Source organism: Dermochelys coriacea, chromosome 2 (genome assembly GCF_009764565.3).
Source record: "Dermochelys coriacea isolate rDerCor1 chromosome 2, rDerCor1.pri.v4, whole genome shotgun sequence".
NCBI classification, from domain to species: Eukaryota; Metazoa; Chordata; order Testudines; family Dermochelyidae; genus Dermochelys; species Dermochelys coriacea.
Genome location: NC_050069.1, coordinates 198136686 through 198208774, shown reverse-complemented (window position 1 = coordinate 198208774; position 72089 = coordinate 198136686). Strand labels below are relative to the sequence as shown.

Here is a 72089-nt window from a genome sequence, read left to right as displayed (position 1 = left end):
AGTGGCTACAGAACTTTCAGATGAGGAAAGGCACATTCATGGGACTGTGTGATGAGCTCCCCTGCGGCACAAGGACACGAGAATGAGAGCTGCTCCGCCACTGGAGAAACATGTGGCGATTGGCCGCTAACCAGTTCGGAGTGGGAAAATCAATCTTTGGACTTGTGTTGATGCAAGTGTGCAGGGCCATTAATCACATCCTGCTCTGAAACACTGTGACTCTGGGTAACGTGCATGATATTGTGGGTGGCTTTGCACAAATGGACTTCCCTAACTGCGGCGGGACAATAGATGGCACATTCCAATTCTGGCACCAGACCCCCACCTAGCCACTGAGTACATTAATTGCAAGGGGTATTTCACAATGGTTCTCCAGGCACTTGTGAATCACCGTGGGCATTTCACAGACATTAACGCAGGCTGGTCAGGAGAGGTGTATGACGCACATATCTTTTGGAACACTGGCCTGTTCAAGAAGCTGCAAGCAGGAACTTTCTCCCCGGACCAGAAGATCACCGTTGCCATACACAGGGCAACTTAACAGCAGCAAGGAGTGGTTCAACAACAGTCTGAGCAAGTGCAGAATGACTGTTGAGTGTGCATCTGGCAGTTTAAAAGCCTGCTGGCGATGCCTGTATGGGAAGCTGGACCTGGACAATGACAATATTCCTATGCTTACTGCCGTGTGCTGTACGCTCCATAATTTTTGTGAAGGGAAGGGCAAAAGCTTCATTTAGGGCTGGACCACAGAGGGTCAGCGCCTGGAGGCTGAGTTTGAACAGCCAGAGACCAGGACTATTAGAGGGGCACAGCGCAGGGCCATAAGGATCAGGGATGCCTTAAGGCAGCAATTTCAAGCTGAAAGCCACTAATATTCGTTGCTATGCTCAGGATTGCAGTGCTTGTAATGGTAGGCGGTGATTGGTGCACATGATGCAAGAAGGGAGCTTAACATAATTCCATGTTGCTTTGCAGTGCTCTGTTTGCTTTCATTTCATAGAATAAAGATTGCTTTCAAAGCAACACAATTCTTTTATTAAAAGACAACAACCAGAGGAGAGAGTCAAATGAAAAAATTCATCAGCAGGGATGGGAATGGGGGAAGAGAAGGTCTCAAGAGGAGGAGGGGTCCCGGGACATCTACAGATTTGTCTATCCAGGGATTATAACCTTCTCCTTTGGAGTGCAATGCAGTGGGTGCTGTACTTCAGCAGGGCCAAACTGTAGAGGGTTGGATGTTGAGTGCAGTGGGTATTGGGAGCCCACGGTGCTGGATTGTGAGGAGGGAGGAGTGGAATGCTGCAGGCAGAGAGTGGAGCCAGGAGGTTGACAACACTGTGTTGGCAGTATGTGGGAGGCGCATGGGAAAGAGTTTTAGAACAACAGCTGCAAGGTAGGGTGGGCACGGAGCTACTCGGTTTAAAGACCTATATCACCTGGAGCGTGTCCACTTGGCGCTCCATAACGTTTAAGAGCCTCTCCGTGGCTTCTTTCTGGTGTGCCACATTCTCCTTTTGGTCCCTCTTCTCACTGTCCTGCCACTCCTTCAATTCCTGTTTATCAGCAGCGGAGTGCATCACAATCTCATGGAGAAAGTCCTCTTTAGTTCTTCTTGGCTGCTTTCTAACTCTGCACCACCGTTCCGCCGCCAATAACAAAGAGGGAACCTGGCACCAAAGGTCATCTCTGTGAAGTTTAAATGCAACATTTTACAGAAGCAGTATTGTTTGCAACACAGACAACACTGATTAGGTGCTTTAAAACCCAGCCAGTACTCTCACACCTGTCACTAACTGTCTGACCCCAGGCAAGCACATGAGCCACAAGACCCCCAAAATGGTGAGTAGCCACAGAGGCAGTGTAAATCACTCTTCCCGGACCCTACTGTACACTGGACACATGGCTCTTGGGGAGAGCCAGCACTGTAGTGGGAGCCTGATAATCATTCCTGTCCCCACATTTTCCACAGGATGTGTTCATTATGGAAGATATCTCGCTACTGAGGGTGAGCAGGGAATCAAGAAAGGGTCTTCTCCAAGACTGCAGCTTCCAGCCTGGCCCCTATGTAGTTCACCTGTATGCAGCAATGGTCCTGTCCGTCTGTCCTCCTGAGATGGCACAATGGCGCAGGAAAGTTATCATTAATAGGTCAAGAAACAAAGCAGCACTGCCAAGAAACCTGTGGCAGCGGATTGCCCAGTATCTCCACATTGCCCAGTATCTCCACAAGAATTTCCTGGACAACTCTGAGGGAGATTCCCGTGAAGTGAGGGAGTCAATCAACAGCCTGTTCCGCCACTCCGACTAGGCATGCGGTGGGAGTCAAGCCTGCTTTCTGCAACCCTCCTGCCCCCAACAACTTACTTCTGCGATTCCCCAAATCAGATCCATTTACCAGGGGCCTCCTCTCCTGTTTGCACTTCGCCAAGATCCAACTGCTGTGCTCCTGCGGGGTAGAAAAGAACTCCTGGCTGCATGCATCTCTGGCCTCTGAATCATCCTCTGCCTCTGGGTCCCCCTCCCCCTCTTCGTCCAAGATTTCCTCCTCCTGGCTCAGTCCACTCTTGACTGGCACACGAACCAACAAAGTATCCACAGGAGCCTTCGCAGTGGAGGTGGGGTCACAACCGAATATCGCGTCCAGCTCTTTGTAGAACTGGCAGCTCGTGGGCGCAGCACCAGAATGGCGAGTTGCCTCCCGCACCTTGTGGCAGGGGTTCCGCAGCTCCTTCACTTTTACTCTACATTGCAGTGTGTCCCCGTCATGGCCCTTTCTATCATGCATCGTGAAATCTGTCCGTAGGTATCATAACTCCTGCGGCTGGAGCACAGCTGGGACTGCACAGCCTCCTCTCCCCAAATGCCGATGAGGTCCAGCAGCTCGGCATTGCTCCAAGCAGTGGATCGCCTTGTGCGTGGAGCAGGCATGGCCACCTGGAAAGATGCACTGAGACCACTGCACGCATCACCGAGCAAACAGGAGGGGGGCTTTCAAATTTGCAAAGGAATATACAAGGAGGGGAGGACAGTTGGTCACCTGAGGGCAGGGCAGTAGAGTTCAAACCGATGGCCAAAGAGGTGAGAACAAGCATTGTGGGACACCTCCCAGAGGCCAATTGCAGGCCAGTCACCAGTGTCTACACTGGCACTGCAGTGCTGTAGCCCTGGCACAGAAAGCTCTACACCTCTCATTGGGGTGGTTTTTTTACAGTGCTTTACTGCCCAGAAACTTGTCAGTGTAGACAAGGCCTAAGTGCTCACCAATACAAGCAAGAGCTCTACAGTCTGGCCCTAAACGTGCAGCCAGGAACTGCTAACTCAAACAGTTCATTAATATAAAATTTGTCTCTTTTGGGGAAAGCATAAAAGGGCTTTAAAGTTCAGTTGCTAAATAGTTTGGTTTAAAGCTGAGGAGAGCACAGGACTTCAGGGACCATACTAAACTTAAACAGGACAGAATTTCCCTTCCAAGGGGCTGTAATACTAAGCAAAGAATGCAGTGAGAACACCACATTCTCTTCACCGCACAAAAAATATAACTACAAGGCCCAGTTCCTGCTCTCACTCAAGTCATTGAGAGCTTTGGTATTAATGGTAGTGTTGCTGTTAATAGTTGTGCTGTTAGCAAGAACAGGACTGAACCCATAAGGCATATTGCTTATTTGCACAGCCATGAGATAACAACAAGCTAAATGTGCTCTAAGCATGCACGAAGTTAAGCATTTAGAAGTCAGAACATTTTGCAAGGAAACTAGACACTAGTCAAAATTCTTCCATTTGAAATGTTTCCTACCCTTCTAGAAAAGTCAGAAAAATTTACTAGAGAACGAAAACATTTCCAGAGAATTTTAATGCAACCTACAGAATTCAGGAAGCAGGGCTATTCTGCTCTATATAATTCATTTCTATAGAAAGGATATCATGCGCTATGAATTATATTGAATGGCATTTTAGAGCAATTGCTACAGAATTCTGTTAAATTTCTATAGAAACCTCTTAAACTTAATGGGATTTTTCAATAAGGGTAACTTTGTTCAATATAATAGCACCTTTTCATGTTTAAATATTATTGCACAAAAAGACTTTTGTTTCCCAACATTACTGCACATTGATTTGCCTTTAAAATTATGCGTGCTTATTAACCCTTAATTTTCAAAAAGCATATCAGACAGTGGCTTATAACAAACCCCAGAGTGCCATGTGGTGTTTTCCCTCACACAGACTATTAGCTAAAAAATAACAAATGGCTAGTGCACCTTGGTTATTACAAATGATAATGACTTTCAAATTTCACAGCACAGTAAAGAAACTTGCTGATTGTGAACTTGATAAACAAGCGACTGAGGATTATGAAAGGTTTTGTATAAATGAACACCATTTGTGCCTAAAAATCAGGTATCTAAGGCTCCATTGCACTGTCCCCTGGGTATGTGATTGAGGAGAAAAATAGAGAGCAAAGAGACCAGGCTCTCGTCCATTCAGGTACTAGGAGCACCATCTGGCAAGGTGCTCAGCAGCACTCTGAGCCTCATTTAGCAACACTCTTAAACTGTGCTTAATTATAAACACAAAAGTAGCCCCATTGCCTTCTATGGGACTATCCACATTCCTAAAGTGAGGCACATGCTTAAATACTTTGTTGGACTGGAGCCATGGTGCTCACCATCTTGCAGGATTGAACCTAACAGAGCTGTATAATAGGGTCCACTGGCTATACCAGGAATTCTCAAACTGGGGGTCGGGACCCCTCAGGGATCACGAGGTTATTACATGAAGGGTTGCAAGCTGTCAGCCTCCAGCACGAACCTCGCTTTGCCTCCAGCATTTATAAGGGTGTTAAATATATAAACAATTGTTTTTAATTTATAAGGGGGGGGGTCGAACTCAGAGGCTTGCTATGTGAAAGGGGTCACCAGTACAATAGTTTGAGAACCACTGGGCTATACTTTTCCAAAAGCAGAGCAAGAACCACTTCCAGGCCACCTCCCCCAGTGCCATAAGCAGCTTTATGCCTTTCAAAGACTACTACTTCCAGGCCCCATCACTCAGGCTTTTCACCTTCTCTCTTTTCCCCAGCACACTACTGCCTATTGGAAGGTAGAATTTTGCCTCTAGTTGACATAACTGCTGATGGTGCTTGATTTGCTGATATCCTTATCTGAAACGTCTCCATGTATGGGCTGCAGTTCAGTACATAGCTGTGAATCACGTTTTCCTTGCTCCCATAGTGATCCCAGCATCAAGTTGTTCGCAGTGGTTTAAATCTTTTCTCTCCATCTTGGGAAGAACAAACTTCTTGTTAAGTGTCAGCAACTGAGTCACTGCAGATTGTGCTGTTTGAGTGAAACCCTACCATTCTATAGGAGCTGGAAATGTGCGTGGATGTTGCAGGTTCCAGACCTCTCTTCAAAAAAATAAAAATAGTTTGAGAGTTTTTGCCTTGTGTATTTGTCACATTCTGCCTCAATAATGTGCAGAACCCAGCAAAGAACAAAGAAATGATCCTGCTTTTTAAAATTAGTGAGGGCAACATCCTCAGCCTGTGACTGTACTGATCATCTCCTCTTTGCAGCAAGAAAAATAACTTGTTTGTAAACTTACAATTATTTCTACAGGCTATACCACTGCTGCATAACATTTTTTTTCTTTTCTAAAAACAGGTCTCCCGTCTCATCCAAGCACTTTTCTTCGCATTGTATTGCGGCAGTGATGACTTTTTGTTATTCAAAGAGCATGGATTCAGACTTGGGACTAATTTCCATCCATACCTACTGGCGGTATTTGTGTTCATGTGGCTTTTGCCTTCTTTGCACCAGTGATACCTTGATACATAAAGGCAAATGTACTGTCAGGAACAGCGCGTTTGCACATGGCTATCTCATCTGTATTGAAGCTGAGTTAGGGTTTATATTCTTCCATTAGATGACAGAGAAATCCATGCTATTGCTCAAACTGTACATTCATCAGTCTCTTTTTTTTTTAAACATATTGTTTAGATGGCATATTATGAGCTCCATCTCTCACCAGATTACCTTAACTGCTGTGAAATCTGAAAACCCTAAGTCACATAACAGCTGTTTAGCTTTCTCCATAAATAGAAGTCCCCTGACAGGCAGGACAGACTTCATAGATCTATAGTATATGTGTTCTGTCCGTATTATAGACCTTGGATCCTGCAAATGACAATGGAAAGAGGGCTGCCACGGGAATCATTAAAAACATCAACCTAAAATCTTTAAAATAACCATTTTAGAAATGTTTTCTAGCCCCTTGAGTCTACCGTTCAGTAAAAGCCACTAATAATTAATAATAATACCACCTAGCTCTTATATTGCACTATTCATTGTTAGATCTGAAAGCACTTTACAAAGGAGTTCAATAGCTTTATCCCCATTAAAAGCTTATTTTAAAAAACTGGTAATACCATAGGGCCATAGTCAGTGATCTTTACTTAAACAAAACTCCCACTGAAGCCCATGGAAGTTTTATTCAGCTAAGGATCATAGTTATTTGGTTCATGATTTAATACCTTCTAAATAAATAGGTCCAACCATATCAATTAGTCAGTAAGCGAATTTTCTAGTGCAGATTGACCTAATGTTTGTTTGGTTTGGAGAGGGAGGGTTGGTTTTAAGTGCCTTCACTGCACTTATCTGACTGCTTAACACACACAATGCGTCTCAGAGGAAGATCCATACATAGTGCATATTTTTAATACCTTAAAAAATGCCTCTCTCCTCCTGTGGTAACAAGCAAGTTGAGATCAGCTAACCTAGGAAAAACCCCTCTAGGTAGGTTTCAGAGTAGCAGCCGTGTTAGTCTGTATTCGCAAAAAGAAAAGGAGTACTTGTGGCACCTTAGAGACTAACAAATTTATTAGAGCATAAGCTTTCGTGAGCTACAGCTCACTTCGTTTGATGCATTTGGATTCATTGGATGCAAATGCATCTGATGAAGTGAGCTGTAGCTCACGAAAGCTTATGTTCAAATAAATTTGTTAGTCTCTAAGGTGCCACAAGTACTCCTTTTCTTTTTCCCCTCTAGGTAGGTCTTCACTACAGAGTTAACTTGAGTGATTGGTCTCTTGAGGGAGGATTCTCTGCTCCTTGAAGTCTTTAAACCACAATTTGAGGACTTCAATAGCTTAGACATAGGTGAGGTTTTTCGTAGGAGTGGGTGGGTGAGATTCTGTGGCCTGCGTTGTGCAGGAGGTCCGACTAGATGATCAGAATGGTCCCATCTGACCTTAGTATCTATGAATCTATAAACACTGGGGCTACCCTATCACAACAGTGAGCAGCTAGTCTGCAAAGCCATGCCTGAGTCATCACATTCTCACCAGTGCTGTGTTCCCCCATTTGTGTCACTCGGACTTCTGGGGGCACATCCCATGGTTCTTTGTACTGCTGTAAGCTGAGCCACTATCATTCTTTCCCAGCTGCACACGGGGGCGGGGGGGAATTGTGGGTGGGTAATGGCATTGGAGGACAATCAGCAATCAAGTGACTCAGCCTGTGACCACACTACAAAGGGGAAGGTTACCAGCCCAAGTGAAACGCAGTGTCTAGCCCCATGCTGTGCCAGCCAACCTGGGTTAAAAGCACTACTAAACTTGGGTAAGAGGGTTTTGTGGGTGCTCAGGAGACAAGTTAGAGTAGGGGCAACATGAGCAAGAGCCCAAGTTAAGTGTGAAGCAAAGATATACTTCAGGTTTCGGAGTAGCAGCCGTGTTAGTCTGTATTCGCAAAAAAAAAAGGAGTACTTGTGGCACCTTAGAGACTAACGAAGACTGTAACTGCTCAAACTCAAGGAGACTGCCTCACCTAACACTGCCCTGCCCACTTTCCTTTCTTTGGACAGCTGTGCTAAAAAAAGAAGCCTGAAAGCTTTCAAGGTTAGACAAAAGAAAGTAAATTTGTCCACACTGTTCTGCTCACCCACCCACCTTGTCTCTCATCCTAAAGAAAATGAGTCTCACTCAGTCTCTCTGGGTGCGGTTGTAACATACCATCTTTAACTATTTCTATACATCAATGACCCCTAATGACCAGCCATTAGCAGTTCTCAGCATAACAATATTAATGCCTCATTGAGGAGAAGGGGCTGGAGGGGGGATACAGTTCAAAACTCATTGAGGTGAACAGGGTGGGGGAAGGCTAACTGCCCATCTTAGTCTCTGTTATCGCCCAAATACCCCCCTGAGATTCATACGTGCAAGAGACCCTCCTTGCACTGCTCCCCCTCCTCCTATGCAGAAGACTGCTCAGCTACCTCTGTGACCCACAGCTACACAGTGCTAGCAGCAGCACCCTGATCAATGCATTGCTGCAGCCTGAAGAAGGTTGCAGGTTCAGCTGTGAGCAACTGAAGACTTTCTGTTGGGGGATTTTGAGCATCTGGGTGGTAACTACTTGACTAATGGCGCAATTGGGAGGAAAGAAGTAGAAGGAGCAGGAAGCAAGGGGAAATTTAGTCACAAGTGAGCTGTGCTGTGGAGGTAGGATGTGTTGAAAGCTTCTGCTACAAGATGCCTAGGTTCTGTTGTGTGTGTGTGTAAAAGAGCAGAGGAATAAAAGGTACATGTGATGGAAGGAAAACAGCCCAGGTGAGTTTATGAATGGGAGGTAATGCACTGGGACAGCAATGGAGGTACCCTAAGACACTCACCCTGCCCCCTACCACACACTCTGGAATCCATGCAGATGGATGAAAATTAATTATTTTTAAAAAACTGATTTTTTTTAATTTAAATTGGATTTTTTTGATAAAATGCTTTTTGAGGAAAAAACCTATCTAAAAAGAGTTTTTAAATTAAGATACATTATAGCTCAAAGAAATCTCATCATGGAATAGGGATTATAAATTCTAATTCTACATTATGAGACAATATATTCATGTAAAGTTTAAGAAAAGTTTTGTAAATGAGTTCCAATAGTTCATGGATTAGGGACCCAATCTTATGGGTTCCAGGGGCTTCTGTATAGATTATTTAGGTAATCTTTCTATCTACCCAATGGGGCTCAGTCTAGATGATACCATCAAAGATGCTTAGTTTTGCAGTTCTCAAACTGTGGATTTGTGTCTCCAGAGATAACATGCTCGTTAACAGCAAAAATGTTTTTAAATAAATTAATTAATTAAATAAAGAGAGGTGAGAAATAACAGACCTCAATCCTATTGTCCCTCCGCAAATTTCTGTACAGAGTCAATCCCTTACCACTCTCTAAAAGAACAAAGTTTCAAAAGTTCAATGAATAGAAGATTGTTGGGGGCGGAATAGATCTGGACAAGGAGAAGAAGTCTGGACATAAATGTGAGAAGGGAGGGACAGGAAGTAGAAACAAAAGTGAAACTGTTTGGGCAGCATATTCCAGAAGTCTTGAGGTCTTTCTGAGTGTAGCCTTCCTTGATTTGAGATCTACCATACCATTCTCTCACTAGAAGGGAAAACATATAATGGCAGCAGGCCGTAAAAGAGACCCAGTTTGGGAATAAGAACCGTTCAAGAAACATGTTTGCTGATGATGTTTTAAAGAAAGTCACACCAGTGAACTGGTGGAAGTCACTTAAGCACTTGGATTCAGAGACTGTTGAAGTGATGATCTCACTTTTAACAGCAGTAGCTTCTTCTGCCAGTGTAGAAAGAATATTTTCTTCCTTTGGACTCATTCATTCCAAACTGAAAAATCGTTTGGGACCTGAAAAAGCAGGAAAGCTTGTTTTTCTTTTCCAGATTATGAACAAATAGGAAAATGAAGGAAGACGACTGAATTAGCTGCAGAAGCCAATATTTAAGTTTCTCATGTTCACCTGGCTGACACAGTCTATTTAATTTTTGTTTTTGTTTTGTATTTAATATTTCATTTAACTATAATGAAAACAATTTTAACAAAAACAAACCTGATTTTAAAAAACTTGAATATTTAACTACATTCAAAAATTCATATACTTGTTTTGTTAAAATATTGTATGTTTAGTGTTGAAGAAAAAAGTTCAGAATACGTAGCGTTGTTGTTTTAGTTAAATAAAACAATTTAAATGTCTGTCCGGTGATTTCTCCTCCTAATACAGCATAGCAAGAAAATCCCCCAAATATTAATGATTAACCTGTTGAATTGGAGATATTTAAGAAGTCATTGGGAGGTGAACTATCTGCTTCAATTACCTTTGGTAAATGAAATAACCAAACAATCATTCATTTTCTGATATAGCTGTAAAACTAATCTGAAAAGTTTTCAAAATAAATCGCTTTGAAAATGTACAGTGTGTACCTTCTAAAAATGAAACCTACATCTATCTCTGAGTTGTGAAGAATATGTATTAAGGTTATAACAACCAACCAGAATGCACTTTTATGTAGCAATCTATGATGAAATCGACTCTTCCTGACCAGTGATTTAAATCAAATCTACCCTGGGCCTATCCAGGTGTCATCTCTAGTAAGGCAACTTAATTGATTACTTAAAAAAATTTCAGAAATATTTTCTAGCCACTGTCATCCTCCAGTTCAATAAACCACCATAGAATATTTTTTTAAAAAGCTGCCGTATTCTCTAGTGAAACACCCCAAGAGTAATCTTTCTCTGAGTACAGACCATTGTGTAGGAACGGGAAAGCAACCCCTACAAAACCATGCTGTTTCTAACACTAAGTGGAACACTCTTCATTAACAGGAATCCCACTCTGACTGTAGAGTGAGGAAATGTCTGTTGCCGAGTACCCAGGATATTCTCTGGGATCAAAGATCCTACACACTGGAGTTCTGAATATTTAAGTCCCATTCTGAGGAATCATAATTCCCTAAGCATTCTTACAATCATCTACTCAAGGGAGATATCAAAAACAGTAGCTGAACACCATTCTAGAACCAAATTGTTTTTGAGCTAGTCGGATTCAGGCTATTGCACAACTCTCTTAAATGACCCTACTGATTATTTTTTTGTAATAGTAGAAACTGAGAGATCCATACATAATGCACATTTTTTAATACCCTAGAAAATGCCTCTCTCCTCATGTGGTAATATGCAAGCTGAGATCAGCCAAGCACTTGAGCTAGCAGTTTCTTGAATTAATAGCATATCTACTGAAGATACCTCCATTGCCCCAGTATACGAGTGCAAGGGAAGCAATAGCCTTCCATTGTACAGAGTATAGAGAGATTAAAGGCCAGACCCACAAAGGTAATTAGGCTCCTTCCATTCATTTAAATGGGCACTAGGAGCCTAAATACCTTCATGAATGTCGGTCCAGGTGACTCGCCCAAGACCACATAAGAAGTTGGTAGAACAAGGAATTGGACCAAGTGCCAAACTACTGGACTATCCTTCCACTCCTGCCAGGTGAGGATTTTCACTGGTGCACTAGAAATACACAGTTGTATGAGGTAAAATAGATTAATAGAAAAGTTCAGATTTGCATGCGAGCTTTGTGGCTCAAATCTCTCTGCTGAATACAGAGGAACTGGGGAAAATTTTAAAATAGTTCCTGCTGTACTTGAAAATGGATCCATTCAACTGTCACAGGTTTTCCATGACCTTTCTGGCCATTTTTGTATCAAGGACATTCTAGTTAAACAGGATTTTGACCTATTTTTTCTCTCAAATGATCCTGCCATTAAGTCAAAATGCTAACGATGCAGTGATATCAGAACAGAATTTGGACTCACTGCAAGATCAAGAAGCTGGAAAGTTAAGAGAAAGAAATCTCTTGTTGAACAATAATCTTCAAGGCATAAAACAGAAAGCTACTGGCAAAGTAAGCTGCTTTGTGTACAAATGTTCCACCAGAGGCTCCTTAGGTTAGGCAGGAGAGGCTTTGACTGCTGTGATTGCAGTCAGATAAAGCATAAAATATTCCTGTAAGGAGATTTTGGATGTGCCTGTGAGTCAATACTATACGACCTATCCATGTTCGGAAGTTATCAGCCTCCATTGCAAAGCTCTCTTTGGCTATGTTGTTTGTCAGAGTAGGAATGTCCTCTTCAACTTCTTAAATCCTTACTGGGGATAAGATGGGGGGGTTTGTCAGAAGAATAAATTATTATGACTGAGAATATGTATTTAGTTTACTTCACCTAGATATGCCTAGCTGCTTGTGGGAGTAGCCGATGGTTCAGAGCACTGCTGCTTGATTGAACAGATCCTCACCCTTTTTTGTCACGTTTCAGAGTAGCAGCCATGTTAGTCTGTATCCGCAAAAAGAAAAGGAGGACTTGTGGCACCTTAGAGACTAACAAATTTATTTGAGCATAAGCTTTCGTGAGCTACAGCTCACTTCATCGGATGCATCAGAGACTAAATTTGTTAGTCTTTAAGGTGCCACAAGTACTCTTTTTTCTGATCCCCTTTAGTTTTGCATAGTTTCCAAACAGATCAAATTATAACCAAAGGGTGTTGGACACTCATGGAAATTCAAACAAAACAAACCTTCTTTTCCCCTTCTGTGAATAATCAACTTTTAATTCCTATCTACACTATTAAAAAACAACAATGTTGAGGCTTCCAGTTACCATGTGTCCCCCATCCAATACACACACACACACACACACACATACACATACACACACTGTTAAAGCATGCATATAGATAGCATTCAAACATGATTTGATCCTGTGAGACAACTTCACTTTATACAGATCCCACAACATGGTTAATTTTAGTAGTATAGATGAGACATGAAGGACTAAGGCCCAGAACCTGAAAGGTATTTAGGTTCCTAACTCCCATTGAAATCAATAGAAGTTAGGAGCCTAAATACATTTGAGGATTATGGTTTACCTCTGCTTTGCAATTGCAAGCATATCAGTGGACCTGATATTTTATTACAGAATTTAGTAAGTTAAGTGTTTTGTCGACTTTAACAATTGAAGTCCTGTCTACACTGAAAAATCAAACCATGCTGTAAGTAGGTCAGGGAATAGCCAGCTTGTAAGTGGGTCCCCTGACCTTGTGACAACATGATAATAATTATAGCATAGATGAGTCATAAGTGTAGTTCTCTTCTGGAAATTGACACCTTCTTACACAATCATTCTTTTCTGAAGATCTGTCCACATTTGTGATAAAAATTAATGTTTTACTTCTTCAAAATTTAGCCCTGCAGAGTCCATATATCTGTGGCGGACAACTCATTGGTTTTTATTCTTGCTCATACATCAACAGAACTCTGAGCTAATTTCCAATAGCAGGGACACATTCTTCCCTCATTGACACCTGTGCAATCCCACTGAAAATGTAAAGAGGTGAAATGAGGGCAGAATTTATCCTTCAGGATCTTTATTACTGATGAGGATACACTAGCTGGAATCAATCCAACTTGGCTGTCAAACCCTAAGCTAGGTTTGGTTTGGTAATTAGAAAGAGCAGCCGTGTATTTTCAAAAGTGACATGATCTGGGGAACTTCAGTTTTTGAATGTCCAGCCGAGACACCTTAAAGACGGCTGATTGCAGAAAATGCTGAGCCTCCAGCCTCTGACAATCAGACCACCTCAAAATGTCTCACATTGGGAATCCAAAACCTGAGGCACCCAGAAGCAAGTTACTCCTGAAAATAAAGGCCATACTTGTAAACAGAGCACATGTGATGTGGTCACTGAAAAACCCTGGTGCCATTTGCATGAAGTCATTTGAAACAGGATTGCTTTTCAGAAAGGAACTGTGCTGTAAATCTTTGCCATTTTAGTTCAGACACTAATATGGTATATATATTTTGTGGCATAAGGCTTTATTTGCATGAGGAAAAGGCCTCTTTTTCCTCAATAAATAAAAAAATGGGTCCCACCTGACCCCCTCAACTGGTCTTCTTCTTAGAATATGTGCAATGTGCCTCAGGCGGCACATGACCAGGATTAATCACAGAATTTGGTCCACTGGTTGGATCATTAGCTTCCCTGACTTGGGCCGGGTACTGAGAGGGAGTGCGAAGTGAACACTGATCCATGCTCCCTCCCGCCTCAACTGGTGATGAGAAAGACACTATTAACTAGGTCAAAACTGTTTTCAGCACCATTAGCAAAAGCATAAGAGAGGTCATGTTCTATCAGATATGGATCACACTTCCTGTAACTACGTTGAAAATGGGTTGCCCATCTACAGTAGTAGCTAACCCATTTTCAATACCATTTGAAATGGGCTGTGAAAAGACAGAGGGGAACTAAGGGATGGCAGTTAACATGGGTAATGCACTACTAGAAGGCAGTTAGATATTATGGTGACAAGTACAGTATAAGAGCCTACACAGAACAGAGCAAACACATTGCTGATAACTGTTACAAGCAACAAATCATTTTCCTGTTGCTGACAGAACCTAAAGGGCATTTAATGGTGACTCTTCTTAACATGGTTAGGGTTAAATTGACTACCAGTTCAGGGTCCTATAGGGTCCAATCCTGTGAACACTTGGGCACATACTTTTACAGATGTGAGGAGTCCCATTTAAGTCAGCAGGGTTATTTACATGAGTAAAGTTAGCCATGGGTGTAAGTAATATTTGCAGGATCAGGTCCCTAGATTTTATTTCCCTCCCTCCACATCACCCAGTGGGATCATCCATTAATTTCAGGTGGGCAAATCCCCAGGCTCAATTTCCTTTGATGAGAGGGAGGCAAACACTGCTTCTTCTAGTTTTCTTCTCTCTTTTTTTTGCGGGGGGGGATGAAGGAAGGGAGGGGGGGGGGGGGAGAGAGCGCCAGGTGGTGTCTTTAGAGGATTTCCCCTCCCCTGATTAGGATTTAATTGTATTCCTGGTGAGTCTCTTCTGGTTGCACTCCATCCTTCAGATGAATGTTTCATCAATATGATTAGGATCGCAGCCCTCAGTCTAGTTTATTTACACAATCCGTTGTGACAGCTCAGAGTCTAGTACTCCCCAAAGGAAATAGGAGATACCGCCCCATCACTTTATTCAAAGCAGATTTTGCACTCCACACTTGCCGTCTAACGTCCTTCTCCCCGGGATTATATTTTTGTGATCTCCAGCGGGCACTAAAACCCCTTCCCGCAAAGGGGAGCTGAGTATTCATATTAGCCATCAAGTACCGGCGCTATCTGGCGGGGCGAAAGGAGGCTGCAGGTAGCAATAAATCTCCGCCTCTAAGGGGAATGTGACAACGGGGGAGGAGGGGAATAAGAGGCCTCCGAAGAAACCCACCCTGGGAAAGAGGAGCCGCGTGTAAACCCAAAGCTTGGCTCTCCCGCCTATGAACAGAGCCCGGGCCCTGTTGCCTCACCCACCTCGTCTCTCGCAGAGGACCCGCCAGGCCGCGCAGCAGGGCGAGGGGGACTTGGCGGGGCTGAATTCCCCGGGGACGCGAACCGCGCCTGCAGGGCGTCGCGCGGGCCGGCTTCGAGCCCGCGGGGGGGGGGGGGGGGCGGGGTCAGGCGGCTGGGAGCCGCGCGCAGCTCCGGCTTGCACCCGGCCGGCGGCAGCCCGCCGCTAGGTGGAGCACGGTCCTCACCGCCGCCCCGCGGGCGTGGCCGGAGCGGAGGCGCCTCCTCCCTGGGGCCGGGCCGGGCCCCCGGGGCTGCTGCTTCGCGGGGAGGCTGGAGAGTTGCCTTCTATCTCCTGAGCCCGGGGCGCTCAGGTTGGGGAGGGAGCAGTTCAGCTAAACTAGATTGCCGCGCGGGCAGGAATAGTAGGGGGAGAGGCAGCCCCCTCCTCCCCCAGGCCAATCCCCGCAGCCCCCTCCTCCCCCAGGCCCATTCCTCCCCCCAGGCAGCAGGGAAAAGGTGGGCGGAGATCTCCGGCCTATTCCCAACTTCCCTAAAGACACCAGGGAACCAATCGCTTCCCAGCTGAGCGAGTCTTTGGAGGGGAGCCTCAGGCAGCGGCTGGGATGCGGGGGGCTGCCTGGCAGAGCCAGGCGATGCGGACAAAAGTTAAGGTGAACCACCAGGGCCTCGGAAAGCTCCCTTGAGCTCGGCTGCTGCAGAAGCAGCCCACAACGTGTTGGCCTATCTAAGGGTCACGTCCTTGCTAATTATCAAGGAAATTTGAAGCGAGAGAGAGACGAATATCAGCGCTGAACCTAGCAGCAAAATGTTAACTCTTTGACTTGCTTCTGTAAGGGAAGGAAATGGGTCAAGCGGCAAAAGGGTAAAAAAAAAACAAAAAAACACCATGATGCCTCCGTGCTTGTGTATTAATATCGAACCAACTCTATAACAAGTAGACTATGAGCTTCCTCATTCTGTCAGTTGCCTGGGCTGGGTTTGCTCCATTTTTAAGGGGTATTCTGGGGGACGGGACGCAATCCTGCCTTTCTTTACGCCGGTGAAGCACCGAAACAAACAAGGATACCCCCTTGCAACACGGCAACATTTGCACAGGAAGTTCATTAAATCAGGGGCAAGGCTCGCTTGACACATAACACACGTGTGCACCCATCAGGGGGCAGAGAAATCACAACACAATCCAGTGACAAAAACCAAAACCCTCGCTCAAGCGGAGTTTGGTATAATTCGTATTTGCTTCGCTGGTGGAATAAAAGAAATGGAGAAATTAAGAGTGAAAGTAAAACCCTTCGGTACACCTGCGGAGTGGATTCCCTACACCTCTGGTTCAATATTTAGAACTTGCTCATCTTTAGCATTAAAGTTCTTTGGTATCGATCCTTTCTACAGCGTTTTAAAATCTAGATGTTTTCAGAGGAGCACGTATTATCTCGTTTGCAAAGAAATGTATAGGAAGGATCATAGGTGCTGCTTTAATCTGAAAAGAATGCATCCTGTTCACACGTGCGGTAGGTTTATTTTTGTCCTATTCAGATTGAGGAGGAGGAGGAAAGCGTGTCAAGCAGAGGAAGGCTTCATTCATTACAGGACAGTAGCTGACAAAGAATACTAGCGCCCCAAAATAGATCGCTTCCTTTTGTTGCCAAAAGTCATCCCGAGCCAGAAGCCCGCCGGCTGCGAGCAGAAAAGGGAAGGACGAGCTTTTAGCAGGAATAGGGGAACAAGTAAAAAGAAGCACGCCCCTCCTTGGCGTCTCTGGGCTGCGTGGGACCGAGCCCACACCCGGCGGGCCGGTCGCCGCAGCTGGGATCTCTGCACTCATCCCCTCCCAGCGCTGGCTAGGCAGCCGACGGGGACGCTGGGATCTTTCAAAAGTGATGCCCCCTAGGGCTGACGGCAGCCAGCGACCCTCCCCTGCCCCCTCCCCGAGAGGTGGCGGGAGAGGAGGGGGAATAAAGTTAAATATTGATGTGGCCCTACAGCAGGATTAGAAGGTGGTTTCAAAAGGCCACACAAACTAGTTACTCTCCCCCTCCGGGGGGAGCTCGTTCTTTGACGAATGGCCTCTTTAAAGAAACAATCGCTCGCCATCGCTTGGGTGGGAAAGGGAAATGTCCCAATAATTGGCAACAGACTGGATCACCTCCTTCTTAACTCAGCAGTTTATACCAAGCGAAAGGAAATACGAGCAAACGAATTCAAACACTGAGGCACTAAAGTCTGTTTAATCCGAATTCCCATTCGGCGATCTCACTGCGGGCGACCCTTTCATTAATTCTCTATTCGCTTAAGAAGGGTTTTTAAATCCCCTCTCCCCCTACCTTAGTAGATTCTTGCCTGCAAAAGTGATTGAAACGTACTAGGGACTGGCTGAAGGTGTATTAATGCCATGGCTTCCCAAACCCCGGAATGACAGCGAGGAGAAAAAAAGATCTCTTTGTAAATCAAACCTTGGATTCCGGATTCAGCATAGCTATCTTGGACTAATTCGGCATGGATCGCAGCAGCCCTATGCCACGGTCTCCCTGGGGCGGTTTTGATAGTTACATGAAAGGAAAAATAATCGTTAGATTTTTTTTTTTAAATAGGGAACACATGTTAAATAATCGACAGTGTAGCTGTAGAGGACTGAATTCCTTTACCCATTTATTGTGTTTGTCTTTGTAAATCACATTACGAAGCAAACGCCGGGGTAGTTAACTTTATCTACTGCTAATGTAAACAAATAAGCAGCATCTAGTCCCTTGATCTTTATTTAAATATAGACTTGTTTATCAGTGTCAGCCTATGAAGATTAATTAGATACATTTATTCACAATTTGGTGTCTGACACCCCATTTTAGGAATGCCTTATAATCACAAGGTGTTAATTGGGGCCAGCCAGACACTTATGTTTCTATTAAACAGTGTGAGGACTTTTCACAAGTTCTTTTTACTGTGCAGTGCAAAAATATACAGATTTTAAACACACTACAGTAGAAGCGGGCTCCTAAAGTCAGTAGCTTTGGCATTTTGCAACCGTGAAAAGGCAGAGTATGGAAGCGATTTCGTTAAAATGCCATTGCAGAGCCCGTCAATAAATAGAGGCAGAAATATGGGCACAGTTTTATGGTGTTTATAACGCACCTCATTGAAAAAAACAATCAGATTACCACCACTCCTTACGGATCATTTCTCCCAAATCTGCTACAGCGTCAGGCATCTCTAACCCTCCCCCGCGATCGGATCACCCTAGATTAATGCCGGTTGAAGTTGAAACTCCTTTAAGACAGGTCGGGAGAACGATAGAGCAAGATCTGAGCACCGCGACCGGCTTTGGAGTGGAACGATTAATTGTAACGCGTAGACTCATACTCAAACCTCCAAACTAACGAATCTCTCTTCAGTATTTTTTGGTCCTATTTTCTAGCCTGAAAGAAACTCAGGCTCGAGGTTTGATGACAGCTGTCGGCCCCGTTTCAGAAGCTTTACAAGAAGCGTTAACGCTTTTTACATGCTAACGTTTGCAAGGTCTATGTAAAAGACTTGATGCAAATGATCTTTTGATTGCGTTAATTCAGTCGGGGAGGTTCCCCTTTCTGAAGGTTTGTTTTATTTTGTTTGCACTGGGGCATTGCTAACAGTTTAATCCTATTACTAACTGCATTTCCTAAGGAAAGGGATCGTCCCTTTTCAAAGTTTATCTCATGCAAAACGTGCTGCCCTTGGAGTCTGGGTTGGATTGTCTTGTTCTTTGGGCTTCCCTCCCTACGAATTATTGCAGAAAAGAGGATTTTCTACTATCATCATCAGGGCAGGAGGCTTCTGGCTGTTCCCTCAAAAGCAACAGTTGAAAAGCGGTCTCAAAGGTCGCTGGAAACTTGGCTGCTGCTCGATACCATCCCCCAAACCTACTGCCACCCCCAGCTCGAGAATGCCCCCCTGCAGTCACGCTGGTGGTGTACAGGGCCGATCTGAGCAGGGGAACTCCTGCCTCATCTCGCAGCCAGCCTCGCCGCTAAAGCGCCTCTTCGTTGAGAAGCTCACAGAAGGTGATAAGTGAAATTCACAAGTCTCCCCGCAGTTGGGACCTGGCCTGAGCTAATGCCTCTCCGCCCCCTCAGCCGCCCCGCGCTGTGGGTAGGGCATGACATTTTATCGGAAGAGGCAGCACGCACAGGGCTTGGGCTAGTGGGCCAGCCCCACCCCGAGGGACCCCGGGCGGCGGAGTGCGTGTAACTTTGCAGGGAGCAGGTACAACCGCAAAAAAGTGGGAGGGGGGGTAGGGGGACGCTGCTCAGCCCCGGCTTGCAGCTGAGCGTGCTGGTTTGCACCTCGCTCACAGAGACAGTAGGGATGGCCCTGGAGGTGTAGGGGGCACTTTTAGCCTAAGCAGCAGAGACTGGGGGTGGAGAAGGAGGGAGAGAGAGAAATGTGACAGAGCAGAGCAATGCGCTGGAAAGGGATATCCTCCCCTCTTCATTTACATGGAGAAGGGGGGCTCCTACCTGCAGATGTTCATTTCAGAGACGACAGCAGAATCTTCTCTCCCCCCACCCCCCGGAAGGGCTCCTTGATTGCAGTTAAGCTTCACAGGCTGCCACCTGGGCGAGGTGTGCCCAGCACAAGTGCTAGGGGCCCTGGGAGAAGATCTGAGCAGCCAGTCCACGTCTCAGCATTGTCTGTGAAACACTAAAATTCCCCTGCCCCATGAGGGGGAGCGGGATCCGGCCTCTACAGAATCAGCCCCTGCTAAGTTGTAAGAACATTACCCACCCCACCCCCCCCCCAAAAAAAAAAAAAAAAAAAAAAAAAAAAAAAACACACCAAAACGCACACAGTTGACACATCTGCATTAACCGTAGGCTTTGCAGTATCCAGCTATTTCGACTTCTCCGACTGCCCCTGCCTGGGTTTGGAAGAGTCAGAACGTCCCCCTTCGAGGTTACCCGCCCCCAAGTTCTTCAGGGAGCAGGTCACACAAAATTACTCCCTCCCCGCTATTAAGACCTTTGGTAAAATAGCCTGACTGACCCATACCCTTAGGAGACTTAGAACTGCCCCCAAAAAAGCATCCGGTGTGAGAATCCGCCCTAACTGCTAGGAGGCACAACTATACACTCCTTCCACAATAACTTTAGAGGGAGGGGAAAGGAAAAAAAAAAAAAAAAAAAGACCCATTCTTGCCCCAGCACACATCACATTTATTTAAAAATTACTACTATGTACATAGAAAAAAATCCAAGAGAAACGTTTTCAGAAATTTGTGCGCCAGTGCTTTAGGGTTTGCATTATTTTGAAACATCTGAAACTAGTTGCAAGAAGAGTGGATAAATTACATCACTTTCAAGTTAATACAGGGCAGCTGAAAAAACCACTTTACCTACAAATCAATATAGATACCTTTTGATATACTTTCAGCAATGCATTTTTTAATGCTCCAATAAGCTAAATTTGCTGGATCAAAAATGCTCTTAGAAGGCCAAAGCACCAACTTCATATGATCCCAACCAGAGGTCTATATGTAGACTATTTATACAATGTATTCCACAGTACTCTACAGTGTACCTAGACAAATACAGCTGTACACTTTGTCTTTTTTTGGCCACCTCCATAGAGTTCACTTCTCATAACAAACCTCTCCTCCCCCCACAATTAAGTCATTTTATCCCACCCACGTTAAAGAAAGCCAGATTTGATCATCAAACCCAGGGCCTGGGCAGCAGGGTGTTCAAGTCAAAACTTCGTTCATAAAATTATTTTTTAAAAGTAATCCTCCCTTCTTGTGTTATCTTCTGTCCAAGCAGCCCTAACTGAACTGAGTTAGAGGCTTCTGATTGGGCTGCTGATAGAGTAGGCCTCACCAACACTATCTGAAGCACAGTGTAGCAGTTCCAGACACTTTTCTCAGAGACCTAGACACAAAAAGAGTTTAGGATAAAAAAAACCCCATCTCTCCTGTTTGGTAATGCATAGCACTTATCCCTAGGCCACTGGGCCAGCCAAACTGTACATTTTAGTGTCTCCAATAAATAATCCACATTGTAAAAAACAGGATCTTGCTAACAATCCCCTTACTGTTCCTTCCAAAAGTTAAGATCAAATTATAATATACTTCCTTCCCCACCCAGTTACCTTCAGTAGTCAAAAAGCTTTGGCACCTTCTATAGAATTGCACAAACAATTCACGGTGGAAGGCAAGAGCCTTTTTGGCAACTTTTATGTAGAAAAACAAAGAAAAAACCCCAAAGCCACCCTGAAAATTTAGCCAAATTGGGATGAAATAATGTTCTAAGTAGTAGTATAGAAAGCATAGTAGCCCATGCCTTTTGAAGCGTCTTTGCTATAGTCCTCAGCATTCATGTCTTCACATTTCATTGTTGGAGAATTTTCATTGCTGGAAGTGCTGGGAGAGAGTCGTCTTCTCTTACAAGCACTAGTGTAGACGCCAGAATCATTTGAATCTAGAGATTTTATGGAAGGTGGCGTCTCTATCCAGGATGAGCTGATTTCTTCTTTCACCTTCTCCTTGGGAAGATGGTCTTGGGAGAAACCTGGGGGACTTGTTCGGGAGGTCCAAGGTAACCCAGTCGCCATTTTTCTCTGATAAGAACCTCTGCTTCCCCAGCCTGCCATGGAAGGGAATGTTGGATCAGGATAATATCCCAAAGCATGGGATGTCTGCAAGGGAAGGGATTTAATGCCATAGGGGAGCAAGGTGCTAGAAGAATATTCTGTTTCATAGGAGTTCATGTCCAGTTTGTTGGTACCAGGCTGCTGCACAGGAGTAACAAACCATCTCTGGGGAGGATTGGCCACCTCTTCATTCTGCTGGGGAGAGAGTAGGCCATTGGTCTGCGGTACAGTTCTCTCACCATTGTAAAATCTGGCTGGTGGCAAGTTGTTGACAAACTGTTCCTGGAAGAATGGTTGCATGCTGTACCGGGCTCCTGGGACAATCTGGTGGGATCTAGGAGAATCCGTGGGAGATGGAGTTAATCTGTCATTTTCTGAAGCTGTGTACATGCTACAATATAAAAGAGAAATGCTAAGTGTTGGTCTTTACAATTCCATGTACTATTAAAAGTAGACAGGGACTGAACTATGTGCCAAAGGATAAAAATCTGGGATTTAGGACACTTGATACATTCTGCAAGATCAAAGTCCAGTTTCACCTTGGACCTCAACTCAAGAGACACTTCCAAGCCTTAAATTCTAAGTACAGCTCCTTTTAATATAGCATACACATATGCTTTGAAAAACCAACTTCTTTCACATATTCTTAACATACCAAAAATGTGACCAGCACCTTTTCAAGATGCATCTATAGATTTTTTTTTTTTAAATATTTTTAGACTAAAGTAAACAATGAACTTCTCCCTTGTGCCAAGATAGATTAAACGAATACCACACACTACCCTGGATCTTTTGGGTGAGACTTTAAAACTAAGAGGCGATAACTACTCTGTATAGGGTTGTGTCAGCTTGTTTAGACTAAATTTACGGTCACCCATCAGAAGACAGATATGGTACACATACAAAAGGGATTTAAAAATCTAATTAAAGCTAGGAAAAAGTTGCACTATCTATTGAAGTTGTGGATATAGCTTATCCCTGAAAATAAAAGCAATGGTTCTAAGTTGTTTTAAAAAAAAAAAAATGGAAGTCTTTCTACAAACAGGCCAGAACTATGCCTCCTAAATGGAGGCAGATTAGATTGCGGTAGGAATAAAAGTTATACTTACGAATCATAGTTGTCCCTGAAGCCTTTTGCAAAAGGATTATGGTCAATTTTAAGCTGAGTGATCTAGGCGGGGGGAAAGATGGAATTGATGCAATTTAGAAATTTAACTCAAGCACCTTCCACCATAGTTTTCCCCAAGTTTAAACCCCCTCATGACTTACATCAGTGTTTTGATATGCAGTAACTGCTATGAACTGAGTTTCCGGGAAAATAAATGTCTGAGTCTTTGAAGAGTCATTCAGATCTTCAACCCCATCTTCCGTTACTTCCACAATATGAAGTCGAGGTTGGTACTTGTGTAGAGACTGAAGTACTATCATCTAGAAGAAACAATGCATAAAAGTATAGTATATTGTTTAGATAAAAGGCACCTAAAACTAAAGTGCTAACCATAGGGGAGAAAAATCAGATGTTTGGAAGCTGGTCATTTAGCCTTCAGACTCTCACAAGGAGTTTGCAAGGTGTGATCCTCAATTTAACCAGACTGTGGATAATAGCTTTAGGAGTACAGTGGCACAAAATTCACTGCTCTGAGAGAACTATAGAGTACATATAGACTACGTTATGCACTGACTAAACAAAAGGGGGAAGTTTTTCATCCCATATCTGTTAAGATCATTGAACTTAAACAGATTCAAATGAATTTCAATTTTTTGAGGTTACTATAGATCTGCAAGATAGGAGTCATGAAGCCCTGAAAACCCAATCACTATTTGATGCTGCTTTCTTGAGTTAGAGGCTATTTATCAGTTATTTACCTGAGTACTATTATTGTTAGCACCTTTGTTATTGGTTAGTTTTAGTTTTCCAAAAGAGATCTCCTGCCTCATCCAGTGAGCCCCAGTGTTTGGGGACTCAGGGTGAACATACATTTTGTTGCCTAGGAGAGAGAAGAGAGGCAAATGTAAGGAATACAAGAACAGTCCTGTATGCACAATTCAGGAAGCAGATATTGGAGTGACAAGGATCATCTTTGGCACCAGCCATGGGACAAAGGGAGGGGAGGCAGATGCACTGTAAGCTAGTCCCTGGGTGCTGCTGGATTCCCGGAAGGACAAGCTTACCCCTTTGTATATTAAATTCTGTGAAATTTCATTTAGTGCCCAGCTGGGCTTGGGGACAGCACAGGGCCCTACCTGCAGAGGGGCAGGGAGGCCATGGCAGGGCCATCTTCCAGCCCAGGGGTTTCTCACCCGCGTTGAAACCCTTCACCTCCCTTGAAAGGGAGTGGAGCGTTTGGGGCTGGCCCTGCAAACGTCCCATGGGACGCGCTTCCGGGCCTGGCCATTGCTCAGCGGCCGCAGGGAAGAGCTAGCGGGGGGAGCACGCCCCGTGGCCGGGCTGGCTTGGGATCGGGAGCCGGTTTCCCAGAGGCGGGCCACAAGGTACCTTGCATGTTGTTGTCCGCTTTCCCACACGTCACCCACTTGCCCCCCTGGAAGCGCCAGTGGTTGGGATCGGCCAGCACCACCTCCACGAACACGTTGTAATGGGCCGCGGGGCTGAGGCCGGTGATGTTGAAGCTCAGGAAGGGAAACATCCGCCTGCGAGGGGAAAAACGCGGAGAGCGACAAAGTCAGCGGCGCGCCCAGGGACGCCACGGAAGGGCTCTGAGCCAGAGCTCAGGGACCGGCTCCGGGTCTGCCCGCTGGGGCGCGGGGCTTGGCTCGGGGCGCTCCGCGAGTCACCGGGACGTGTGGAGCCCAAGCAGTCTGCGGGGGGAAACTGAGGCAGAGACTGGATTTCCCCAGCCGGCTGCCTTCGGAAGGTCGCAGCCAGGGGTCTCTCAGCGGCTCTTGGGGTCCAAATCGGCCTCGGCTTTGGGGGGCCCGGCCGTTTCCACTTCGGATTCGTTATCAAGGCGGCGAGATTTCAACCCCCACGGCGCTGCCCGCTCTCCCTGCTCCCTTCCCCTCCCTGCTATACGTCTTCTCCCCCCGACAGCCGGCGCGAAGAAAACCTCAGCAAGAGCCACATTTCTGGCTCCTTCCCCCCCCCCCCCCGCAAGGAGCCATCCGCCTCCCACCCATTCCCCGCCACTGCCCCGCGGACAGGCAGTTTTCCTGCTAAGAGACTGGCCCTAACGGGACCCCCCCCCCACACACACACACAATTACACGTACTGAATCCCCCACCCCCAGCCCGCAACCCGATTCGCTTCCCCGGGAGCTGCGAGTTCCGCGCAAACCCTTCCCGCAGCCCCGCACGGGGACGGGCTCCGGCGGCTTAGAGAAGAAAACCGGCCCGGCCCCAGAACCCCGGCGCTTGTTGGGCTCCGCTGCCCGCGACCCTCGCCCAAGCCCGGGGCGACCCCGAATTAGCGCAAATCCTCCCCGGGGGCCGAGCGGGGAGGCGCCGTTTAAATGGCCATTCCCCGGCTCCCGTCGAGTTTCACTAGCAAAAAAAGGAGCGTTGGGTCGGGTTGGTTTGTAACGTGGCAAAAAATTAACCCCCCTCCCCCCCCCGCCGCGGCTCAGGGCGGCTCGGGGCTCCAGATCGCCCTCGAGAACCGAGATGTGTAAAACGAAGCGGGAAGAGCCCGAAGCCCCCCAGGCGAGCCCCCCGCAGAAGCCGCTTTGGCGGGCGGCGAGCCCGGAGCCCCCTTGACGCCCAGGGCTGGCACCGGGGGCACAGAAGGAATCGGTGGGGTGGGTTGTAGCCGGGCGCCTGTCACCCGCTGTGGGGCTTGGGGATCCCCGCACACCCGGCCCGGGCCCCTCCGTACCTGCCCTGCTTGGTGATGATCATCTCCGTCTGGTGCCGGTGGAACTTGAGCCAGAGCGGGCGGTTGCAGAGGAAGACCTGCGCCCGGAGCCCCGGCCCCGAGCCGGGCACGGCTAAGGCGCCCAGCCCGCCGCAGGAGCCCGCCGCCGGGTAGGGGCTGTACAGGGGCCCCGACGCCCCCTGGCCGTACTGGTAGCCGCCGCCGCCGCCGCCGCCGCCCCCGAACTGCGCCCGGCCGCCCGGGGAGCACACGGCGGCCGAGAAGCCCCCCGGGGACAGCACGGAGCCGTAGGGGTAGCGCGCCCCGCCGGGCGATGGGTAGACGGAGCCGTGCTGCGCCGCCGGGTAGGGGAAGAGCGAGCAGGGCCCGCCCAGCTCGGCCCCCTGCGGCCCGGGGGACTGCAGGTAGTAGCGCTCGGCGCTCAGGCTCTCCAGCGGGTAGCGGGCGGCGGCGGCCGGGGGCAGCTCAGCCTCCCCGCAAGGGGCCGCCTTGCGGCCGTCCGGGGCGCCCTGCTTGGAGCCCGCGCCGGGGAAGGGCTCGCCGGCCTCCGCCTCGCTCAGCATGCCCGGCCCGGCGCTGCCGCCGCCGCCCTTCTTGGGCCCCTTGTCCAAGTCCAGGCGCTGCGGGGAGCCGGAGCTGGGCTGGCTGCGGTGGCCGCCGCGGGCGCCGCCGCTCTCCGGCGGGTAGAAGGGGGGCCCGGCCAGGCTCGCGGCGCTGGCCAAGAGCTGCTCCCCTAGCTGCATCCTCTCCAGCGCCAGTCGGGAGGGAGCCTGGGGCTGCTCGGGAGCGGGGCTCTCCCAGGGAGGGAAAGTGCCGAGCCGCACGGCCCCCCCCCCCCCCGCCCGGAAAGCTCCCCTGCAACGCCCCCCCCCCGACTCCTGCTTCTACCTTCCCCACTGAAAACAGCCACCTCTGCTGCTGAATTAAACGGAGACTATTTATATAGGCACGCTGGGCTCCTCAGGCCGCCGGGGAGGGGCTTGGGGAGGTCTAGTTCGTGGCAGCCCCCTTCATCCTGGCTGGCCCATTGGCTGGTTTCTGTGACACTAATTTAATTAGACAGCTACTAATTGGAACAAGTCACCTGTGACTCCATTCCCGCCCCCCACCCCCTTTAACTGGCTCCTGAGGGGAGATCAAAATCGCTTCGTGTCCTGCTTTGGTAAAGGGAGAGGGGACGCAGGAACTTGAACTGGATTTCTTGGTGGCTAGGGTGATCTACTTTGGATTTTACCCCGCCGCCAGGCGTTAGCAAAATGATGATCTCTTAATAAAGATGATGCAGGCCTCTTAGATAATAGCTGCTTGGGTATAAAGAAAAGGATCCTGCATGTGGAAGACTTTAATGGGAAGAAAGCAACTTTCAGAGGGGGGAGAGAGAAGATCTGGACAAAATGTCAGGTTGCATCCTGAAATCCATGTAGTTATATAGCCTTAAAGATCCACGGATTTTGCTCCCCTGTGCCTTCGTAGACGGTGTTTAACATTTAGCGAGCGAGACATCTGCGATTATCGTTGCCAGCCAAGAAACGAGATCCACATTTCATTTAAATTTGATGGGCGAGATTAAAGGCTCTCAAGAGCAGTCTCGCCCCTGAAACAATTCAGCCTGTTCTGCAGCCATGCCAGCTAGGGTAGAAACGCCTTTATACCAAAGATCAGAGCATCATTTACATCAGGATGACCCAGAGCTCTTACACCTTATCAGGGGCTTCTCTTTCAAGCAACTCTAAGGGCTGTTTTGCTATTTCAATTCTACCCTTCCCTCTTCCCTCCCCCCCCCACAAAATAAATAAATAGCTAACATTTATTTGCTTCAATAATCCGGTGCTGCAAAACGGAATTGTATTTTAATTGTCTGATCGATTCCTTGTTTTAACAATTCCAGATGAAGAATTTTATATGTCTCCCCATCATTGATACAGCGGGTGGTTTGTTTTAACCCCGACAGAGGAAGAGCTAGAATGTAAGAAGAATTAGATTGATTTCTGATTTTTAGAAGGCAGAGCATGGACTCATGACTGAAATGGAGAGAGGTTGGTAGCCCCTTCGACCTCTTTTCGTGCAGATGTCTAAACTGCCATGACTTCAACAGAATGAATATTCCTAACATCCAATTTTTAAAGCAAATTATAAAAAAAAAAACAAAAACAACCCAATATGTCGTTGCTGGAAAAAAGGCGAACGAAGCATATTCACTATGAATTAACAGTTACTAATACATAATAATCCAAACTCCAGTCACGCTTGGTCTGACTGCCTGGAGCAACTCCTTCGGGATTTTGATTTTTTTTTTTAATATAACAGGTTGACAAGGTCACATTAAGCCAAGATAACGCGCTCACAATTAACGAAACCCGCGCATCCCCGTGGAACAGAATACATTTTTCTAGCTTTACAAAACTTTTACAGTTACAGGAACTCCGATGCTATTTGGTGCCGGGCTTGTTTGTAAACATTAGCCAAAGGTTTGGTTAAAGGACGGTAGGCAAAGAGGCTAGATGATCAGTTTTAAGGGCAGCTGATGTGCACTTAGTATGTAATGATCAGAAGCGGAAGAAAGAAGCGAAACGCTCGCAAATACTTAAGCACTAAATTTAAACTGTAGCGCAACAAAACGCATGGGGAGATGGTAAAGCGGCAGCTGGTGCTGCAGGACAGGTCGGCTCACAGCCTGCAGTTATCACTGTCATCTGCCACCCCGGTTCGCCCAGTCTCGCTCTTGTAAAGTTTTGCCTCACTTTTTGCTGTGCAAACGAAAAAGACAAACCATTTGCCAAGTCCGGAGCCCGGGCGTTCAGCGGAGACCTGCCTGCGCTGAAGTGCTGAGCGCTTCGACCGCGGCTATTTCTCTCGGCAAGGTGATGGTTTTGTTCTGGGGGGAGAAGAGCGGAGCAGATACAAACCATTCAGCCGGATCTTCCCTAGTAATGGACTGCAAAGCGAACTGCAGACCTCACCTCATTTACTATTCAATAGCAAAGTGACCACCGCTCATGAAAGGGGGGCGTAACTGTGATCAAAATTCCTTCCACGTGTGGAACATGCAGCGCACGGAACAGATTCTGAAAAACGTCTAGCTGGCAAAGGTTTCTATATAGCGCCTATAAGCCCCACGATCTAAGCGCTCCACAGACATTTCTATTTCATATTCTCTTAAACCTAGGGGAACTGAGTTTAATTCTAAAAAGTATTTAAAATGCTAAATCATGAAAAGACTCTATAACAAGTACACGTTGTCATCCAAAGAGTCGCAGAGTGTGTCCTCCTGTACCTATCTACCGAGACCTTAGTTCGCCTACAAAATCGGAGAACATCCCACCTGGACAGGCTTAGCTCCTTGTACTGCTTTACGAACTAGTTGCAAAGTTCCCACTGATTTCATCTGGAGCCTCCAATTAGTTTCAGTAGGATCCTGAAAGGGCTTGTCTGCACATGGAGTTGTTTCCGAATAATAGTATCTGATTAACTTTCAAAGTGAGTTAAACTAAAAGCAAGAACAAGGCACTGTTATTCCAGAATATAGCCTGTCCACATCACACGTGGAGTTCATCGGGATCAGCTAATCAGGAACAACTCCAACTCCATATCCCCTTAGGGATTTGTCTTTAGAGAAGACACAAACCCGTGACAGGTAAAGATTTTCAGTTTATTTTCAAATATATTTGTAATGAAAATTACACATGGATTCTGCTAACGATTTAAGATTTTAATCAGATTCTTTACATTTTCAGGTTTCAGAGTAGCAGCCGTGTTAGTCTGTATTCGCAAAAAGAAAAGGAGTACTTGTGGCACCTTAGAGACTAACACATTTATTTGAGCATAAGCTTTCGTGAGCTACACGATGCATCCAATGAAGTGAGCTGTAGCTCACGAAAGCTTATGCTCTAATAAATGTGTTAGTCTCTAAGGTGCCACAAGTACTCCTTTTCTTTTTACATTTTCAGTATTCTTTTAAGATTCCAGATCACCTTTAGAGAAACATATGCTGGCCTCGATCCAGACACGGAACTCCCACAGCAGTCCGAGGAGGTTGTATCTACACCTACGGACAGTATATGGCTATTTGGGAAATAAGAAGCAGAGAGCTAGGGACTTGCTTATTCATTATGGGTCAAATTCTGTGCTTACTCAGACAAAATTTCCATTGCAATCTATGTGATTTTGGACAGAGTAAGAGCTGCAGGATTTGACTCTGTTTGCATAAAGGATATACTAACATTTTATTTCCCTCCCCCCAAAACACACTGATGAAATCTGGCCATATGATGGTTTGAGCACACACACATATTTTTACACTTGTTTGTTCTTTGCACGGGAAACCGACAGACAGTCCCTATGTCTGAAAAAATAATTTGCCCCACTCTAAATTAAGAGTTATCTATTCTGTAACTCTTTACTAACACAAAACAATTTGTTTCTAGACTTTCTAATTCCAACTAGACTGTAAAAAATCTATTTTACAGGGGAATCCAGTTACAAGACAGTAATTCTCAGAGACAGTAAAAGCAAAGTTAAGCCTTCTATTGTACACTGGAATGAACCATGTTCTTGAATGATGGATTTAGGACTGTAGCAGTTCAGTCCTAGCTACACTGCAAGCTTGAGCCATGTTTTAGTCGCGTATTGGATAACGCATATGGGATTGTAACTGGATCACTGTACTCTTCAGATAAAATTACAGACTTTCCAGAAAGAAAGAGTCTCAAATAAGTACAACTACTAAAATAATCCCCAAACCACAAAATAAATGTGTGTGGGGGGGAAATCTGATGTTTCAGAGGGTTTCATAGAATGATGAATTGTTCGACTTAATTCAAATATCTGAGTGTCACTGAATCAAAAGCAATATTTATTCAAGGAGACCCTGTTTATGCGGTTTTATTTACAGTAAGGTATCATTAATGTACATTACACTTGTTGCCTTCTGGATAAGATTAAATGGAATAACTGTTACCTCTTTCATATGAGATCTGTATATCAAAATACGGCTCCCAGTTCAACAAAGCCCTTTAGCACATACTTAAGTGCTTTGCTGAACCGGATCTCCTAAAGAAAAGACCTTATGATCCAGTAGGTCTTTTCCATATCTAGCTTCCATGATTCTCTCTCATGCACGTCCCAATGGATCCAGATCAATAGTTTAAGAAAACTTTTACTTTCATCCATACTAACAGAATGTTATCCAATCACTTTCTATGTTGGTCAGACACTTCGTTCATTTTCTGAAGACCTGCTGAAACATCTCAAGATTTACAGGTAATCATGGCTTCTCTTTGACCCTAGATAAATATGAATAGCCACATACATGCAAATTATCTGTAGCTTTGACTAATTATCTTTGGATTTATTTTTGTTTAAATGTATCTTGGCCTCTCCCTTTTAACCTCCTGCTGCCTGGTTGGCACAGATGCTATCTCAAAGGCTGGGAGGCTTTTATATATACTACATATTTGAAATGGGAAGTCATAGGTGTTCTATTCACCTAGTTTGTCCTTTTTAATACATACAAATAAAAATAACCTGGTCAAACAAAGGAGGTAGAGATGCTCTTGTGGTTCATGCATGGGGACTTCAGGTCAGGAGTTCTAGGTCCTATTTTTTTTTATATTTAAACTTTCTGTGTGACATTTTCTAAGTGACTAAGCCCAAGATTTTCAAAAGTGGCTATGATTTTGGATGCTTCCGTTTACATATGCCCAGCTTCAGATAGCTTGGTCCTCATTTTTAAAATTAATGAGCACCTACAGCTTGCCCTGTGCAGCAGTTGAGGAAGCAGTGGGCTCTCAACACCTCTGAAAATCAGGCCCAGTTGTTTCAGGTTGGGCACTGAAATTGAATGGCTATTTTTGAAAGTTGGCTGCATACCTCTCTCTGCTTTCATTTTCTCATCTGTCAAATGAGGATGATAATATTCACCTACTTCCTCTAGGTGTTGGTAAAGTGCTTTGAGATCCCCAGAGAGAAAGAAGTACAAAGTGGTGTTATATGGTAATCAAGACTGCCAATCTGTCAGATTAAACAATGATATATTCAATGAGCATTTGAAATGTACATTTTTTAAAAGCTGCCATATGTAGCAGTTTAAAATCTGCATTCCTATAGGGCTAAAAGGTGAAGCTGGACTTTATCAGAACTAGGGTATACTTATTTTTAAAGAGAAGCAAACAATACTCCTACAAACTGAAGTTCTTTTGTCTTTAACATTCAGTAGGCTATCATCACATTTACCTTTTTATAATAATTACTGAAAGATAAAATTGGACCCAGAGCTATGGAAAATGTGAATAGGATGAATAGGCCATTTAGTCCTTTAAATCAGAGGTTAGAACATGAACATTTTAAATGGTGGAAGGCAGGGCATAAACATTAAACTAAACCATACACTAAAAAGAAAGATGGGAGAAAAAAGAAAGCAAAAAGAAAGCAACAGATGGGAAAAATCAGTCACTACCAGGAATAACTCAAATGAAAAGACCAAACAGGCAAAAATTAAGGAATCAAGAGCTGGAATCTATTGTAGAGTAGTGCTCAGTGTCTGAAAAATAAAATAATCTTCTCAACAACTTTAAAATAATTGCAACCATTCACTTTTCCTTCTCCCCACACCTACAAGGTTACATGGAAAACAGCAGCTAGAAACTATGGATTTCTTTGATGATCTTTGCTAATCAGAGTCTGATCCCACATCCCACTCTGGGAAGTTCTGGGTATAAGCAATGGAGAAGGATAAACCATGCTCGGCATAAGTGGGGGTTAGCTAGAGAGAAAACTAGGTTCAGCTGAATCTACTGTATTGTCAGCAATGGATACTTTGGTTAATGTAGGTTTCAGAGTAGCAGCCGTGTTAGTCTGTATTCGCAAAAAGAAAAGGAGTACTTGTGGCACCTTAGAGACTAACACATTTATTAGAGCATAAGCTTTCGTGAGCTACAGCTCACTTCATCGGATGCATTTCCGATGAAGTGAGCTGTAGCTCACGAAAGCTTATGCTCTAATAAATTTGTTAGTCTCTAAGGTGCCACAAGTACTCCTTTTCTTTTTGGTTAATGTAGATAAAGTTGTAGTTTGGTTCCATCTGTATAGGCAAGGCAAATTTAATGAGCACACCTTGGGCTATAAAAACAGACAAGAAGCATTGCACTGGCAGAAGACGTAAGGTTTTGCAAGTTGGACACCAGTATAGTTTCAACAAGCATCGGGGAGGTTCAGGGAGGATTGGGACAGGAATAACAACAGATTTAAGTTGAATTAGCAGTTTGGTGGCTCTCTTTTCTCCAAAAGGAATATTATAAGTTGAAAGGAAGGGTGCAGAAAGACTGGAGTAAGGATTGAATATCCACAGAACAAACCTCAACCACAAATAATATAACATCTCATATTTTATATTATACACCTATTGTGAGTTCCCAAAATAGTATTCCGTCAAGTACTTGCTTTTTTCCTCCAATAACCTGTAATTAAGAGAGCCTAGATAACTTGGAGAACCTTTTTTTAAGGCAAACTTACCTACTACATAGATTTTTTGAAATTCTCAGTCTCACTATAAAAGGAAATATTGTTCTATCAAATAATCACTGATAGCTAAAACAAATCCCTGTTGTGAATACAGTGCCATTAGAAGGATACACTTTGAAGTACTCTGTTTGATTTCAAGACAATTTTGACAAGCTCACTATAATATGCTTGGATTGTGATAACAGAAATAGCTCCGCTGTTCTGTCTTTCTATCATTGACTTTATTCCATCTGCTTACTGCAGTTGTCAGTTTAAATTCTGTAAACGTTTTGTTTTTTCTCCTAGCACTTTAAAAAGTAAACTTTCATTGTGATGGCCCTGATAAAACCCACGCTGAGCTGCTTGCATAACTGGAGTTCATGTCAGAGCTATCAAATATTTCCTGCTGACAACATGTTAGTAGAGAAATATTACATTTTTGATATTTTTGCTCCAGGTGGACTCAAGCTGAGGCTTACAGTAGGAAAACAATTAACTCTGTGGGTTGAAAAAAATAATTAACAGTGGGATATGGTAATATCAGAAGCAGTAACTGTTCACCCAGTACCACTTATGACAACCATCACACAAGAAGGTTTAGTGAGTACCCAGATATTACTTAACTGAAGCAATAAAGACTAAGTCAACTACAAAAATATGGAGAAATTAGAACCAAAGCTAGGTACATACTACAGGAGCACTTGCAAATAATAGAGATGGGTCAGCCTCACTGCATCTTGGTCCTTGTTCACATTAGCCCTTCCTTTTGCACTTCCTACATTACTGCCCCCAGTGGTAGCAATGGGCTAAGGTAGAAAAGGTGCCAGCATTTTCACCATTTGGTCTAGACCTGCGTGGAGAAAGGTAGAAGCCCCCCTGATTATAAGACCCGTGGCAGGTCTACATTAGATGATCATGAAGGTGGGCAGTGTGAAGGAAGAAAAAGGCTGGTGGAAAACCCCCAGAGAAAACACTTAGGGTCAGGGCCATCCCTAGCTATTCTGGGGCCCTACGCAGCCCCCCCATGTGGGGGGGCAGGCCTCCTCGAGGCGGGGGCTGGCTTGAGTAGCAGGGGGGAACCGCCCCCCAGCACTCACCAGCGGCACGACTGGGGCCTGGTCGCTGCACTTCCCGCCGCCTGGTCTTGCTGGAGTCCTCAGGGGAGCAGGGGTGGGAAAGGGCAGGGCGGAGCAAGGCAGGGGCTTTGGGGAAGGGCTGGAGTGGAGGCAGGGCTGGGGCAGAGCAGGGGCGGGGGCTATTGGGAAGAGGCGGGGCAGGGGCTGGAGCAGCACGCAGCTATGCAGGGCACCAGGAAATGTGGTGCCCCAAATTTCCTGGTACCCTACGCAGCTGCGCACTTTGCGTATGGGTAGGGATGGCCCTGCTTAGGGTGAAATCCAGCCTCATTAAAATCAATGGGAGTTTACCATCGACTTAAGTGGGGTCAGGATTTCATCTTTAATGATTTGTTCTGTCTTAGACCTCTGCAGGCACCTCAGCTGACTACAGATTATTGGGGGGACAATCAAAATGATGCTTACAGCTGTAAGTGGGGATCAATTCACTGACTTCAGTACCAGGTGAACTGGTTGAAACTATAGTAAAGAACAGAATTGTCAGACACATAGTTGAACGCTATTTGCTGGGGAAGAGTCAACATGGTTTTTGTAAAGGGAAATCATGCCTCACCAATCTACTAGAATTCTTTGAGGGGTCAACAAGCATGTGGACAAGGGGGATCCAGTGGATAGACTGTACTTAGATTTTCAGAAATCTTTGACAAGGTCCCTCACCAAAGGCTCTTAAGCAAAGTAAGCTGTCATGGGATAAGAAGGAAGGTTTGCTCAGGGATCAGAAACTGCTTAAAATATAGAAAACAAAGGTTAGGAACAAATGGTTAGTTTTCAGAATGAAGAGAGGTAAATAGTGGTTTCCCACAGGGGTCTGTACTGGGACCAGTCCTATTCAACATATTCATAAATGATCTGGAAAAGGGGGTAAACAGTGAGGTGGCAAAATTTGCAGATGATACAAAACTACTCAAGATCGTTAAGTCCTAGGCAGACTGTGAAGAGCTACAAATGGATCTCTCAAAACTAGGTGACTGGGCAACAAAATGGAAGATGAAATTCAATGTTGATAAATGCAAAGTAATGCAGATTGGAAAAGATAATCCCAACTATACATATCAAATGATGGGGTCTAAAATAGTTATCACTCAAGAAAGAGATCTTGGAGTCAGTGTGGCTAGTTCTCTGAAAACATCCACTCAATGTGCAGCGGCAGTCAAAAAAGTGAACAAATGCTGGGAATCATTAAGAAAAGGATAGGTAATAAGACAGAAAATATGATATGCCGCTATGTAAATCCATGGTACACCCACATCTTGAAGAGTGTGCAGATGTAATCGTCCCATCTCAGAAAAGATATACTGGAATTGGAAAAGGTTCAGAAAAGGGCAACAAAATGCTTAGGGTATGGAATGGTTTCCATATGAGGATAGACTAATAAGAATGAATAAGACTGGGACTTTTGGAAAAGAGATGACTAAGGGGGCTTATGACAGAGGACTATAAAATCATGATAGGTGTGGAGAAAGAAAACAAGGCAGTGTTATTTACCCCTTCTCATCACACAAGAACGAGGGCTCACCAAATGAAATGAATAGGCAGCAGGTTTAAAACAAAGGGAAGTTTTTTTGTTTTTGTTTTTTTGTTTTCCCCCCACACAAGGCACAGGCAACCTGTGGAACTCTTTGCCAGAGGATGCTGAGAAGGCCGCGGCTATAGCGGTTCAAAAAAGAACCGGCTAAATGCCTGGAGGATAGATCCGTCAGTGGCTATTCGGCAGGATGGGCAGGGATGGTGGCCCTAGCCTCTGTTTGCCAGAAGCTGGGACTGGGCGACAGGGGCTGGCTCACGCGATGCTGACCCTGTTCTGTTCACTCCCTCTGGGGCGCCTGGCGGCGGACAGGCTACTGGGCTGGACGGCCCTTCGGTCTGAGCCCCTGCGGCCGCTCTGAGGGTCTGATACCCGCAAGGCGCCTGGCTAGCGGGAGAGGCGGGGGGCCTGGGGAATCCCTTGGCAGCAATGACCGTCCAGTGGCAGGCAGGGGGTGGGAAGCGGGGGGCAGCCCTGCGCGGGGAGCCGGCCGGCCGCGAGGGAGGGGCACGAGCCCGCCCCCGCTCACACCCAGCGGCTCCAATGGGCTGGGCGCGGGCGTCCGACCCAGGGGCCCCGCAGCTGGCTTGGGGCTCCAGCCACCCAGCGCGGCCTACGGGGAGCGGCCGAGGAGCGAGTCCCCGCGCAGCCCGGCCGCCGCGCCCCGCCCCAGCCTCGCTCGCTGCGTGCGCCGCCCCGCCGCGCCCCGCCCCAGCCTCGCTCGCTGCGTGCGCCGCCCCGCCCCGCCCCGCCCCAGCCTCGCTCGCTGCGTGCGCCGCCCCGCCCCAGCCTCGCTCGCTGCGTGCGCAGCCCCGCCCCCCCCAGCGGCCGAGGAGCTGACAGGCCCCTTGGCCGCCCTCGGCTGAGCCGCGCACGTGTCCAAGTCTCCGGAGCCAGGGCCCGATCCTGTCCCTGCTTCCCACGGAGTCTTACAAGCGAGCGCGGAGCGCGGGGCGGCGCCCACAGCCGCCCCCCTGGCCATAGCCCCTGGCTGAGCGCGCCCACCTTGCGCCCCACAGCCCGTGCGCACCTACTGGCTGCCGTCCCCTGGGTATCTAGCGCACGGAGCTCTGGCTTGGACCCGTTTATGTGCAGAGCGCCTTGCTACGGGGTGCCTAGGGCTCGCCCCTTGAGCTAGCTCTCTCTCAAGGTATGGATGCAGCGGGCACATAGAGAGACTTTAGGGAAGCACATTTTACATACCGTTCAGGACGTGCTCAGACATACACTTCATCTCCCTGGGCGTGCATGACGTTGTAGAATCACTCTGGGGGGCTCTTATAACATTCGCCCTGGAGGACTGACAATAATCTGCTGCCAATTTCACATCACGCAGGGAGCCTCTTTGAAGCCTCTTATTCCCAGGCAGTGTGTATGCGCGAGAAACAATATGCTTGTAAGGACTGAGCGGAATAACACTGAAAACAATTTAAATAGTTAAATATCGGAAGCTAGTTCATGATCTGCCAGATTCACTCACAGACACATATTTATTTCTCAGGGATGACATGAATTAGGGACCATCACTTTACTTGGGGGCTGTATTGTGATCAGTGTTAAGGAGAAGGGGGAGCTGAGTGAGGCGTTCCTGTTAGCCTCAGGCAAGTGCATGTCTTGTAAATCAGCTGATAATCGGGAGCTCTTTGTTAAACTTCAGAGATCTGAGTGGGTTCCACATTGAAGGATGGGTTTCAGAGTAGCAGCCCTGTCAGTCTGTATTCGCAAAAGAAAAGGAGTACTTGTGGCACCTTAGAGACTAACAAATTTATTTGAAGGATGGAACTTTCTGATCTGCATGACACATTGAGGAGGCAGGTGATTCCTCTTCTGTAGGTTTCCCCATTGTTTACAATCCAGTAGATGCACACAGAATATTTCCAGTGTGCAGACTAAATGGGCACAGATCAGGAATTTGTAGTTCATAGCAGCTGAACAGTGCATTTGTTCTCTGTCTTTTAAATGAGATATTATGCAAATTAATAAAAATGCTTATTAGCTACTGAAAGAGATCATGCGGAAGAAAATGAGAAAGCCAAACAAACAAACCTTTAACATCTATTTACAATGTTTATTGATACTAGCTAAAAGCATAAAGACATTACTGGAAAGATTCCTATTGACCTGATGAAAAGTCAATGCTAGTGTGTCCAGAAAAGCTTTCCATTAACTTCAATGGACTTTGGACCAGGCCCTCAATGATTAGCCTCTATCAGAATTTGTACATAAGAATGGCCATACTGGGTCAGACCAAAAGTCCATCTAGCCCAGTATCCTGTCTTCTAACAGTGGCCAATGCCAATTCCCAGAGGGAACGAACATAACATAATAATCAAGTGATCCATCCCCTGTCGTCCATTCCCAGCTTCTGGCAAACAGAGACTAGGGACATCATCCCTTCCCATCCTGGACCACTGATGGACCTATTCTCCATGAATTTATCTGGTTCTTTTTTGAACCCTGTTATAGTCCTGGCCTTCACAACATCCTCTGGCAAAGAGTTCCAAAGGTTGACTGTGCGTTGCGTGCTTTTGTTTGTTTTAAACCTGCTGCCTATTCATTTCATTTGAATAGGCCCCTAGTTCTTGTGTTATGAGAAGGACTAAATAACACTTTCTTATTTACTTTCTCCACACCAGCCATGATTTTATAGACCTCTATCATAACCCCCCTTAGTCGTCTCTTTTCCAAGCTGAAAGGTCCCAGTCTTATTAATCCATCCTCATACGGAAACCTTTCCATACCCTAAGCATTTTGTTGCCCTTTTCTGGACCTTTTCCAATTCCAATATAGCTTTTTTGAGATTGGACGACCACATCTGCATACAGTATTCAAGATGTGGGTGTACCATGGATTTATATAGTGCCAATATGATATTTTCTGCTTATTATCTATCCCTTTCTTAATGATGCCCAACATTCTGTTCACTTTTTTGACTGCTGCTGTACATTGAGTGGATGTTTTCAGATACTGAGCCAAGATCTCTTTCTTGAGTGGTAACAGCTAAATTAGATGCCATCATTTTACATTTATAGTTGGGATTATGTTTTCCAATGTGCATTACTTTGCACTTATCAACCTAGAATTTCATCTGCCATTTTGTTGCCCAGTCACCCAGTTTTGTGAGACTCCGGTGTAGCTCTTTGCTTTGGACTTAACTATTTTGAGTAGTTTTATATCAACTGTACATTTTGCCACCTCACTGTTTAGCCCTTTTTCCAGATCATTTATGAATATGTTGAATAGAACTGGTTCCAATACAGACCCTGGGGGGATACCACTATTTACCTCTCTCCATTCTGAAAACTGACCATTTATTCCTATCCATTGTTTCCTGTGTTTAAACTATGAGAGGACCATTCTGCTTATTCCATGACAGCTTACTTTGCTTAAGAGCCTTTGGTGAGTGATCTTGTCAAAGACTTTCTGAAAATCTAAGTACACTCTATCCACTGGATCCCCCTTGTCCACATGCTTGTTGACCCCCTCAAAGAATTCTAGTAGATTGTGAGGCATGATTTCCCTTTACAAAAACCATGTTGACTCTTACCCAGCAAATTATGTTTATCTATGTGTCTGACAATTCTGTTCTTTACTATAGTTTCAACCAGATTGCTCTGTACTGAAGTTAGGCTTATTGGTGCGTAATTGCCAGGATCACCTCTGGAGCCCTTTTTAAAAGTTGGCATCACATTAGCTATCCTCCAGTCATTTGGTACAGAAGCTGATTTAAATTATAGGTTACAAACCATAGTTAGTAGTTCTGCAATTTCCTATTTGAGTTCCTGCAGAACTCTTGGGTGAATACCATCTGGTCCTGGTGACTTATTACTGTTTATTTTATCAATTTGTTCCAAAACCTCTACTGACACCTCAATCTGGGACAGTTTCTTGGATTTGTCACATAAAAAGAATGGCTCAGGTTTGGGAATTTCCCTCACATCCTCAGCTCTGAAGACTGATGCAAAGAATTCATTTAGTTTCACCGCAATGGCCTTATCGTCCTTGAGGACTCCTTCAGCATCTTGATCGGCCAGTGGCCCCACTGTTGTTTACCAGGCTTCCTGCTTCTGATGTACTGAAAAAAATGTTTGCTATTACTTTTTGTGTTTTTGGCTAGCTGTTCTTCAGATTATTTTTTGGCCTTCCTAATTATGTTTTTACACTTCACTTGCCAGAGTTTATGCTCCTTTCTATTTTCCTCAGTAGGATTTAACTTCCATTTTGTAAAGGATGCCTTTTTCCTTTCACTGCATCTTTTACTTTGCTGTTTATCTATGGTGGCACTTTTTTGGTTCTCTTACTATAGTTTTTTAATTTGGGGTATACATTTAAGTTGAGCCTCTATTATGCTATCTTTAAAAAGTTTCCATGCAGCTTGCTGGGTTTTCACTTTTGGCACTGTACCTTTTAATTTGTGTTTCACTAGCTTCTTCTTTTTTGTGTTGTCCCCCTTTCTGAAATTAAATGCTACTGTGTTGGCTGCTGTGGTGTTTTCCTCATCACAGGGATGTTAAATTTAATTATATTATGGTCACAATTACCAAGCGGTCCAACTATATTCACCTCTTGGGCCAGATTCTGTGCTCCACTTAGGACTAAATCAAGAATTGGCTCTCCTCTTGTGGGTTCCAGGACTAATTTCTCCAAGAAGCAGTCATTTAAGGTGTCAAGAAACTTTATCTCGGCATCCTGTCCTGAGGTGATATGTACCCAGTCAATCTGGGGATAGTTGAAATCCCTCATTATTATTGAGTTTTTTATTTTTATAGCCTCTCTCATCTCCCTGAACATTTCACAGTCACTATCACCATCCTGGTCAGGTGTCAGTAATATATCCCTACTGCTATATTCTTATTGTTAGAACACGGGATTACTATCCATAGAGATTCTATGGTACACTTTGGTTCATTTAAGATTTTTACTTCATTTGAGTCTGTGCTTTCTTTCACATATAGTGCCACTCCCCCACCAGCACGACCTGTTTGGTCCTTCTGATATTCCTTGTATCCTGGTATTACTGTGTCCCATTGACTATCCTCATTCCACCAAGTTTCTGTGATGCCTATTGTATCAATATTCTCATTTAATACGAGGCATTCTAGTTCACCCATCTTATTATTTAGATCTAGCATTTGGATATAAGCACTTAAAAAATTTGCCACTATTTAGCTCTCTGCTATTATATGATATTGAATGGGACTCTTTTTTATTTGACTGTTTCTCATCAGAGTCTACTCGTATTTTATCATCGTCTGCCCTCGCTTCCTTACTAGGACATAGAGAATCTCCATTAATAGATAACTATATTCAATTGCTGTACTACATAAGGATTATATTAATGATTCTGTATACTTCACTCCTGTTTTATACATTCCTTAATAGTTCAACCATGTAAAAAGTAAACAAATAAAAACTTTTAGCTAGATCACAGAGGAGACTGTTATAAAAAAGCACTTTGAAATGGTCATACAATTTGAAAAAAGAAACGGAGTACTTGTGGCACCTTAGAGACTAACAAATTTAGTTGAGCATAAGCTTTCGTGAGCTACAGCTCACTTTATCGATGAAGTGAGCTGTAGCTCATGAAAGCTTATGCTCAACTAAATTTGTTAGTCTCTAAGGTGCCACAAGTACTCCTTTTCTTTTTGCGAATACAGACTAACATGGCTGCTACTCTGAAACTATACAATTTGAAATGACTGCTTGCAGACAGTTGGGATGATTAAACATGAGATTTGAAGTTACTGTATTGTATATGATCATGGTAGTGTACTTTCCTGGTGCCATTCATTTGTTAATTTAAAAAATGCATTTTTAAGTACCAAATTCCTTAGACACTTGTACACCAGAGTAGTTTTATGTATATACATAACTCCAAAGTTACTCATGTGAGTATTTGCAAGACCCAGGCAAAAGAGGATAGCCTGGGAAAAAACACAAGGGCCCTTTTTTTAAAACACCTGGTTACATAAAGTTAAGCTTCAAAATTCAGATGTAGGCACCTAAGTACAAGAGGCCTGATTTCCAAATGTGCACAGAACCTGCAGCTCCAATTTACTTTACTGGCATTTGTGGGGGCTCAGAATCAAGTCAGCTCTATATAAGTGCCCAGACAAAGATTTAAGAATCCAACTTTGGCTCTCAGGTTTTAAAATATTTGTCAAGAGCCTCATCTACTCTACTGTGCTAGCACCAGAGGGAATGCATTAGTAGAGAATTAGGTGTCCTAATCTTCCTAGTGTAGACAAGGTGGGTGTATTTATACTGGCAAAAATCAGACACGTCATTCATCTGGAGGAAATTCTACTGCCAAGAGGACTCAGGGCTGGTCTACACTACAGGGGGTGGGGATGGGGGGGGGATCGATCTAGGTTATGCAATTTCAGCTATGTGAATAACGTAACTGAAGTTGACATACTTAGATCTACTTACCATGGTGTCTTCACTGCAGTGTGTCAATGGGAGATGCTCTCCCGTCAATTCCCCTTGCACTTCTCGTTGAGGTGGAGTATTGGAGTTGACGCTAAAGCAATTGGCAGTTGATTTATCGCCTCTAAACCAGACACAATAAATTGACCCCCGCTGGATCTATCGTTGCCCATCGATCTGGCTGGTAGAGTAGACAAGCCCTCAGACATTAGGCTACACAGTGATAAAACACCTGAGCCCTGTCAATACTAGAGTTTCTGTCATTGCGACTGCCAATGAAGAAATACACATCGGATTTTTGCCCAGGTAGATGCAGTATATAGGGTACAATATCCTAGTACAATGAAGTGAGCTACATTATGAAAAAAGTAGTCACTTTAAATGTGACCTACAAAGGAACAATTGTTATGCTGGTGCCATTTTTCACTCCTCTATCACATGGAAAGAATGTCTGAAAGGGTCCCTCTGCTCCCCCCACAGTAAGTTTATTTCTGCTTGTTTTCTAACTTGGAAATAGGGGAACTCTGTCCCCCTGAAGGAGTCTGAATTATATAGAGAATACAAAACAAAACCCACCAAAAATGGTTGTAAATAGTCTGATTAAATGTTTCTTCCCATCTCGCCTATTCACGTTTCAGTCTCTTAAGACATTATAATCTCACTAGTTTTCCAGCTGTCCTCCAGCAATAATAGAATAGAGAAAGACCTGATATTTGTAATCTAATGTAAAAACAAAGACAGTGAGGGAGAGACAGCAACAACCTTTCAAGACTTTGTTTTACAGTCTAAAGAAGCAAAAAAAGATACACAAATGCAAGGTTTTTCCTTTATGTGTCAACTTAACCTAGACTTTTTTGGGTATTAAAAATATCCATCTCATACTCTCCCTTTGTAAAACCCATCAAAATGGCCCAGAATATTCAACTAAATTCATGGAGTTTTAATTGACTGCTCCCCTAAAGGGACCGGTAGAGGGTATGGCTTCCAAAATATTAAGTCCAGACCACATAAAGTCGAGGATAGGATAAAGGGGAAGGGGGTCAAGGAGCAGAACAGAATACATCTCCAACTTGGGCTCCGGTCATACAGCTGCACAGTCACTCTGGAATGTCTACACTTCAGCTGGGAGCATGCTTCCCAGCCTGGGAGGACAGACAGGTGCTAGCTCTGCTGGAACTAGTGCACTAAAAATAGCAGTGTAGCTGGAGGTAGCAAGGATGCCAGCTGGGGTTAGCTGCCTGAGCACAAACCCTCCCAGACTCCGTGGGTATGTACCTGGGAGGCTGGCCTGAGCCACCATCCTTGGGTATATCTACACTATGGAGACTGCCAGTATAGCTACATCACCATAGCTTTAGTGTAGACGTGTCCTCAAGGTCATCCACGTGTGCTTGGGTATTTAGGAGCTAACAAGGGGTGCATTTTACACATGCTGAATATTTTTGCATCCTGAATAGCCCTGTGTGATATTTGATGAAGGTGGCTGTTACACAATGTGCAGGCACTCCTAAGTAAAACAGCCCAATAGGTCTCAAAATGCTTCTTTAAAGGAAACAGCAAAAGAAGCCAATTCAAAGTCTGGACACATATCCCAAAATAATTCAGTTAAAGAAGATTGGGGGGTTGGAGAGACTGGCATGTCTGTCCCATCGTTTAACAGCTCAGAAAGGGATATGTTTTTCCTTTGAGGATTTGGACCTTGTATGTTAAATTTCATGAAAATGTATGCCAAACGTCATGCAAGTGCTTAGAACTGAGTGACAAGGCCTGGGAGATACGGGAGGCTAATGGAAAGTTGAATCCCTAGGTCTGAGGAGATACTAGTGGGTGCCACTATAATAATCGTCCCAGATTTATACACATTGCACAATTCCCTATGGCTTTCCTGCTTCTAAGCTCAAATAAAATGGCCAATTATTTTTCTGTCTGAAAGAATCTGTGATGTGGCCAAGAATGACAGCTGAGCGAGAGGAAATACCTCTTCATTAAAGACGAGCTAGTAAGCACACTGCATATCCACATCTCAGCTCCCAATTGCACAAGAGTTAGGGGAGAACCAAGAAAAGTATGTATGTTCATGGACAAAATATATTCATTCATAAATATTGTATCTCCTTCAATACAATATGGACAAAATCTTTTAGCCCTTACTCAGGCAAAAATCCTATTGTAAGGGCCTAGTCCATATCCCATTGATTTCAATGTGCTTTAGATCAGGCCCTAAATAAGAACTGCTTGATTTCATTATTCAATACATAGACAAACAATCTAAAGAAAAAAATATTTGTACATAATGTTTAGGGATTAAACTGAAAAGAGAAAGGAAATGTCTTTTTTTAATTAAATAGCCTGTCTGTAATTCATCTCTTTTTGAAAACCATACAGTGAGGGGAGAGATGGACAGTTCTTTTTATTCATTCAATTTGTGTTCATTGTGTTTTTAATTAACAATACAATTTAAAAAAAGTTACAAAATAGACAGGACTCATGTGAGAAAGCAGATGAGTGTCCCTTGACAGAGAACACAGTCTGTGCCCTGAAGAGTTACTCTACAGCTGTTAGTCAACTGATGTCAAAGAATGCTTTAAAAAGAAGCTACATTCCTTGGTGTGATCTTTTAAAAATAGCTTCATTTCCATTTTCCAGTGGCATCACTGAAAAGCTAGGAGAAGAAAAAAAGCAAGTGTTAGAGGAGGGAGGGAAGGAACTGGAAGAAAAACTGGGGTTTTTCTGGGGTTGCAGTGAATTGTCATGGTCCAAATCACTGTCCCTGCACTTCCTTAGTGGCCTCCTCCGTTTCTGTAAAAATTTAATCATTGATTAGAAAATAAGTTTTGTGGCTATAGCGATATTTAGGGAATTTGAGTTAAAATTTTCCACTGTTACTATTAATGGATCAGCTCCAATGGAAGAAACAACAGTGGGTGCGCTGTTGTAGACAGTGCTCCAGGAAGCAACAAGCACTGTGTGATCTAGCCCTGCTCAAAGCGGGTTTACCTAAAATGCAAGTGCCACTAGGCCCTGTCTCTACCAATGCTCCTATTAGGAGTAGCTATGGTGGGAAACATAGTTACAAATGTCCTAGGTCCTACTGAAGACAAGGTCTCCAGTTGCAAATAGACTCTTCCAGACAAGAACCAGTGCAGTGCAATTAGGGCCTGAATCAAAGTCTATTGCAGTTAAAACGAGTCTTCAGGCCCTTCAGGGCATGTCTATATTGCAGCTGGAAGCACACCTCCCAGCCTGGGTAGCGAGACTCGCACTGGGTTAGCTCGAGGTAATGCGCTATGACTAGCAGCATGGTCATTGCGATATGGGAGGCAGCTTGGGCTAGCTGCTGCAGTGTGGACTCAGTGGGTCAGACGTGCTTGGAGTTGGTCAGCTAGCCTGAACTGCCGCCTACGCTGCAATGTCCACACTGCTATTGTTGGAGCACTAGCTCAAGCAAAGCTAGTGCAAGTCCGTCTGCCTGGGCACACTCCCAGCTGCAGTGTAGATGTAACCTAAAGGGCTTGATCCAATGATCATGGCAGTATCTCCATTGACTTCAATGGGCACTGGATCAGGTCTTTACTGTACTTATTCTGTAAATAGACAATCAGCCTGGAAATAATAGTGCTCAGAGAGGTGAACTTCACAACTTATCTCAGCGGTGAGTTAATCCTGAAGAAAGGATAATTTAAATATCCATGTTGATATCTCTTTCACTGCAGATCATTTTAACAGAAATGGGTTTATCCTGTGCGGCTGGATAGAACAGAAGTTACCAGATTGGATAGAACAGAAGTTGGCAGAGGCCTTCTAGTCCATCTCCAGCCAGTGCAGGATTGGTCACTGTAGTACAATCGTTTTTAACCTTTTCCAAGCACAGCTTCTCCCTTCTATCTAGCCAGAATTAAGCTCAGATCCACTTCCAAGTTAGTGATATGGGAATTGTTGCCACTTCTTGACAGCTGTTTGTGACCCCCATGTTGAGAGCCTGGCTATAGTATATTCCCTAGTGTTTTGTTCAGCCTAGTTCAAGTGGCTTAGCTGGTTTTTCATCAGTTCCTTTGAGACAATATTCCAGCTGACTGGATCTCACCAGGATGACAATTTCCTGACCTTTCCAACATTTTTATTTTGAATTTACCCCGACCCTCCCATCAAACCTCTCGTCCTCCGAACCCGGGACTATGTGACCACTTTTAAAATACAGACCAAACTATAGGAGTACTTGTGGCACCTTAGAGACTAACAAATTTATTAGAGCATAAGCTTTCGTGAGCTACAGCTCACTTCAATGCATCCGATGAAGTGAGCTGTAGCTCACGAAAGCTTATGCTCTAATAAATTTGTTAGTCTCTAAGGTGCCACAAGTACTCCTTTTCTTTTTGCAAATACAGACTAACACGGCTGCTACTCTGAGACCAAACTATAATGGGTTATTTTCAGTGGCATTTAAAAACTCTGCTGCCTCCCATTTTTGTTCTCCTATCTCTTGTTGCTTAAATGTTATAAACATGTAATACTTGTATTTGATCTTTTTTCTCTCTTTTTTAAACACACTCTAACGTAACTCCAAAGGATAAACCACTTTTTCCATGCTTAGCATATTTATCACACTGTCTCTTTCTCAGCCTCTGGATTTGCATGCAAGAAATCTGTGTCCGCGTTAATGCAATTTCTCACTGAAGCCAATACAATCCTTTCCCATAGGAGAAAGGAGCGAGAGATACACAGAGACCCTTCTGTATATATTTTTTTAAAATGTGTAAGATGCTTGTATACCCAGCGATATGCATAGAAATAAATACCTCCCTGGATTACATAGAGCGGTTTGTCTTCATGAGGACTGCAGGATCAGGTGCTTTTTGAGCACTGCCATGCTTGATGTGATATCTGTTTTCTCAGGGCTTGACTAAAATGAGATTTGCAGTTGCTTGCTTATCCTTGAGAATCAGGCCCATAATGCTGTAAATGTATATGGTGCTGCCAACAGAGCTCAAACAGGAACAAATTAAGTGATGGTACCCTATTTTAATTCTATTCAAATTTCCAGGGTTGCTGGATATTTGTGCTAAAATGATCAGCAGTAAAAAGTTAATGAAGTTTGATTGCCAGTTGCCACCATTAGGTTTCAGAGTAAACAGTAAGGCAATTCACCTCTCAGAGCCTCTGGGCCTGATTATCTACTGCCTTGCACCTTGTGCAATCATTGTGGCAAATCAAGCTTAATGCAGCTGTCTGACTAATTAAAGGCTCAGTCAGAGAGCACAGTAGAAGTTTAAACTTGTTCCATATTCTAAAGCCTTTCTTTGCAAACATGAAACCTAAACATTTCTTATTTTTAAAGAGAGTTCTAATTTTACAGAAATTGCTGTGGCCTCCGTAATGATCAACCATTTCGCTGCATATGGGTTCAGTTCACCCTCTGGCCAGGGCCAGGTCTCTATACTGAAAACCTGAATTGACCTGTTTTCATTAGGGAAAATGTGAATTGGTGTAATTAATATAGACAGTCCCTCAAAGGTACAAGTGAAAAACAGCAAAAGGCAAGAGAGAACAGGGATACAGCCACTGAAGTGTGAACATTTCATAGAATACTTGTGTTTTTAATAGTTGTTTTCTTTTGCGAAATATAACTATATAGGTTTTGCAAATACACATCAGATATGAAAAGATAAAAGAAAGTTTGTGCCAACAATCTTGGAGACTGTCTCATTAATATAATATCATTCTTAAAAAATCAAGTTAGAGGACGATTAAATACATACCCTAAATAATAAACAAAGTATGATAGAGAATTAAAGCTGTTAAAGCAATGTTGTGTAGAACATAAATGCGAAGGGCATTTGAACTGTGACAGCTGAAAAAAATAGTTCACAATCACATCAGCTTTTGCAGGCTGAACTGTTACTATCATTCACAGGAAAATAAACCAATGACTAAACTTTTTTTTTTGGTGGCTTTTAAAACAAGTTTTTATAAACTCAGTAATATGGTCAATAACAGTGAGTCAAATTAATCCCTGGTCTAACACTAATGGAGTCACATCAAAAATGGAATTTGGCCCACGTACTCTAGGAATAGAGGGTCACACACTTTATTGCTTCTGTAGTCCAAGCATGTTTCCCACACATGGGCTCCCTGCATCTTTCCATTCTCTCTGACCTCCAAACCAGGCCCCGCATAACTCTGCAGGTTAGTGATTGGCACCCTCCAACCCCTTTGCTCTGAGGGTCTCCAGGGAGTGTCCAGCCCCTGGTCCCCTGGACACTCACAGTATTCACAGATCCGTTGCTTCCAAAGAAAAAGTATGCCCCAGCTGTCCAGTTGCATCTCAGATCACTGCTCTGCTTAACCCACAGCGGTTAGACATTTTTATAGAGAAATCAAATATAAATTTATTTAACAAAGAACAGAGATTCAAGTGATAGCAAGTCAAAGAATTGGAAACAAATGGTTACATATGGTCACTCTCCTTACAGTGTGTATGATAAACCCATTGTTTCATGTTCTCTGTGTGTGTATATAAATCTCCCCTCTGTATTTTCCATCAAATGCATCCGATGAAGTGAGCTGTAGCTCACGAAAATTTATGCTCAAATAAATTTGTTAGTCTCTAAGGTGCCACAAGTACTCCTTTTTTTTTCCTGTATACTCTTTTCTTGTAGATTTCACTATCTGTTAATCAGCATCTGTCTGAGTGTGCAAATAGGCATACATTGTGAGGCACACAATATACAATGACCAGACAGGGAGATAAGTGTCTGTGACCCCCACAGGGTGAAAAGAACCTGTCTGAGATATGTCACCTGCTGGTCACCTGCCTTATGCGCATAATTTTCAGTATAGACACCCAACTCCTTAAATGTATGTTATGATCTGTACATACAATTCACAATGAATATGATGACCAGTGGGCTACTGGCTCTCAGTAGAGACCTCACATGCCACCCTGTAATGAATTATATTGCACATATCCATCCCAGGGGATTCCTGTAAAATCTTATGTACTCTCTGTGCCCTCTGCTAACTGGTATCATGAAGTCTCTGGGTCCCCCTCCCCAATTGCCCCTCTACTACATGCTAAGGGCTCTGTGTCCCTCCTTTCCATTGTGACTGCTCCTGTCTTAGGCAATACCTATAATACAGGGACGACTACTGCAGCATAGCTACAGTGCCATAGCTAACCCCTACTTGTCACAGCTGTACGGATGGAAGGGGTTTTTCTGTTGCTGTAAGTATATCACTCCCTGAGTGACAGTAGCTAGGTCAATGGGAACATTCTTCTGTCGACCTTGCTGTGTCTAAACTAGAGGTTAAACTATGTTGCTCAGGAGTGCGGGTTTTTCCCACTCCTGAGTGCTGTAGCTATGTCAGTCTAAGGCTTCGTCTACACTACAGCAGCTGAAACGGTGCAGCCGCACCATTGGAGCACTTCTGATGAAAATGCTCTAAGCCGATGGGAAAGAGCTCTCCTTGTGGCTTACTAACGCCTGTCTCCACGAGAGGCGGTAGCTATGTCATCAGGAGAAGCTCTCCCACCAACATAGTGCTGTCCACACCGATGCTTAGATTGATATAACTTATAATATTCACACCCCTAAGCGACATGCGTTATACCAAAGTAATTTGTAGTGTAGTATTAGCCTGAGTTTTAAATATATACCAGGCGTTAGCCTACCCATTTTTCAAAAGCCCTTTTTATTTCCTTTCTTTCTGTCTAGAAGCTAAGTCATTTTGAATTTCAACATTTTAAGCTCCACTGGTAGGATGGGCAGAGCTGAGATGGGAGATGTTATGCTGGCAGGTGTTAATGGCAGCCATCAACCAATTCTTTGATTTATAGAAAATTACAGACCTGGCTGAAGCTGATAGATCTCCTGGCAATAAAGCTACCACCGCTCGTTCGGGGTGTTTTTTTTTTTTTTTTATCACTGGGAGATCTCTCCCCGAGTGTAAAAATGTGACTACACTGCCCATGTCACAGCGCTGCTGCGGCCACACTGTAACGTGGGCAGTGGAAACATACCCTTAATTTAGTTTGTGTCAGCCATGTTGTGTGTAAATACTTTGTTAGTAAGTGTGGCAGCTAACTATATGTCACCTTTGCAGGCAGCTGTAACCAGGCTGAAACCCTGTTTTTTGTATAGAAATTACCCCATGGCCTGAGTTACACAGAAGGTCAGAAAAGATGATCACAGTGGTCCCTTTTCTATTATGATCTATGAATCTATGACCAACTAACTATGCCTTTGTTGTAATCAGTTCAACCGGGCCTTCCTCCTTTCCGATCTCTCTGTGTTAGGACATCTCAGAGTCCATTGCATCATAAGCTGCAGGTACAGCTTTGCATGCATGTTCTTGGGCACTCTCTTCTCTGGTGAGGTGGTATGGGATAGCTGCTCACATTTTCTCAGAATGCAATAACCCAAACACAATGAGGCAGGATGGTAGAGGAGAGGAAACAAACACAGCTGACAGATGGTTGTAGAAAAACCATACTATGCAGACACAACTGTATTGGTTGTAGCTTGGTGATACTGTCATGCTGGCCCTCTCTACACAACAACCAAAAAGTACTTTTTTCAGCAAAGTTAGCTTAACACAAGTGGAACTCCCCTTCGCCCCAACTCCAGTGTAGACACAATTTAATATGTTTACAATCATGCTAGCTGGTTGTGTCATAGCCTAGGCTCCCTTTGATCATTGTGTACACATGCTCACACTGGTTAGAAAACACATGGCTGTAAATCCAAAAACCTTGGTGTCAGTAGGTAGAGCCACTTTGATCTCTTGACCCTACCTTCTCCACTGGATTTTCTCCACACTGTTTGCATTCCCCATCCCCCTGCAACAGGACAGAAAGTGTAGAGGAAATTCTGCTCTACGAGTTGCATTAACTCCCACACAGATTTCCTGTCAGAAATCCACCAGGGAAGCCAGCCACAGACAGCAGCTGTTCTCCAGCTTTGTCTCCTTTCTACATCTGCAAACACACCAGAGTCTCCACCCTGGTTTGCCTTTGGAGAGGCTTTTCAGGCTCAGGAAAGCGGGGGGTGGGTGCAAACATGCCGTAGAGTTTACTGTTCCCCCTTTTCCATGCTCCTTACACCAATCCTTTTCATTCTTGCTCTTTTCTGTCAGCACAAGTAGAAGGAAGCATCCAGCACCTGGAAATATCGAATGCAGCTCATTTTATGTTGTTCGGTTGAAGACAAGTCACAAAAGCGAATTGGAACAGCTTGAAAGAAAACTCCCAACAGCCCTCAAGACAAGAATTCATGTTCCCCAAACTGAACAAGTCTTGCAGTATTAATTTACGACTGTTTCTTTTAAACTTCATCTGGCCATAAGCTTCAATAAAGTCTCAGGCCTCACTACATGGGTGGTGGGTGAACTGCGGGCTCGGGGAGGCTAGCTCTTCTGTCCCATCCCTTCTGTCCAAGGCTCCGCCCCTTCCACCCCTATCCCTGCAAGAGCCTCCCCACTGTGGCCACCTGCCCCCCCTCCCACCCCAGAGTGCTGGACGGGCGGATGGTGTGGCCCCCACCCTAGCCCCGGAGCACTGGGTGGGTGGGCAGTGTGGCCCCCAGCCCCGGAGTGCCAGGCTGCTGGATGGGTGGCGTGTCCCCCTCCCACAGCCCCGGAGTGCCAGGCAGGAGGCACGGCCCCCCTGCCAGCCCCGGAGTGCTGGGTGGATGGGCAGCATGGCCCCCAGGCTTGGAGCACCAGGTGGGAGGGTGCCGTGAGCACCAGATCCAGCTAACTGGAGTCCCTGGCCACAGTCTGGCCCACACGAGCCTCAGTCCCAGCCACGGGAGAAGAGATGAAGAAGAGCGTGGCAGGAAGCAGGAGGGGACCTGGGGGCGGAGCATGGGCAGGGCCACACAGGACTGTTTGGGGAAGCTCAGCTTCTCCCAGCCTTTGATACCCGCTGTCCATGCCTCACTGTGAAACCGCACCATTATATTTGCTCATGCTCTTTGTACACACACACACACACACACATGCAAAAGAAAGGGGGAAAAGTAATCTGCTTCACCTATGTGGTCAGTACAGTGTAATCTGGTGATTCTAGTAGGAGGTGCAGGAAAACTCTGTGGGCAAGTCAACATTACAAAATGAAGTTGACCTAAGTTACGTCGACATACAGCCACCACAGTAATTGAATTGGTTTTACATGTCCACACTATGCTCCTTGTGTCAGCAGTGTCTGTCCTCAGCAGGGGCACCTGCACCAATTTAACTGCCAGTATTGGGCATTGTGGGATGGTTTCTGAAAGGCAGCAACAGTCGATGTAAAGAACGCAGTGACTACTTATGTCGAATGCAGTGTCTACACTGAGGCTGCGTTGATGTAACTAAGCGCTACGCCTCTTGCAAAGGCCTTGTCTACACTACACAGTTTTCTCAACGAAAGTCAGGTGTCATCGACAAAACTGCAATGCTTCTTCTGCCCTGCTTTGGTAACAAAATAAAATCACCTCAATGAGAAACGTAGAGCTTTTTTGCAGCAAGGTTATACTGACAAGTTTATACAGTCAGTGTATACACTGCGCTTGGTTATGTCGCTGTAAATGGCCTCCAGAAGGTGTGCCTATCCTGACTGCTCTGGTCAGCAGTTTAAACTCCACTGTCCTGCACCCAGGTACATGGCATCTATTCCTCCCCATTTAAAGGCCCGAGATTTTTTGAAATTCCACTTCCTGTTTGCTCAGTGTGGAGAGCTCACATCGCATCTCTCCAACTGTACATGGTGGCTCCACGCAGCAAACACTCTCCCGCTTGGAGCACACCTGACTTGCTGGATCTGCTGGCACTGTGGGGAGAGGAGGCTGTGCAGTCCCAGCTCTGCTTCATAGAATCATAGAAGATTAGGGTTGGAAGAGACCTCAGAAGGTCATCTAGTCCAACCCCCTCCTCAAAGCAGGACCAACCCCAACTAAATCATCCCAGCCAGGACAAGATGCACTTGTCTAGCCAGGCCTTAAAATACTCTAAGGATGGAGATTCCATCACCTCCTTAGGTAACCCATTCCAGTGCTTCACCACCCTCCTAGTGAAATACTATTTCCTAATATCCAACTTAGACCTCCCATACTGCAACTTGAAACCATTGCTCCTTGTTCTTTCATCTGACACCACTGAGAACAGCCAAGCTCCATCCTCTTTGGAACCCCCTTTCAGGTAGTTGAATGCTGCTATCAAATCCCCCCTCACTCTTCTCTTCTGCAGACTAAACAAGCCCAGTTCCCTCAGCCTCTCCTCGTAAGTCATGTGCCACAGCCCCTTGATCATTTTCATTGCCCTCCGCTGGACTCTCTCCAATTTGTCCACATCTTTTCTGTAGTGGGGGGCCCAAAATTGGATGCAATACTCCAGCTGTGGTCTCACCCGTGCCGAACAGAGGGGAATAATCACTTCCCATCTGCTGGCAATGCTCCTACTAATGCAGCCCAAAATGCCATTGGCCTTCTTGGCAACAAGAGCACACTGCTGACTCATATCCAGCTTCTCATCCACTGTAATCCCAAGGTCCTTTTCTGCTGAACTGCTGCTTAGCCAGTTGGTCCCTAGCCTGTAGCAGTGCATGGGATTCTTCCTTCCAAAGTGCAGGACTCTGCACTTGTCCTTGTTAAACCTCATCAGATTTCTTTTGCCCCAATCCTCCAATTTGTCTAGGTCACTCTGGACCCTATCCCTACCCTCCACTGTATCTACCTCTCCCCCATCTTAGTGTCATCTGTGAACTTGCTGAAGGTGCAATGTATCCCATCATCCAGATCATTAATAAAGATGTTGAACAAAACTGGCCCCAGGACCAACCCTTGGGGCACTCCACTTGATACCAGCTGCCAACTAGACATTGAGCTGTTGATCACTACCCGTTGAACCCGACAATCTAGCCAGCTTTCTATCCACCTTATAGTCCATTCATCCAATCCATACTTTTTTAACTTGCTGGCAAGAATACCGTGGAAGACCATATCACCAAAGCTTTGCTAAAGTCAAGATATATCATGTCCACAGCTTTCCCCATATCCATAGAGCCAGTTATCTCATCATAGAAGGCAATCAGGTTGGTCAGGCATGACTTGCCCTTGGTGAATCCATGTGGACTGTTCCTGATTACCTTCCTCTCCTCTGAGTGCTTCAAAATGGTTTCCTCGAGGACCTGCTCCATGATTTTTCCAGGGACTGAGGTGAGGCTGACCGGTTTGTAGTTCCCCAGGTTCTCCTTCTTCCCTTTTTAAAAGATGGACACAATATTTGCCTTTTCCAATCATCTGGGACCTCCCCCAATTGCCATGAGTTTTCAAAGAAAATGGCCAATGGCTCTGCAATCTCATCAGCTAATTCCCTCAGCACCCTCGGCTGTATGAACTTCAATATCTATGGTCAGATTTCTCGTAGCTTGTTGGATAAGGGCTACGAATGGGACACATAGCAGTGCCATGTGAAGATCAAGTTGCTGAGGCAGGTGTACTAGAAGGCAAGGGAATCAAACCGTTGCTCTGGTGCTGCGCTGAAGACCTGCCACTTATATAAGAAGCTGGACACCATCCTTGGAGGCGACCCACCTCCACCAATGCAGCCTCAGTGGGGCTGGAAGCGTTGGACAGTGGACTCAACACTGAGGATGAAGTTGTGAAGGAGGAGGTCAAGTTGGAGGATGATGTGCAGCATATGCACGACGGATATAATGGTCCAGGGGAGGCTAAGCCTCTCCTTGTACAGCTGCTACTGATCCGCTGTCGGACATCTGGGCCGTGGTGGCCCCACCTGGAGTCCATCTCTTCCCCTCCCTGCTCCACCCCTTCCCCGAGGTTGTATGCCACTGCGTGGTGAGAGTCCCTCCTCTCCTCCACTTCACCCTCCCTCTCTGGAGATCCCCACCATTCGCCACGGATGAAATGCAGAGTTGGCTGCCTATTTTGTATCCCCATTACACCCCTTTTCTATGTGGCGGTTCTGAGCTCTCAATTTTAATGTTTCGTGTTTATAATATCTAGACTTCCACTACAGATGTTCCTGTCTCTCCAAAGCAGGTCCCAAATTTGCTATGGTGCAGGGCAATGGCATTACATGAACAGAGAATTTGGCCCTAGGTTTGCAATGCCAAACAAAACAAAGCAGGCATTGAAACCACAGACTGCTGCAGTTCCCCTCATTTTTATCCAGACATACCTCATCTCTTGTCCCTCATTACAAAGAACGTCACTCAGAATGACATCTCACAAACCAGTGTTTTCTCAGACATAAAACCTGTCACTAACACAGTGAGTATAATGTATAGGAATAGGGTAGTGTGACTTTAAACAGTTTGGGAGTCCTCTAATGGTGCTCACCCTATACTATGTTTTAGAAGCTGTCAGAAACCCTAGTCAGAGGAGAAGTACTGTCTATAAGTAGGCCTTGCAGGTTTGTGTATAGTTAGCACAATGGTTTAGGAAGGACTAGTGGGCAAAAGGGATGTGGGAGTGGCACTCTATGTCAAAAATGGCATTACCTGTTTCTGAATTACTAACTATGAAGAAAATGATCTTGTATGCTTATGGATCAATGTTCTAACAGATAAAGTGCATGGTGGGGTATTAGTTGGTGTCTGCTACGGACCACCAAATAACATTAGGGAACAGGATGACTGGCTCCTTATGTATCTATCTACAATGTGAAGGGGGAAAAACTGTGTGATCATTGGGGGGTTCAATTTGTGTGTCATATGTTGGAAGTCCCATGCTGCCAGTAGTAAAACATCTTTGGCATTTCTATATATTATAGATAACCATTTCCTAACTCAAAAAGTGTTGCATCCGTCACAGGGGAATTCTATATTCGACCTCATCTTGACTGATAAAGAGGAACTGATCACAGAACTAAAAATTAATGGTAGCTTAGGTACAAGTGATCATGACTTGATCATATTTATAATGTGCAAACAGAATAAAGAAAGCTTTAAAAGGGCCAGTTTCATAAAGCTGAAAGCAATCTGACAATAGAAAAAAGGCATACCAAGACTAAATAAAATGATAAAGAATAAATGCAGATTAGCAAAGTCTGAATAGTTGAATGAGAAACGCAAAGAAACTGGATATTGGAATTGGAAATTTTAAAGTCAAGACTGGATGTTTTTCTAAAAGATCTGCTGCAGGAATTATTTTGGGGAAGTTCTATGGCCTGTGCTATGCAGGAGGTCAGACTAGATGATCACAGTGGTCCCTCTGGCCTTGGAATCTCTGGCTGTGTGTACACCATGAGCCAGGGGTGCGAGTCCCCCGCTTGTGTACACATACTTGTGCTAGCTCTCATTAAGCTAGCGCAGGTTTACACAGCAGTCTAGCCATGCTGGAGGCCTTGGAGGCACAGCTGAGGCATGTTGAATGCACCCCTACCTAAAACCAGTGGGTATATACTCAGCAGGTGCCTCTGTCGCCACCACCCATGCTATCGCGGCTACAGGAGCCGGGGATCACACCCTTACCTCATAGTGTAGATACAGCCTAGGGATTGAACATAGGTCCCAAATAACCAATCTGTACCCATGTGGTTTCTCATGTGGTCTCTCATCTTATCACTGTTGTGTAAAAAGTGAAGGCACAAAAGAATCTTTGTCACCTAAAATCTTTAAATCCAGGTTGGATGTCTTTCTAAGACATATATTCTAGATCAGCCAGATATTATGGGTTTGAGGAGGAACAACTGAGTGAAATTCTAGGGCATGTGTTGTGCTGCCGGTCAGACTAGATGGGTTAAATGGGTATTAATGAACAATATAGGCAATGGGACTCACACATGTGTTTAAGTACTTTTTTGAATCAAGGCATCTCTGAATTGCATGCACCTCTACTTCCTAACTTGATTGCTGGCTATAAAAACAGTTGTGGTTTGCTTGGGTTCATTGATTTCTGTGACAACTCATATTATCAGTTTCTTTCTAACAAAGTGGGAGCATTTCATGTTTCTTAAAGTATTTAGCAGTATTATCACTGCAGCTTGTCAATACTTGTCTCTGCCAACAGCATATCCCACAAGTTTCTGTCTCTGATCTAATTTTCCATTTATGGCAAAGGAAATTGAGATGCCAAGTACTGTACATTGGAATTAATGTTTATTATATGTTAATTGCCATCACTGCACTCATGTTTTGCACCAGTGTGGAGCTCGTGGGTTAGATACAATCAGATGTATCCATTTAAAAACTATATCTTATATGATCACTAATGTGCTAAAGTTTGATTCAAGTTCTGCACAACAGTGAAATTATTAAAGTTTACTAAGTGTTGCTATTTTGGCCCAATTCATTGTCAGCTCAAGTTAATGGAAAGACTTCTCTGGGCTTTGGATCAGCCCCTGTAAGGCTCATAAACTGTGTGATAAGAAAAGGAGTACTTGTGGCACCTTAGAAACTAACAAATTTGAAACTGTGTGATGGGGCAGTAGGGGAGGGGAGGGGAAGTAAGTTGGATAGGAGTGAATTAAAGTAAGAAATAGAGTTTTTCTTCTTAGTATTGTTATTTTAAATAATCTTCAGGATGAACCTCCACATCAAAATTCTAATACACTGGAATGTCTGGAGTCAGAGCTGATGATATCAGGGCAGCATTGTGTTTTACTTTAGGTGAGTTCCTCTACCACCACTGGGAAAAGTGATTTCTCTGCATTCAAGAATGGATCAAGCTGGAAAACAAAGTGGAGAGGCGGGAAGGATCAAATTCATGGCATAAGCAAATACTCTACAAATCGTCAGGAGACTGACTAGATGGCCACAAAGAGATTTTGTCAAGGGTTTTATACAACTAAAATCAATTCATCCACTTTATCTGTTTTGAACATCCTGGAGATGCAACTAAAGATGTCACAAATGGTTACAGTTGCCTGGAAACCTTCAAGGTGTCAATTGACCATATTTTTAGGTGCAGGAATGTTACATGGACACACCACAGTTTTGCCAGTGATTTTTTTAAAAAACAAATGGACTCAGAAATCTACAAGGGAATAAAAATATCATGAGAGTGAAGCTGAGTTGAAGCAGGGTAACTCAAAATCAATATTTTGCTTTTAAACTCTTAAGGGGAGGCCCAGGAGGGCTGCACTCATTTTGTCCTCCTTACTTATTATCCTCAGAGGATTGGCTGGAAAGTGACAAGACTACTCCATACTTACAGCTAGGACATTCCTCACTAACAAGCCACTTGTTAGAATACTCAGCTGCTGCTTTATCTCCTAACAGGGGCTTTCACTAACTGTATCAGAGGATGGTAAAGTCAAAGTTTAAAAAAAATGTCTTTTTGGAACTCAGCTGCCGCACGAGTATAATTGACTAATGTTTTACGTTAAACATAGAGAGGCCTGTTTTCCTGTTGGTGCACTACTGCACATGCATGTGGAATGCACCATAGTCACATACATATTAGGACATGACAATCCTGAAAGGAGACAGACCTTCAGCACCAGTCCTACAATTTGAGCTCAAAGGGTAAGTTGTAAGTAGTAAATTATAATAGTGGATAGGGCCAGCACATAAGGGGAAAGATAACCAAGTAACCACACTAAAGCAGTGTATTACATACTGTCCTCTTAGAAAAATGTATTTAGATTGTATGCTCTTTGTCTGTTACTTTGTGTTTGTACAGTGTCTAGCACAATGGGGCCCCAATTTTGGTTGGGACTTGTGCACTATTGTAATATAAGTTAAATGAACAAAGCTAGTGCTGAGTTCATGTCCCATCCGGGGTGCCATTTTGTAATTCATGATGGCATAGGGACATGCACAGGGGAAAGAAGGGATAGATGGGATATGTCTAAAACCCAGTGATTTCAGGCTGTTAGAATGGTTCTTTGGGGCCTTATGCAGCTGGACCTAAACTGAAGCAGCCCAGTAGCTGGATGGCTCCAGGCCCTGGGGGATACAAAGTGTAGCTTTCAATCATCTTTAGCTTCCTGTAGCTAATGTGCCTTGGTCACACCAGCCCGTCTGACCTGACAGGGCTACAGGACCAAAGCATTTCATTGTGATTTTACAAACTAAATCAAAACATTTCAGTGCACAACCATGGCCTGAAAGGAGAGACAATCCCTAAAAACTGGAGTGTGGGTAAGATCCCTTATTACTGCACCAGGGGGAATGCAGCAGTGTCCCTAAAACTCTTCTCCATAGCATTATCCTAATCAAAGTTGAACCATTTTCAGATGATCCAAAGTTTATAGAGCTAGTTTTTGATTGGAAAGAACTTGCCTTTAGACCCATAATTGTTCTTGATTAGGGTATGAAAAATAAAGAAACATTAACCTTCACTTATTAAGAGTTAGCTGGTGAATTATCAGGCAGTCTGCAATTTTTAAATGGAAAATGTTATCATAGGAATGACAACCCTAGACCGAGCATCTTTTTAGAGGAAATTTTGAGAAATAAATTTTGTGGCTCAATCTGTGAATAATCCCATGTGCAAAAACAAGATGTTCATAAAGCTGCCCCATTGCTCTCTTAACGATGGCAGTACGACAACTCTGATTTTGGAAATCATTTTTGCAGAGATAGAAAAAAAATCTATAAACATTTGTTGATACTGCAAATAGAAGATGTTTGTTTCTGCTGACAGGAAAAAAAAAGGATGTGTGGGGGGATGGATAGACTCTGCTTTCACTTGCATTGGTGAAAATTCAAAGTAAATCCATTGAAGGCAGTAGAGCTACACCTGTGTAAAACTGAGGTAAACTGGAGGAGAATTAGGTTCAGTAACAAACAACATTAGAGAAAAATACTGATGCTAACACATTTCATTTCAAATAAAAAATTCTGTTCAATTGGCCATGCATCCCTTATGGAAAAAGCAGGTGGTAATAAAACAGAATATCTACTCTTGAGTAACCACAGAAAGGAGGAATTATGGTATCTGTTTATAGGCCTGATTTAATGTCCTTTGAAGTTAATGGACCAGATTTACCGCTGCCCAGAATCTTGTGTAGTCATGTACACCAGGGGAAAGTGAGCACAAAGTGTGTTTAAGCTCCACTATTCTAATTTGGCAATGATTTCCACCCACTTTGCACTGTTGTAAATGTCTACACAAAGTGCAGGTCAGTGGGGAATTGAGCCCAAAGGGAGTTTTCCCATTGACTACAAGGGGAGTTGAATCAGGCCCTATAATCAAACCTATCAATCTTTTGGGAAATTCCACATACAAAATCTGAGCCACACTCAAGTTTTCCTGAGAACTCATTAATCTAATTCAACACAAAATACCACAATTTCTAGAAAGGAAAACTATTTCCCCAGTGTGGAAAACAGCAAACAAGTCAAACAAATGGCTTATTTTCATAAAAGAGATTTTCCCATTGTGAAATGGTCATTTTGTGGAAATCAGTAAAAACAATTCCAGGCAAAACTAGAAAATGTTACTTTGGTGAAATCAGGACACATGATTTTTTGAGTTTGCCTTGCAAGTTTTTATGGCAAAGCTCTTTCCCTTACAATAAAAAAGCAAACACATTTACGATTTACACTATCTTTTGGTGAATTGTAATAATGATTAGATCACATAAACATTGGGCATTTTCCATGCACTTTGTTTATAACACAGAATGTTCTCAGAAATCTGTATAAAATGACTCTAATGAAAATGTCTACTATCCCCAAAGTATGATTTCTTCTTCTTTTACAATAATGAGATGGGCATCAGAATTAATAGGGTAGAGGAGACATGGAGATGGCGATTCATTAAAAAAATTATAAGGTGGCTTTTCTTGTGCAATAAAAAGTCTTGTGTTTCTCATAACTATGCCACTGACTTTCAATGCACAATCCTAGAGTTACTGAAATGAAACTCAAACTAGTGAAAAGCTTTTTGTTTACCATATTGGTCATGAAGGTTGTGCATGCTTAAGGGATGTGGGGCAGGGAGGGAGGGAAGAATCAAAGCTTTAAAGTGCACAGACTGGCAACTACAGTTGAGACCTTGACCTGTCACATCACACAGCTCCAGTCAGACGAGATGTGACAATGAAATTATATAGCACCCTGAGCAGTGGGCACCTACACCCAGGAACTCTGCTCACTCTCCATATAGTAACCATCATATCAGTAGGGCAATGGCTGGGGCAGCAACTCAAAACACCAAATCCTTAAATCTCACTCTCAAATACACAGAAGAGTGGCATTTTGGCAATTAAGCTATGTCTCAAACACACACACACAGACACTTACATATTTCTTATGGCATGTACATATATAAACAGAAGGACTTTTTTTTCTTAAAATTCTATGGATTTCCATCTGAAAATAAAATTGAAAAACCTCTTAAAGGCTCAAATTATGATACCCTCACTCACAAGTAGTATCTTACTCCACAACTAATCCCATTGATTTCAATTTGGGCCAAAGTTCTCTCATAAAATTAAGGCACAAAAACTGACCTGTCACATCACACAGCTCCACAATGCAAGCTTCTGGGACTTGCATTATAAACAAAGGTAGGGGTATGTGCCTGTGTATATATATGTGTGCGTGGTGGTTATAACTTACCTTTTTCATCCTGTTTGTCTTTCTGAGGCATTTTCTTTTAGTCCCACAGTTAGTGAACAAAAAGGATCTCGTGGAGTTGCATGCTTTTCCATATTGTCACATAGGATAGTTAGGTGTTAATTTTTTTGTGTGGGCACTTATTCCTTAACACGGATTGAATTTTAGAGATTTTTATAGCTAATAGCTACAGAAGATAATACTTGATTTCCATCATCCCTATCAGCTGAGGACCCCAAACAGTAATTCTTAGTATAGGTAGGGAATTCTCATTATCTTCATTTTGCAGACGGGGAAACTGAGGCACAGTGTCTAAAATCACATAGCAAGTCAATGCAGAGCCAGGAACAGAATGCAGAAATCTATCCTGACTTTCAATCCTGTGTTCTAGTCACTACGCTATGTTCCTTCCTTGGAATAGCTATCAATTAATTTTTAAACTCAGCATAGCATCTGTGTTTCCTATTTATTTATTTTTATTACACATCAGCACATAAAATACATGTGATTTCATTAGCAGCTTGCATAGTGAAACTTCTATTGCAATTGTATAAAGAACCTGCTAACCAAAAGTGATATTAAGAGCAATGTCTCATACTAGAAAATGAACTGAAAAAGCAACTTGAAATTAATCAGGCCCAAAGAAACCTCTCAAACTGAAATTGCAGTCTCATCCAAAGCCCATTGAAGTGTATTGAACAATTCCCATTGACTGCCATGGGCTGTGGATCAGGTTCTTAATATATAAAAATCAAAGGCACTATATACTGCCAATTCAAGTAAATTTCAGATGGGGTTTTAAAATTCCTTTGGAATGCTTTACTCCACCCCTCAAAGGCTATTGTTGAATTAAAAAAAAAAAAAGAAACTAAACAAAACAGCCTGTTAACCTATTAAGATCCTGAACTTAAAAGACCTGATTAGGAGTGATAAAAGAATAGCTATTCCAAATGATTTTGCACCCATTAAGGCAATGTCAAGATGCCCATTCAGCCAAATTTTCCTCTCAGTTACACGGGTGCAAGTCTTTTGAGTTCAATGGGGTTGCATTGGTATAATTGATAAGAGAATGTTGTCCATTGACTTCACTGGAATTGGGAGAAGGCCCTAAGACTTCCAATTCTATCCTTAATTCATCCTTGTTCTACCTACATGTCACTGCACATTAATTATTAATGCCACTTGTAAAATCTCCCACTGCTTGAAGACCTGTCCAGTGACCTGGCTGCAATGGAGTTATATATGGATGGAATGGCAGCCTTAACTTGGAATTCCCTTGCTACCGCTGGTTTGTCTGACAGATTCATAGTGTTATTTCAATATAATATTTTATAGTGAATGCAAATGTGGAAAAAAGCAAGTCAGCCCAAACAATGGAGACTGAAGAGTACATGGGCTGTTAAGTAGGTTAAAAAGAATGTGAATTCAAGCACCTGTTAAAAAAAGATCTTGAACCACAGTATAAGAGACATTAAAATAGCTACAAATGAGTTTTTTATTCCTATCTGATTTCTATCCCAATTATATATTAGTCAGATAATGGTATGATGTCACCTGTTTGGATAAGAGTTCTAAAGGCAAGACTTTAGTTTCCACAATTGTGTGCATACTTTTTGGCAGTGAAATGTCTAACAACCTCATATGCAGATGCAAAGAGGGAGTTAGGTAGGCATCCATGTACTATCTGTATCCAAAATCAATGCTGATGAAAAAATGACAATAGTTATTTGTGAGTGCTAAATTACACTTTTTACACAATTTCCATAAAAATGGAAGATATTACTGAAAACTTGGCTCTCTATTTTTATAAAGTAATTGGTAACTCATTCCTTTCCATTAATCATCATTAACAGATAGAAGAATGACTAGTCAGAAATATGACATGTCCATTTCTTTCTCCTAACACAAGAATAAGGAGACATTCAATGTAATCAAAAGGCTACACATTTAAAACTTCTAAAATAATTACCTTTTTTAAAAACCTCAACATATAAGTAACCTGTGGAACTCATTGCCACAAGATATCATTATGGTCAAGAATTTAAGATTAAAAAAAGATTAGACATTCATGCATGGTTAATGAGAGCAGTCAGCATTATATTTTATAGGAAGAAAAGTAGGGATATAAACACTCAGGCTTTAAGGCAAAAGAAACGTATAACTGACAGAACCTAAAAAGAAATCCCCCCAGTGATCTGTTCAAAGGCTACCTAAGACCTATCCCCCTATTTGCATGTTTGCTAATGAGTGACTGTGAATAAAATAAAATGGGTATTTAAAATTTCAGAATTGCCTATTTTTCACTGTGCTGCTATGTCATATACAGTAGCCTTATCTACCTGGAGATCTTTGTAGTCAGACCTCAATGCTGACACCTTTCGTTTCCACACTTAATCCTCACCCCACACCATCCACTGTAAGACACACGAAGAATTAAAATCTCACTCTGCATGTATTTTTCACAGCAAACATTACTTTACTGTATGAGAATGCTCATAGTTCTTATAGTAGGACAAGACAGGCTCTGGACACACCTCCCACAAGCAGCCATTCTCCAGTTTGCTTCAGATTTAGTAACTCCAGCCAACATGTTGTCACAAATTTGCCTATACGTGTACGGGAGTTATTGCGCCTTTATTGTACAGACTAATCAGAACAATCAGGCTAATGTTTATATCCTTTCTGGAGGACGAAACACTAATTCTGACCTTTCATCACTTATTCTGACTACTCATAAAACTCTCAGTGTGTTGAGGGTGACCTAGCATGGCCCTGAGCCAAAGGAAGGGAAGTCTCTCCATATTGTTGTCAGAGCTGATAAGCAGCAGAGCACATGAAAGGGAAGTACTCCAGGTTTTATGGGCCAGGCAGGCTCAAAAGGGCTCTGCTACTGAGTGAGTTAACATGTACTAATGGAAGGAATAATAACGGCGGTCTCATTAGTGAATCTGTGCACCCGAGCACCCTGGAGGGAGGGCTGCTGGGAAACAAACCAACTGCAGCAGCTTCTACTTCCTTTTTTACTGCAAGATTTGCCCCCTCTCTCTCCTCTGTCTAGTTTGAATCTGTCAGATACGTCTTAAATGGTTTGGCATTTGATTGAAATTGAAAGCAAATTAATTTGTCCCTTGCGACTGTGATTGACATGGCAATGTTTTTCTAAAAATCTGCCCCTCTCATTTAATTTCCACCAGTGGTACAGTCTCCCACTACTCTTGTGCCTCATCATTATTAAAAAAAAAAAGAAAAAGAAAACCCTAAACAAAAATATCTACAATCAGCATTCCTTGAAAAGCAATGCTCTCCCATTGGTTAACCATTGGTTAATATTATGTCACCCCCATCCAAATAGTGCCTATATATGAACCTGGATAGAATAGAGTTCTATAGTATAAGATTCCCATATCTTTCCATTGTCAGTTGGTTTCTCAACCTACCCCCATTCTCATAAAAATGGAAGACATTATATTCACTTCATATTGGTGACTGTAAGATTCTTTGGCTGGGACCTTTTCTTCTTGTCTAGTATATTCATATATTCTAAGGCCAGAAGGGACCACTGTGATAATCTAGTTTGACCTCTTGACATGAGACAGACCATGGGATTCTCCAAAATAATTCCTGTTTGAACTAGAGCATAATTTTTAGAAAAACATTGCCAGCAATGGAGCAATATGTAAAAGGTCATGATACCAGTGGTGACATTTTGGGCCTGATTTCTGAGCTCACCTGAGTTATTTCACTAATTGCCCAGGATTGTAAGAAAAGACTTCATAACTTGTCCCCTATTTAATTAATCAGAGCAAACGAAAACTGGGTTAATCCCTGGTGCTTTATTTCTTATTCTATGTCCAGAAATTATAATTTTCTTTTCATATCACTCATTTAATTTCCTGGAATGTCCTTGGATCTCAAAGTCTGCGCTACTGTATGGGTAGAAAACATATGTATTTACTGCTGCTGCACTGTCAGACACTAACCAAGTCTGGGACTGACTGGAGCCCGGTCTCCATTACAGACCTATATTGGTATAAATACATCATTCAGGGGTGTAAAAAATCCATGACCCGCCCTGAGTGACATAGTTATACCGACCTAACCCAACCATGTAGACAGCACTATGTTGATGGGAGCGCTTCTCCCATAGACATAGCTACCACCTCTCAAGGAGTGTCTTCATTTAAGCACTACAGTGGCACAGCTGTACAGCATTTTAAGTATAGACCTTCCCTATTTCAGTGGAGTGCGCTGATTCAACAATGATTTTTCAACCTAAGACACCTCCATCCCATAGAGTCGCCAACTTTCTAATTGCTGAAAACTGGACCCCCAAGGCCCCAACCCCTGTCCTGCCTCTTCCCCCGAGGACCTGCCCCTGCTCTGCCTCTTCCCCCAAAGCCCCTCCCCTGTTCCTACTCTTCTCTCAAGGCCCCGCTGCCTACCTTCCTCTTCCCCTGCCTGCTTCTGCTTCACCTGTTACCCAATACCCTACCCACGCTCCCTCCTCTCCCCACTCCCCTGCTGCTCTCCACCTCCTCCTTCCTTGTTGCTTGATCATTTCCACCTCCCTCCCTCCCCCAGCTGGCTCCCTCTGCTCTGGGGTTGGGATAGGAGCTGCAGCCTAACTCGGAGCTTGCTGCCTGCCTGCAGGTAGGAGGCGGCCCTGGCTTAGCAGAGGCTGGTGCAGGTTGATGACCTGGCACCTCACCACCAACACTCCAGCCACAGTAACTGGACTTTTGGTGTCCAGTCAGTACATCTGACCGGACACTGCTGGGTCCCCTTTTCGACCGGACTTTCCAGTTGAAAACTGGGCACCTGGCAACCCTACTGCCCCATGGTAATTAAGCAACAACCTAAAAAAATCTGTCCAACTATTTACAACATCTAGGAGATACTGAGTACTTGTGGCACCTTAGAGACTAACAAATTTATTTCAGCATAAGCTTTCATGAGCTACAGCTCACTTCATCGGATGCTGTAAGCTTATGCTCAAATAAATTTGTTAGTCTCTAAGGTGCCACAAGTACTCCTTTTCTTTTTGCGAATACAGACTAACACGACGGCTACTCTGAAACCTGTCATAGGAGATACTGGTCTCTTTCTCTAGTAGCCAAATGTACTCACTAGTGCATAGCCTTCATGTGTGTTTTAATCCATCTGCACTCATTTAAAAAGAGACAGTTCTTAACTTGCGGCACCTTAGAGACTAACACATTTATTTGGGCATAAGCTTTCAGTATTTTTCATTCCATGCATCTGATGAAGTGGGTTCTAACCCACGAAAGCTTATGCCCAAATACATTTGTTAGTCTCTAAGATGCCACAAGGACTCATTGTTTTTGCTGATACAGACTAACACCGCTACTACTCTGAAACCCGTGCTTAACTTGTTTCTCACTACACTAGATTAGGTCTGACTTCAGGACCAGATATGGCCTTGAGTGTACATGAAAACCAGACTCTATGTTATTTGGATCTCTGATCTAGAGTAGTATATATCAGTGGTTCTCAACCAGGGTCCGGGGCACCCTGGGGGGGAACGTGAGAAGGTTTCAGGGGTCCGCCAAGCAGGGCCAGTGTTAGACTTGCTGGAGCCCAGGACAGAAAGCCGAAACCCCACCTATGGGGCTGAAGCCAAAGCCTGAGCAACGTAGCTTCATGGGGCCCCCTGTGGCGTGGGGCCCCGGGCAATTGCCCTGCTTGCTACTCCCTAATGCCAGCCCTGGCTTTTATATACAAGAAACCAGTTGGCACAGATGGGTGTGGAGTTTTTATAGCATGTTGGAGGGACCTTAGAAAGAAAAAAAGGTTAAGAACCACTGGTATGAGGTTGAAACCTTAAAGTCCTGATTGGAGCTCACACCACTTTTACAGCCACTTAACTCTATTGGAATGTCTCTTTATCTACAGGAGTGACAGTGAGATCAGAATCAGGCTGTCAGGGACTGATAGTATGAGGTGCTGATAGTGTGAGGTCATAGATGCCAGTGGTGCTCAGTGGGAGTCTAGAACTTGTTGAGAATTTTTGAATGTTGAAAGAAAAGGAGTACTTGTGGCACCGTAGAGACTAACAAATTTATTTGAGCATAAGCCTTTTTACAGCTACAGCTGTAGCTCACAAAGGCTTATGCTCAAATAAATTTGTTAGTCTCTAAGGTGCCACAAGTACTCCTTTTCTTTTTGCGAATACAGACTAACATGGCTGCTACTCTGAAATCTTTGAATGTTGAGTTTCAGAGGAAAAAAATTAATTAAATTTAAAAATTTGAAAACTCTCAATTCCCGCCCCACCCCCAGCAAAAAAGGGAAAACATTTCAATAAAAGTGTTTTTCTGTGACTCCTTCCCAGTCCTGCTCAGTACTCCATAGGTTGGGCTCAGACCTCTCTCACAGGCACAGAACCGAGGACTTGTTCATGAGATTCCTACAGTCATTTCTAGAAGTGGAAAGGACTTAGATGCACGGAGTGAGAAGGCAGAAAACTGGAATTAAGACCAAAACCGCCCCAAAAACAATGGAGGAAAGCAATAGCTTCTCCTGGTCCTACCATTTCTACAGTTCTAAGCATAGCTACCCTACACACCACAAGCTACTTCATTTCCACCAGAGCAGTGGTCTTCAAAGCTACCCAGTGCAACAGTTTGAAAAAGAAAAGGAGTACTTGTGGCATCTTAGAGACTAACAAATTTATTTGAGCACAAGCTTTCGTGAGCTACAGCTCACTTCATCGGATGCATTCAGTGGAAAATACAGTGGGGAGATTTATATACACAGAGAAAATGAAAAAATGGGTGTTACCATACACACTGTAAGGAGAGTGATCACTTAAGATGAGCTGGAAATAGCTCATTGTTTCATGTTCTCTGTGTATATAAATCTCCTCACTGTATTTTCCACTGAATACATCCAATGAAGTGAGCTGTAGCTCACGAAAGCTTATCCTCAAATAAATATGTTAGTCTCTAAGGTGCCACAAGTACTCCTTTTCTTTTTGCAAATACACACTAACATGGCTGCTACTCTGAAACCAGTTTGAAAAAGAGTGATAGAGAAATTAAATTTCTATACATTATAAGAATGTGCAGATATGTGCCAGTGAGGGAGAAGAATAAGATAGGCAAGCAATCACCGTTTAATATGCTGTGGTGATAGAATTGTTCTCTTCTTTGGATTCTTTTATAAATAAAATAAATATAAAAAGACAAGTAATTTTCTCACCTAATTTGCTTGTAGAACTGATAATTAAGTGTTGTTGGCTGCAGCACCAACGCACATTTGTGATACTTGATATAGTGTCTCTGCATATTTAGAGGTTAAAATCTTCTCTTTTGCTGAGTAAAAATATCAATTTCACAGACTTTTCCCCCCAGGTAATATCTAGCTCACGTTTTATAACTTTCCTTTAATGGAAAGTCTATTATATGGCTTACATTTTCCATATAGGTAGGACACCTTGGTAAGTCCTTATTGCGCATGCTGCATATTTAAAATACATCTAAATATTTAAATGACCATAGTTGTTATATTTTATTGCATGTATTTTAAAAGGAATACATACATGCAGTACATTGGCTCTAATCTACAGCTGTGGTCTCATGAACTGAATGTCCGGCTGGGATCAGGACACCTGGATTTGATGCCTGACTGACACTGAGTCCAGATCGACACTATAAACTCGGTATAACTACATCACGCAAGGATGTAAAAACTTCACCCCTCTGAGCAACATGGAGCTAACTCCTGGTGTAGACAGCACTATGTCAATGGGCAGGCTTCTCCACTAATGCTGCTACCACCTCTCACGGAGGTGGATTAAGTACGCTGAGGGGAGAAGGTCTCCCGTCAGCGTAGTAGCATCTTCATTGAAATGCTACAGCGGTGCAGTTGCACCATGGCAGTGTTTTAAGTATAGATCTAAATTTAAAACGCTACAGCGGTGCAGCTCTGCACTATAGCATTTCAGCATGGATGTTACCCACATCCGCTGAGAGGAGTTCTCCTGTCAGCATAGGTAATCCACCTCCCTGAGAGGCTGTAGCTAGGTTGATGGAAGAATTCCTTTGTTGACTTAACACTGTCTACACTATGGGGTAGGACAGTTTAACTATGCCATTCACACCCCTCAGACACATAGCTCGCTGACGTAAATTCCTAGTGTAGACCAGGACTGGGTGAAATTTCTGGGAAGAAATTCTTTTATCAAAAAAATCAGTAAAAATGCAGATTTGGGTCAACCAAAACATTTAGTGAATAAGTGTCAAATTTTGGTCAGGACAAAAAAGAGGAAACTTTTTGTTTTGACATTTTTGAAACAGAACATTTTGATTTTTTCAATTTAAAATGGACTTTACACTTTGAATTTTATTTTAAAAAGGTAAAAAAACCTAAAACCAAAAATGCAATATATAGTTTCAGGTCAAACAAAATGTCTTGTTGAACCCGCAACAATATTTATTTGTTTATTTTACTCTTTTGGTTCACAGAGAAAGCAAAGGTTTTCATATCAGGTTGACCCCAAATGATTCCCTCCCCCCCCAGTTTTTTGGTTTGGCCAATAAACTGAAAAATCAGTTATTTGCACAGCTCAATGTGTGATCTTTAGCAAGTCAATTCACTCATCTATGGTTCACTCATCTATGTTACCTTTGTAAAGTGAAGATACTAGTTCTTGCTCACCTCTGTAAAGTAGTTTTAGACCTTCTGAAAAAAGAAGTTATGTAAATGCACAGAGAATATTATTCTCTCTTTCTACATATGTATTATATTTATAACTACATGAGAGTGTTGTACCTTTTCCATGAGAGATAAGGTGGGGTAGTTGATATCTTTTATTGGATCAACTTCTGTCAGTGAAAGAGAAGCTTTGGAGCTACACAGAGCACTTCTTCAGTTCTGGGAAAGGTACTCAGTATCACAGCTAAATACAGCGCGCAGTCTGACACTGAAAAACAGCAACTCTCTGACCTGGTGTCCTAGGCAAAATTTAATAATAAGGCTGTCATTTTTTCTGGTAGTGTAGATACAGCTTCTAGGAGGGTGGGCCATACAAGCAAACCTTTTCTAGTGTAGATTACAACAGAGAGAGCTGGTGGAGCTTTCATAGCAAACCACTTATTACATGGATTCCAGCTTTTTTCCTCTTTATAAGTAGGCTTTGGTTTTTTTGAATGCTTTTTTATTCATAAATGTTTGATGGGCACCATGTGCAAACATTTCAGCCTATGGAGGACTTGCAAACTGTGTTCATTATGTTTGTTTGTAACTCTTTAGTCATTATCATTGCGTGGTTAATCACATGGCATTGCTTCTGTTCTCTGACTGAATTTTTTTTGGATATTTTAAAACTTTTCCTTTCTGGGTCACTTGAGTCAGGCAATCATTGCTAGAAAAATTAGGCTTTTATAATAGCATAGGCTTGAATCACAATTAGAATTAAAATTACTTTTCTTTCAGCATATTCACTCAAAGTAGTTTCATGTGGTATGTACATATGCAGTCCTAGCCATAAAGATTGCAACTGGAGTGGGTCAAAAATATCCGAATTTTGAGTTGTCAATGATTTGGTTTTTTGTCAAATTTGATTTTTTTTCTTAGTGGGGCATTTTTTAGTGGAAATAATTGTAGAAATAGTGTGTTTTTTGGCAAATTGTAGAATTAGTAAAAAAAACTTCAATCAGAAATTTCTACAGTTTTCAAAATGGGGGGGCGAGTTTGAACATCTCACATGAAATGTTTCTTCAACCAATTTTAGATGCAGTCACATTGCTGTCTCAGTTATTTAAATTTCTCCTGCCAGAATTATGACCAGGGTTTTTTTTTCATTGTCCTAGATAAGTTATGCATTCCTTGTCTGTATCTTTTAACTGCATTGTTGTCAAGAGTTTTTGAAGTTTGCAGGATGCAAAAAATCAGTAAAAATGCAGATTTGGGTCAACCAAAACATTTAGTGAATAAGTGTCAAATTTTGGTCAGGACAAAAAAGAGGAAACTTTTTGTTTTGACATTTTTGAAACAGAACATTTTGATTTTTTCAATTTAAAATGGACTTTACACTTTGAATTTTATTTTAAAAAGGTAAAAAAACCTAAAACCAAAAATGCAATATATAGTTTCAGGTCAAACAAAATGTCTTGTTGAACCCGCAACAATATTTATTTGTTTATTTTACTCTTTTGGTTCACAGAGAAAGCAAAGGTTTTCATATCAGGTTGACCCCAAATGATTCCCTCCCCCCCCCAGTTTTTTGGTTTGGCCAATAAACTGAAAAATCAGTTATTTGCACAGCTCAATGTGTGATCTTTAGCAAGTCAATT

At 43.7% G+C, this 72089-nt stretch overlaps 1 protein-coding gene and 1 long non-coding RNA gene across 5 annotated transcripts; one reads left to right on the top strand and one right to left on the bottom strand.

The window, feature by feature from the left end:
• Positions 1-20393: 20393 nt before the first annotated feature.
• EOMES (eomesodermin) lies at positions 20394-28610 on the bottom strand. 4 transcript variants are annotated; one of them, XM_043509001.1, is made up of 6 exons: positions 28586-28610; positions 24344-24498; positions 23713-23834; positions 23116-23274; positions 22956-23017; positions 20394-22237 (listed from the first exon to the last, which is right to left on the bottom strand). In XM_043509001.1, exons 2-6 carry the CDS (start codon positions 24492-24494, stop codon positions 21502-21504), a joined length of 1230 nt encoding a protein of 409 aa, XP_043364936.1. In that variant the 5' UTR covers positions 24495-24498; positions 28586-28610; the 3' UTR covers positions 20394-21501. The 4 variants fall into 4 exon arrangements, with proteins under 4 accessions (XP_043364936.1, XP_043364937.1, XP_038249359.1 ...); XM_043509002.1 differs by lacking the exon at positions 28586-28610 and adding an exon at positions 26568-26586; XM_038393431.2 differs by lacking the exon at positions 28586-28610 and adding an exon at positions 25680-26535.
• A 353-nt stretch (positions 28611-28963) lies between these two features.
• LOC119852267 lies at positions 28964-51701 on the top strand. The gene is made up of 3 exons (XR_005291580.2): positions 28964-29313; positions 30889-30938; positions 51399-51701. It is a non-coding gene; the product is annotated as an uncharacterized LOC119852267 (long non-coding RNA).
• Positions 51702-72089: the final 20388 nt, after the last annotated feature.

Bases quoted from the DNA above. Each gene is read 5' to 3' on its own strand.
- EOMES (XM_038393431.2), bottom strand. From the start codon at position 26,422: ATGCAGCTAGGGGAGCAGCTCTTGGCCAGCGCCGCGAGCCTGGCCGGG. The intron at 23,835-24,343 runs GTACCTTGTGGC...TCTCTCTCCTAG, and splicing joins AGCGGACAACAACATGCAAG to GCAACAAAATGTATGTTCAC. The intron at 23,018-23,115 runs GTAAGTCATGAG...CCCCCCGCCTAG, and splicing joins CTGCATATCAAAACACTGAT to ATCACTCAGCTTAAAATTGA.